This window comes from Oncorhynchus gorbuscha, linkage group LG08 (assembly GCF_021184085.1).
Source record: "Oncorhynchus gorbuscha isolate QuinsamMale2020 ecotype Even-year linkage group LG08, OgorEven_v1.0, whole genome shotgun sequence".
NCBI lineage: Eukaryota > Metazoa > Chordata > Actinopteri > Salmoniformes > Salmonidae > Oncorhynchus > Oncorhynchus gorbuscha.
Genome location: NC_060180.1, coordinates 76,553,622 through 76,625,710, shown reverse-complemented (window position 1 = coordinate 76,625,710; position 72,089 = coordinate 76,553,622). Strand labels below are relative to the sequence as shown.

At 41.4% G+C, this 72,089-nt stretch overlaps 1 protein-coding gene across 2 annotated transcripts; it reads right to left on the bottom strand.

Moving 5' to 3' along the window:
- Positions 1–20,789: 20,789 nt before the first annotated feature.
- Positions 20,790–36,822, bottom strand: LOC124041046 (metallophosphoesterase 1-like). 2 transcript variants are annotated; one of them, XM_046358211.1, is made up of 9 exons: positions 36,267–36,822; positions 35,885–35,993; positions 34,175–34,278; positions 30,742–30,822; positions 29,172–29,283; positions 28,885–28,962; positions 27,315–27,437; positions 25,832–25,972; positions 20,790–20,998 (listed from the first exon to the last, which is right to left on the bottom strand). In XM_046358211.1, the coding sequence occupies exons 1-9, from the start codon at positions 36,524–36,526 to the stop codon at positions 20,813–20,815; spliced, it is 1,194 nt and encodes a 397-aa protein (XP_046214167.1). In that variant the 5' UTR covers positions 36,527–36,822; the 3' UTR covers positions 20,790–20,812. The 2 variants fall into 2 exon arrangements, with proteins under 2 accessions (XP_046214167.1, XP_046214168.1); XM_046358212.1 differs by lacking the exon at positions 30,742–30,822.
- Between the last annotated feature and the right edge of the window lie 35,267 nt (positions 36,823–72,089).

The window sequence follows — 72,089 nt, the reverse complement described above, 5'->3', positions numbered from 1 at the left end:
TGATGACGGAAGAGAGCGAGTGTATGTACCTAAGTTGTTACCTTTTATAAATGTATGTACATGTAAATTTATAGGTCTATATAAATATATATGTACAAAGTATACATGTTTAATGATGTTTGTCTGTGTGTGTGTGTGTGTGTGTGTGTGTGTGTGTGTGTGTGTGTGTGTGTGTGTGTGTGTGTGTGTGTGTGTGTGTGTGTGTGTGTGTGTGTGTGTGTGTGTGTGTGTGTGTGTGTGTGTGTGTGTGTGTGAGAGAGAGTCACTGTGTGAGCGTGCGAGTCAGAGAGAGCGAGTGTGTGAGTGTAAGACAGAGAGGAGAGAGCGTGTGAGAGGAGAGAGCGTGTGAGAGGAGAGAGCGTGTGAGAGGAGAGAGAGCGTGTGTGAGGTGAGAGGAGAGAGCGTGTGAGAGGAGAGAGAGCGCGGGTGAGAGGAGAGAGCGTGTGAGAGGAGAGAGCGTGTGAGAGGAGAGAGCGTGTGAGAGGAGAGAGCGTGTGAGAGGAGAGAGCGTGTGAGAGGAGAGAGCGTGTGAGAGGAGAGAGCGTGTGAGAGGAGAGAGCGTGTGAGAGGAGAGAGCGTGTGAGAGGAGAGAGCGTGTGAGAGGAGAGAGCGTGTGAGAGGAGAGAGCGTGTGAGAGGAGCGAGCGAGAGGAGAGCGTGTGAGAGGAGAGAGCGTGTGAGAGGAGAGTGCGTGTGAGAGGAGAGAGCGTGTGAGAGGAGAGAGCGTGTGAGAGGAGAGAGCGTGTGAGAGGAGAGAGCGTGTGAGAGGAGAGAGAGCGCGGTGAGAGGAGAGAGAGCGGGTGAGAGGAGAGAGAGCGCGGGTGAGAGGAGAGAGAGCGCGGTGAGAGGAGAGAGAGCGCGGTGAGAGGAGAGAGAGCGCGGTGAGAGGAGAGAGAGCGCGGTGAGAGGAGAGAGCGCGGGTGAGAGGAGAGAGCGCGGGCGAGAGGAGAGAGAGCGCGGGTGAGAGGAGAGAGAGCGCGGGTGAGAGGAGAGAGAGCGCGTGTGAGAGGAGAGAGAGCGCGTGTGAGAGGAGAGAGAGCGCGGGCGAGAGGAGAGAGAGCGCGGGCGAGAGGAGAGAGAGAGCGTGTGAGAGGAGAGAGCGTGTGAGAGGAGAGAGCGTGTGAGAGGAGAGAGCGTGTGAGAGGAGCGAGCGCGTGTGAGAGGAGCGAGCGCGTGTGAGAGGAGAGAGCGTGTGAGAGGAGAGAGCGTGTGAGAGGAGAGAGCGTGTGAGAGGAGAGAGCGTGTGAGAGGAGAGAGCGTGTGAGAGGAGAGAGCGTGTGAGAGGAGAGAGCGGGTGAGAGGAGAGAGAGCGCGGGTGAGAGGAGAGAGAGCGCGGGTGAGAGGAGAGAGAGCGCGGGTGAGAGGAGAGAGAGCGCGGGTGAGAGGAGAGAGAGCGCGGGTGAGAGGAGAGAGAGCGCGGGTGAGAGGAGAGAGAGCGCGGGCGAGAGGAGAGAGAGCGCGTGTGAGAGGAGAGAGAGCGCGTGTGAGAGGAGAGAGAGCGCGTGTGAGAGGAGAGAGAGCGCGGGCGAGAGGAGAGAGAGCGCGGGCGAGAGGAGAGAGAGCGCGGGCGAGAGGAGAGAGAGCGCGTGTGAGAGGAGAGAGAGCGGATGGGTGAGAGGAGAGAGAGCGGATGGGTGAGAGGAGAGAGAGCGGATGTGTGAGAGGAGAGAGAGCGGGTGGGTGAGAGGAGAGAGAGCGGGTGGGTGAGAGGAGAGAGAGAGCCGGTGGGTGAGAGGAGAGAGAGCGGGTGGGTGAGAGGAGAGAGAGCGGGTGGGTGAGAGGAGAGAGAGTGAGTGTTATGCCTCCCGATGCACCAAGAGGAACATGAGGTCCACAGCACACCAAGAGTTAACTAGGAAATGGCTGTTAAAGCAAGAGCTGGTTGAATCAATGTGGTTTCCACATCATTTCAACCCACCTGAAAATCCATGAGATGATGATGATGCAACAACGATGACAACTGGACCCAATGTAAATCAAATCTACACGTTGAACTGACGGCTGTGCTAAGTGGGGACTGACTGAAGCTGTTGGCATGGTAACCACCCTTTCTCTGACCCAGTGGACCTGTTGGTGGGGATGATCGGGACAAAAAAGAAATGTGTAGTGTCTCTAGTCTATATAGTGTCTAGTCTATATAGTGTCTAGTCTATATAGTGTGTCTAGTCTATATAGTGTCTCTAGTCTATATAGTGCCTCTAGTCTATATAGTGTGTCTAGTCTATATAGTGTCTCTAGTCTATATAGTGTCTCTAGTCTCTATAGTGTGTCTAGTCTATATAGTGTGTCTAGTCTATATAGTGTCTCTAGTCTATATAGTGTCTCTAGTCTATATAGTGTCTCTAGTCTCTATATAGTGTCTAGTCTATATAGTGTCTCTAGTCTATATAGTGTCTCTAGTCTATATAGTGTATCTAGTCTATATAGTGTCTCTAGTCTATATAGTGTGTCTAGTCTATATAGTGTGTCTAGTCTATATAGTGTCTCTAGTCTCTATAGTGTGTCTAGTCTATATAGTGTGTCTAGTCTATATAGTGTCTCTAGTCTCTATAGTGTCTCTAGTCTATATAATGTGTCTAGTCTCTAGTCTATATAGTGTCTCTAGTCTCTATAGTGTCTCTAGTCTATATAATGTGTCTAGTCTCTAGTCTATATAGTGTCTCTAGTCTATATAGTGTCTCTAGTCTCTAGTCTATATAGTGTCTCTAGTCTAAATAGTGTCTCTAGTCTATATAGTGTCTCTAGTCTATATAGTGTCTCTAGTCTATATAGTGTGTCTAGTCTATATAGTGTCTCTAGTCTATATAGTGTCTAGTCTATATAGTGTGTCTAGTCTCTAGTCTATATAGTGTCTAGTCTATATAGTGTGTCTAGTCTATATAGTGGCTCTAGTCTATATAGTGTGTCTAGTCTCTAGTCTATATAGTGTCTAGTCTATATAGTGTGTCTAGTCTATATAGTGTCTCTAGTCTATATAGTGTGTCTAGTCTCTAGTCTATATAGTGTGTCTAGTCTCTAGTCTATATACTGTGTCTAGTCTCTATAGCGTGTCTCTAGTCTATAGTGTCTCTAGTCTATATACTGTGTCTAGTCTCTAGTCTATATAGTGTCTATATAGTGTCTCTAGTCTATATAGTGTCTAGTCTATATAGTGTGTCTAGTCTCTAGTCTATATAGTGTCTAGTCTATATAGTGTCTCTAGTCTATATAGTGTCTAGTCTATATAGTGTGTCTAGTCTCTAGTCTATATACTGTGTCTAGTCTATAGTGTCTCTAGTCTATAGTGTGTAGTCTCTATAGTGTCTCTAGTCTATATAGTGTGTCTAGTCTCTAGTCTATATAGTGTCTCTAGTCTATATAGTGTCTAGTCTATATAGTGTGTCTAGTCTCTAGTCTATATAGTGTCTAGTCTATATAGTGTCTCTAGTCTATATAGTGTGTCTAGTCTATATAGTGTGTCTAGTCTATATAGTGTCTCTAGTCTATATAGTGTCTAGTCTATATAGTGTGTCTAGTCTCTAGTCTATATAGTGTGTCTAGTCTCTAGTCTATATACTGTGTCTAGTCTCTATAGCGTGTCTCTAGTCTATAGTGTGTAGTCTCTATAGTGTCTCTAGTCTATATAGTGTGTCTAGTCTATATAGTGTGTCTAGTCTATATAGTGTCTCTAGTCTATATAGTGTCTCTAGTCTATATAGTGTCTCTAGTCTATATAGTGTGTCTAGTCTATATAGTGTGTCTAGTCTCTAGTCTATATAGTGTGTCTAGTCTATATAGTGTGTCTAGTCTATATAGTGTGTCTAGTCTATATAGTGTCTCTAGTCTATATAGTGTGTCTAGTCTCTAGTCTATATAGTGTCTATATAGTGTCTCTAGTCTATATAGTGTCTCTAGTCTATATAGTGTGTCTAGTCTATATAGTGTCTCTAGTCTATATAGTGTGTCTAGTCTCTAGTCTATATAGTGTCTCTAGTCTATATAGTGTGTCTAGTCTATATAGTGTCTCTAGTCTATATAGTGTGTCTAGTCTATATAGTGTGTCTAGTCTATAGAGTGTGTCTAGTCTCTAGTCTATATAGTGTGTCTAGTCTATATAGTGTGTCTAGTCTATATAGTGTGTCTAGTCTATATAGTGTCTCTAGTCTATATAGTGTGTCTAGTCTCTAGTCTATATAGTGTCTCTAGTCTATATAGTGTGTCTAGTCTATATAGTGTGTCTAGTCTATATAGTGTGTCTAGTCTATATAGTGTCTCTAGTCTATATAATGTCTCTAGTCTATATAGTGTCTCTAGTCTATATATTGTATCTAGTCTATATAGTGTCTCTAGTCTATATAGTGTGTCTAGTCTATATAGTGTGTCTAGTCTATATAGTGTGTCTAGTCTATATAGTGTGTCTAGTCTCTAGTCTATATAGTGTGTCTAGTCTATATAGTGTGTCTAGTCTATATAGTGTGTCTAGTCTATATAGTGTCTCTAGTCTCTAGTCTATATAGTGTCTAGTCTATATAGTGTGTCTAGTCTATATAGTGTGTCTAGTCTATATAGTGTCTCTAGTCTATATAGTGTCTAGTCTATATAGTGTGTCTAGTTTCTAGTCTATATAGTGTCTAGTCTATATAGTGTCTCTAGTCTATATAGTGTGTCTAGTCTCTAGTCTATATAGTGTCTAGTCTATATAGTGTCTAGTCTATCTAGTGTGTCTAGTCTATATAGTGTCTCTAGTCTATATAGTGTCTCTAGTCTATATAGTGTCTCTAGTCTATATAGTGTGTCTAGTCTCTAGTCTATATAGTGTCTAGTCTATATAGTGTGTCTAGTCTATATAGTGTGTCTAGTCTATATAGTGTCTCTAGTCTATATAGTGTCTAGTCTATATAGTGTCTAGTCTATATAGTGTGTCTAGTCTCTAGTCTATATAATGTGTCTAGTCTATATAGTGTGTCTAGTCTATATAGTGTGTCTAGTCTCTAGTCTATATAGTGTCTAGTCTATATAGTGTCTCTAGTCTATATAGTGTGTCTAGTCTCTAGTCTATATAGTGTCTAGTCTATATAGTGTCTCTAGTCTATATAGTGTGTCTAGTCTCTAGTCTATATAGTGTCTAGTCTATATAGTGTGTCTAGTCTATATAGTGTGTCTAGTCTATATAGTGTCTCTAGTCTATATAGTGTCTCTAGTCTATATAGTGTCTCTAGTCTATATAGTGTCTCTAGTCTATATAGTGTGTCTAGTCTATATAGTGTCTCTAGTCTATATAGTGTCTCTAGTCTCTATAGTGTGTCTAGTCTCTAGTCTATATAGTGTCTAGTCTATATAGTGTGTCTAGTCTATATAGTGTCTCTAGTCTATATAGTGTCTCTAGTCTATATAGTGTCTCTAGTCTATATAGTGTGTCTAGTCTCTAGTCTATATAGTGTGTCTAGTCTATATAGTGTGTCTAGTCTATATAGTGTGTCTAGTATCTAGTCTATATAGTGTGTCTAGTCTCTAGTCTATATAGTGTGTCTAGTCTATATAGTGTGTCTAGTCTATATAGTGTCTCTAGTCTATATAGTGTCTCTAGTCTATATATTGTGTCTAGTCTATATAGTGTGTCTAGTCTATATAGTGTGTCTAGTCTATATAGTGTGTCTAGTCTATATAGTGTCTCTAGTCTATATAGTGTCTCTAGTCTATATAGTGTATCTAGTCTATATAGTGTGTCTAGTCTATATAGTGTCTCTAGTCTATATAGTGTCTCTAGTCTATATAATGTGTCTAGTCTCTAGTCTATATAGTGTCTCTAGTCTATATAGTGTCTCTAGTCTATATAGTGTCTCTAGTCTATATAGTGTCTCTAGTCTCTAGTCTCTATAGTGTGTCTAGTCTCTAGACTATATACTGTGTCTAGTCTCTAGTCTATATAATGTGTCTAGTCTCTATAGTGTCTCTAGTTTCTATAGTGCCTCTAGTGTGGTCCTTCTGTAGCTCAGTTGGTAGAGCATGGCGCTTGTAACGCCAGGGTAGTGGGTTCGATTCCTGGGACCACCCATACGTAGAATGTATGCACACATGACTGTAAGTCGCTTTGGATAAAAGCGTCTGCTAAATGGCATATATTATTATTATTATTATTAGTCTATATAGTGTCTCTAGTCTATATAGAGTCTCTAGTCTATAGTGTGTAGAGTCTCTATAGTGTGTCTAGTCTCTAGTCTTTATAGTGTCTCCAGTCTATATAATGTGTTTAGTCTCTATAGTGTCTCTAGTCTATATAGTGTCTCTAGTCTATATAATGTGTTTAGTCTCTAGTGTATATAATGTGTTTAGTCTCTATAGTGTGTCTAGTCTATAGTCTATATAGTGTGTCTAGTCTATATAATGTGTTTAGTCTCTATAGTGTGTCTAGTCTATAGTCTATATAGTGTGTCTAGTCTATATAATGTGTTTAGTCTCTATAGTGTGTCTAGTCTCTATAGTGTGTCTAGTCTATATAATGTGTTTAGTCTCTATAGTGTGTCTAGTCTAGTCTATATTGTGTTTCTAGTCTATATAATGTCTCTAGTCTCTATAGTGTGTCTAGTCTATATAATGTCTCTAGTCTCTATAGTGTGTCTAGTCTATATAGTGTCTCTAGTCTATATATAGTGTCTATAGTGTATATAGTGTCTCTGTAGTGTATATAGTGTCTCTGTAGTGTATATAGTGTCTCTGTAGTGTATATAGTGTCTCTGTAGTGTATATAGTGTCTCTGTAGTGTATATAGTGACTCTGTAGTGTATATAGTGACTCTGTAGGGTATATAGTGTCTCTATAGGGTATATAGTGTCTCTATAGGGTATATAGTGTATATAGTGTGTGTATAGTGTCTCTGTAGTGTATATATTGTCTCTGTAGTATATCTATAGTGTTTATATAGTGTGTATATAGTGTCTCTATAGGGTATATAGTGTCTCTATAGGGTATATAGTGTGTATAGTGTCTCTGTAGTGTGTATAGTGTCTCTGTAGTGTGTATAGTGTCTATGTAGTGTATATAGTGTCTCTATAGTGTATATAGTGTATCTGTAGTGTATATAGTGTCTATGTAGTGTATATAGTGTCTCTAGTGTATATAGTGTCTCTATAGTGTATATAGTGTCTCTGTGTATATAGTTTCTCTGTAGTGTATATAGTGTCTCTATAGTGTATATAGTGTCTATGTAGTGTATATAGTGTCTCTAGTGTATATAGTGTCTATAGTGTATATAGTGTCTCTGTAGTGTATATAGTGTCTCTGTAGTGTATATAGTGTCTCTGTAGTGTATATAGTGTCTCTATATATAGTGTCTCTATATATAGTGTCTCTATAGTGTATATAGTGTCTCTGTAGTGTGTATATAGTGTTATATAGTGCCTCTATAGTGTATATAGTGTCTCTATAGGATATATAGTGTCTCTATAGGGTATATAGTGTATATAGTGTGTGTATAGTGTCTCTGTAGTGTATATAGTGTTTATGTAGTCTATATAGTGTCTCCAGTGTATATAGTGTCTCTGTCGTGTATATAGTGTCTCTGTCGTGTATATAGTGTCTCTGTAGTGTATATAGTGTCTCTAATGTATATAGTGTCTCTATAGTGTATATAGTGTCTCTGTAGTGTGTATATAGTGTCTCTGTAGTGTGTATATAGTGTCTCTGTTGTGTATATAGTGTCTCTGTAGTGTATATAGTGTCTCTATAGTGTGTATATAGTGTCTCTATAGTGTATATAGTGTCTCTGTAGTGTATATAGTATCTATAGTGTATATCGTGTCTCTATAGTGTGTATATAGTGTCTCTATAGTGTATATAGTGTCTCTGTAGTGTATATAGTATCTATGTAGTGTATATAGTGTCTCTAGTGTATATATAGTGTATATAGTGTCTCTGTAGTGTTTATAGTGTCTCTGTAGTGTGTATATAGTGTCTCTGTAGTGTGTATAGTGTCTCTGTAGTGTATATAGTGTCTCTATAGTGTATATAGTGTCTATGTAGTGTATATAGTGTCTATGTAGTGTATATAGTGTCTCTGTAGTGTATATAGTGTCTCTGTAGTGTATATAGTGTCTCTGTAGTGTTTCTAGTGTCTCTATAGTGCATATAGTGTCTCTGTAGTGTGTATAGTGTCTCCGTAGTGTGTATATAGTGTATCTGTAGTGTCTCTATAGTGTATATGTAGTGTATATAGTGTCTCTATAGTGTGTATATAGTGTATCTGTAGTGTATATAGTGTCTCTGTAGTGTATATAGTGTCTCTGTAGTGTATATAGTGTCTCTGTAGTGTGTATATAGTGTCTCTGTAGTGTATATAGTGTCTCTGTAGTATATATAGTGTCTATGTAGTGTTATATAGTGTCTCTGTAGTGTTATATAGTGTCTCTGTAGTGTTATATAGTGTCTCTGTAGTGTATATAGTGTCTCTATAGTGCCTCTATAGTGTCAATGTAGTGTCTCTATAGTGCCTCTATAGTGTCTATGTAGTGTCTCTTTCAATGACGGCCTAGGAACAGTGGGTTAACTGCCTTGTTCTGGGGAACAGGGGGTTAACTGCCTCGTTCAGGGGAACAGTGGGTTAACTGCCTCGTTCAGGGGAACAGTGGGTTAACTGCCTTGTTCTGGGGAACAGTGGGTTAACTGCCTTGTTCTGGGGAACAGTGGGTTAACTGCCTTGTTCTGGGGAACAGTGGGTTAACTGCCTTGTTCTGGGGAACAGTGGGTTAACTGCCTTGTTCTGGGGAACAGTGGGTTAACTGCCTTGTTCTGGGGAACAGTGGGTTAACTGCCTTGTTCTGGGGAACAGGGGGTTAACTGCCTTGTTCTGGGGAACAGGGGGTTAACTGCCTCGTTCAGGGGCAGAACGACAGATTGTTACCTCGTCAGCTCGGGGATTCGATCTTGCAACCTTTCAGTTACTAGTCCAACACTCTAACCACAAGGCTACCCTGCCGCCACTACACTCTAACCACAAGGCTACCCTGCCGCCTCTACACTCTAACCACTAGGCTACCCTGCCGCCCACTTACACAAATGACTGATGATTGGCTGAGAGAAATTGATGAATAAAAGATTGTGGGGGCTGTCTTATTGGACTTCAGTGTGTCTTTTGACATTATCGATCATAGTCTGCTGCTGGAAAAACATTTGTGCTATGGCTTTACACCCCCTGCTATAATGTGGATAAAGAGTTACCTGTCTAACAGAACACAGAGGGTGTGATGGCTTTACACCCCCTGCTATAATGTGGATAAAGAGTTACCTGTCTAACAGAACACAGAGGGTGTTATGGCTTTACACCCCCTGCTATAATGTGGATAAAGAGTTACCTGTCTAACAGAACACAAAGTGTTGTGGCTTTACACCCCCTGCTATAATGTGGATAAAGAGTTACTTGTCTAACAGAACACAGAGGGTGTTCTTTAATGGAAGCCTCTTCAACATAATCCAGGTAGAATCAGGAATTCCCCAGGGCAGCTGTCAAGGCCCCTTACTTTTTTCAATATTTACTAATGAATTGCCACTGGCTTTGAGTAAACCCAGTGTGTCTATATATGCAAATGAATCAACACTATATACGTCAGCTACAGCGACTGAAATGACTGCAACACTTAACAAATTTGGCGATTGAGCAAATTTAGGAGACTAAACTGCTGGGTGTAACCCTAGATAGCAAACTGTCAAGATCAAAACAAAGACTCAACTGTTGCTAAAATGGTAAGAGGTCTGTCCATAATAGGGCGTTGCTCTGCCTTCTTGACATCTCGGTCAACCAGACATGTCACACAACTACTCATTCAAGGGTTTTTCTTTATTGTAGAAAAATAATGAAGACATCTAAACTATGACATAACACATATGGAATCATGTAGTAACCAAAAAGTGTTAAACAAATCCAAATATATTTTATATTTGAGATTCTTCAAAATAGCCACCCTTTGCCTTGATTACAGGTTTGCACACTCTTGGCATTATCTCAACCAGCTTCAAGTCACCTGGAATGCATTTCAATTAACAGCTGTGCCTTGTTTTCATTTTCATTTGTGGAATTTATTTCCTTCTTAATGTGTTTGAGCCAATCAGTTGTGTTGTGACAAGGTCTGGGTGGTATACAGAGGATAGCCCTATTTGGTAAAAGACCAAGTCCATATTATGGCAAGAACAGCTCAAATAAGCAAAGGGAAACGACAGTCCATCATCACTTTAAGACATGAAGGTCAGTCAAGCCTGAACATTTCTAGAACTTTGAAAGTTCCTTCAAGTGCAGTCGCAAAAACCATCAAGCGCTAGGATGAAACTGGCTCTCATGAGGACCACCACAGGAAAGCTGACACAGAGTTACCTCTGCTGCAGAGGATTAGTTCATTAGAATTACCAGCCTCAGACATTACAGCCCAAATAAATGCTTAAGAGTTCACGTAACAGACACATCTCAACATCAACTATTCAGAGGAGACTGTGTGAATCAGGCCGTCATGGTTGAATTGCTGCAAAGAAACCACTACTAAAGGAAACCAATAAGAAGAAGAGACTTGCTTGGGCCAAGAAACACGAGCATTGGACATTAGACCGGTGGAAATCTGTCCTTTGGTCTGATGAGTCCAAATTTGAGTAGGTGAACGGATGATCTCTGCATGTGTGGTTCCCACCGTGAAGCATGGAGGTGGTGGTGTGATGGTGCTTTGCTGTTGGTATTTATTATGGATTTCCATTAGCTGCTGCCTTGACTCTTCCTGGGGTCCAGTAAAATCAAGGCAGTTCATACAAAGTTAAAAACATTACAATACATTGACTGTGTGCCCTCAGGCCCCTCCTCCACCACTACCACATATATACAGAACAAAATCCATGTGTGTATGCGCCTATGTTTGTGTCTCTTCACAGTCCCCCGCTGTTCATTAAGGTGTTTTTTTGTATCTGTTTTTTAAATCTGATTCTACTGCTACATAGTTACTAGATGTGGAGTAGAGTTCCATGTAGTCATGGCTCTATGTAGTACTGTGGAATAGAGTTCCATGTAGTCATGGCTCTATGTAGTACTCTGGAATAGAGTTCCATGTAGTCATGGCTCTATGTGGTACTGTGGAATAGAGTTCCATGTAGTCATGGCTCTATGTAGTACTCTGGAATAGAGTTCCATGTAGTCATGGCTCTATGTGGTACTGTGGAATAGAGTTCCATGTAGTCATGGCTCTATGTAGTACTGTGGAATAGAGTTCCATGTAGTCATGGCTCTATGTAGTACTGTGGAATAGAGTTCCATGTAGTACTGTGGAGTAGAGTTCCATGTAGTCATGGCTCTATGTAGTACTGTGGAATAGAGTTCCATGTAGTCATGGCTCTATGTAGTACTGTGGAATAGAGTTCCATGTAGTCATGGCTATATGTAGTACTGTGGAATAGAGTTCCATGTAGTCATGGCTCTATGTAGTACTGTGGAATAGAGTTCCATGTAGTCATGGCTCTATGTAGTACTGTGGAATAGAGTTCCATGTAGTCATGGCTCTATGTAGTACTGTGGAATAGAGTTCCATGTAGTCATGGCTCTATGTAGTACTGTGGAATAGAGTTCCATGTAGTCATGGCTCTATGTAGTACTGTGGAATAGAGTTCCATGTAGTCATGGCTCTATGTAGTACTGTGGAATAGAGTTCCATGTAGTCATGGCTCTATGTAGTAAATCAAATCAAATCAAATCAAATCAAATTTATTTATATAGCCCTTCGTACGTCAGCTGATATCTCAAAGTGCTGTACAGAAACCCAGCCTAAAACCCCAAACAGCAAACAATGCAGGTGTAAAAGCACGGTGGCTAGGAAAAACTCCCTAGAAAGGCCAAAACCTATGAAGAAACCTAGAGAGGAACCGGGCTATGTGGGGTGGCCAGTCCTCTTCTGGCTGTGCCGGGTAGAGATTATAACAGAACATGACCAAGATGTTCAAATGTTCATAAATGACCAGCATGGTCAAATAATAATAAGGCAGAACAGTTGAAACTGGAGCAGCAGCACAGTCAGGTGGACAGGGGACAGCAAGGAGCCATCATGTCAGGTAGTCCTGGGGCACGGTCCTAGGGCTCAGGTCCTCCAAGAGAGAGAAAGAAAGAGAGAATTAGAGAGAGCATATGTGGGGTGGCCAGTCCTCTTCCGGCTGTGCCGGGTGGAGATTATAACAGAACGTGGCCAAGATGTTCAAATGTTCATAAATGACCAGCATGGTTGAATAATAGTAAGGCAGAACAGTTGAAACTGGAGCAGGAGCATGGCCAGGTGGACTGGGGACAGCAAGGAGTCCTCATGTCAGGTAGTCCTGGGACATGGTCCTAGGGCCCAGGCCAGTTGAAACTGGAGCAGCAGCATGGCCAGGTGGACTGGGGACAGCAAGGAGTCATCATGTCAGGTAGTCCTGGGGCATGGTTCTAGGGCTCAGGTCCTCCGAGAGAGAGAAAGAAAGAGAGAAGGAGAGAATTAGAGAACGCACACTTAGATTTACACAGGACACCGAATAGGACAGGAGAAGTACTCCAGATAAACAAACTGACCCTAGCCCCCCGACACAAACTACTGCAGCATAAATACTGGAGGCTGAGACAGGAGGGGTCAGGAGACACTGTGGCCCCATCCGAGGACACCCCGGACAGGGCCAAACAGGAAGGATATAACCCCACCCACTTTGCCAAAGCACAGCCCCCACACCACTAGAGGGAAATCTTCAACCACCAACTTACCATCCTGAGACAAGGCCGAGTATAGCCCACAAAGATCTCCGACACGGTACAACCCAAGGGGGGGGAACCCAGACAGGCCGACCACAACAGTGAATCAACCCACCCAGGTGACGCATCCCCCCAGGGACGGCACGAGAGAGCCCCAGCAAGCCAGTGACTCAGCCCCGTAACAGGGTTAGAGGCAGAGAATCCCAGTGGAAAAAGGGGAACCGGCCAGGCAGAGACAGCAAGGGCGGTTCGTTGCTCCAGAGCCTTTCCGTTCACCTTCCCACTCCTGGGCCAGACTACACTCAATCATATGACCCACTGAAGAGATGAGTCTTCAGTAAAGACTTAAAGGTTGAGACCGAGTTTGCGTCTCTGACATGGGTAGGCAGACCGTTCCATAAAAATGGAGCTCTATAGGAGAAAGCCCTGCCTCCAGCTGTTTGCTTAGAAATTCTAGGGACAATTAGGAGGCCTGCGTCTTGTGACCGTAGCGTACGTATAGGTATGTACGGCAGGACCAAATCAGAGAGGTAGGTAGGAGCAAGCCCATGTAATGCTTTGTAGGTTAGCAGTAAAACCTTGAAATCAGCCCTTGCTTTGATAGGAAGCCAGTGTAGAGAGGCTAGCACTGGAGTAATATGATCAAATTTTTTGGTTCTAGTCAGGATTCTAGCAGCCGTATTTAGCACTAACTGAAGTTTATTTAGTGCTTTATCCGGGTAGCCGGAAAATAGAGCATTGCAGTAGTCTAACCTAGAAGTGACAAAAGCATGGATTAATTTTTCTGCATCATTTTTGGACAGAAAGTTTCTGATTTTTGCAATGTTACGTAGATGGAAAAAAGCTGTCCTCGAAATGGTCTTGATGTGTTCTTCAAAAGAGAGATCAGGGTCCAGAGTAACGCCGAGGTCCTTCACAGTTTTATTTGAGACGACTGTACAACCATTAAGATTAATTGTCAGATTCAACAGAAGATCTCTTTGTTTCTTGGGACCTAGAACAAGCATCTCTGTTTTGTCCGAGTTTAATAGTAGAAAGTTTGCAGCCATCCACTTCCTTATGTCTGAAACACATGCTTCTAGCGAGGGCAATTTTGGTGCTTCACCATGTTTCATTGAAATGTACAGCTGTGTGTCATCCGCATAGCAGTGAAAGTTTACATTATGTTTTCGAATAACATCCCCAAGAGGTAAAATATATAGTGAAAACAATAGTGGTCCTAAAACAGAACCTTGAGGAACACCGAAATGTACAGTTGATTTGTCAGAGGACAAACCATTCACAGAGACAAACTGATATCTTTCCGACAGATAAGACCTAAACCAGGCCAGAACATGTCCGTGTAGACCAATTTGGGTTTCCAATCTCTCCAAAAGAATGTGGTGATCGATGGTATCAAAAGCAGCACTAAGGTCTAGGAGCACGAGGACAGATGCAGAGCCTCGGTCCGATGCCATCAAAATGTCATTTACCACCTTCACAAGTGCCGTCTCAGTGCTATGATGGGGTCTAAAACCAGACTGAAGCATTTCGTATACATTGTTTGTCTTCAGGAAGGCAGTGAGTTGCTGCGCAACAGCCTTCTCTAAAATCTTTGAGAGGAATGGAAGATTCGATATAGGCCGATAGTTTTTTATATTTTCTGGGTCAAGGTTTGGCTTTTTCAAGAGAGGCTTTATTACTGCCACTTTTAGTGAGTTTGGTACACATCCAGTGGATAGAGAGCCGTTTATTATGTTCAACATAGGAGGGCCAAGCACAGGAAGCAGCTCTTTCAGTAGTTTAGTTGGAATAGGGTCCAGTATACAGCTTGAAGGTTTAGAGGCCATGATTATTTTCATCATTGTGTCAAGAGATATAGTACTAAAACACTTGAGCGTCTCTCTTGATCCTAGGTCCTGGCAGAGTTGTGCAGACTCAGGACAACTGAGGTTTGGAGGAATACGCAGGTTTAAAGAGGAGTCCGTAATTTGCTTTCTAATAATCATAATCTTTTCCTCAAAGAAGTTCATGAATTTATCACTGCTAAAGTGCAAGTCATCCTCTCTTGGGGAATGCTGCTTTTTAGTTAGCTTTGCCACAGTATCAAAAAGGAATTTCGGATTGTTCTTATTTTCCTCAATTAAGTTAGAAAAATAGGACGATCGAGCAGCAGTAAGGGCTCTTCGGTACTGCACGGTACCATCCTTCCAAGCTAGTCGGAAGACTTCCAGTTTGGTGTGGCGCCATTTCCGTTCCAATTTTCTGGAAGCTTGCTTCAGAGCTCGGGTATTTTCTGTGTACCATGGAGCTAGTTTCTTATGAGACATTTTTTTAGTTTTTAGGGGTGCAACTGCATCTAGGGTATTGCGCAAGGTTAAATTGAGATCCTCAGTTAGGTGGTTAACGGATTTTTGTCCTCTGGCGTCCTTGGGTAGGCAGAGGGAGTCTGGAAGGGCATCAAGGAATCTTTGTGTTGTCTGTGAATTTATAGCACGACTTTTGATGTTCCTTGGTTGGGGTCTGAGCAGATTATTTGTTGCAATTGCAAACATAATAAAATGGTGGTCTGATAGTCCAGGATTATGAGGAAAAACATTAAGATCCACAACATTTATTCCATGGGACAAAACTAGGTCCAGCGTATGACTGTGAGAGTGAGTGGGTCCAGAGACATGTTGGACAAAACCCACTGAGTCGATGATGGCTCCAAAAGCCTTTTGGAGTGGGTCTGTGGACTTTTCCATGTGAATATTAAAGTCACCAAAGATTAGAATATTATCTGCAATGACTACAAGGTCTGATAGGAATTCAGGGAACTCAGTGAGAAACGCTGTATATGGCCCAGGAGGCCTGTAAACAGTAGCTATAAAAAGTGATTGAGTAGGCTGCATAGATTTCATGACTAGAAGCTCAAAAGACGAAAACGTCATTTTTTTTTTTGTAAATTGAAATTTGCTATCGTAAATGTTAGCAACACCTCCGCCTTTGCGGGATGCACGGGGGATATGGTCACTAGTGTAGCCAGGAGGTGAGGCCTCATTTAACACAGTAAATTCATCAGGCTTAAGCCATGTTTCAGTCAGGCCAATCACATCAAGATTATGATCAGTGATTAGTTCATTGACTATAATTGCCTTTGAAGTAAGGGATCTAACATTAAGTAGCCCTATTTTGAGATGTGAGGTATCATGATCTCTTTCAGTAATGACAGGAATGGAATAGAGTTCCATGTAGTCATGGCTCTATGTCGTACTGTGGAATAGAGTTCCATGTAGTCATGGCTCTATGTAGTACTGTGGAATAGAGTTCCATGTAGTCATGGCTCTATGTCGTACTGTGGAATAGAGTTCCATGTAGTCATGGCTCTATGTAGTACTGTGGAATAGAGTTCCATGTAGTCATGGCTCTATGTTGTACTGTGCACCTCCCATAGTCTGTTCTGGACTTGGGGACTATGAAGAGACCTCTGGTGGCATGTCTTGTGGGGTATGCGTGGGTGACTGATCTGTGAGCTAGTAGTTTAAACATACCTCTGGGGGCATGTCTTGTGGGGTATGTATGGGTGTCTGAGCTGTGTGTTAGTAGTTTAAACAGACCTCTGGTGACATGTCTTGTAGGGTATGTATGGGTGTCTGAGCTGTGTGTTAGTAGTTTAAACAGACCTCTGGTGACATGTCTTGTAGGGTATGTATGGGTGTCTGAGCTGTGCAGCTCGGTGCATTCAACATGTCAATACCTCTCACAGATACAAGTAGTGATGAAGTCAATCTCTCCTCCACTTTGAGCCAGGAAAGATTGACATGCATATTTTTAATGTTAGCTCTCTATGTACATCCAAGGGCCAGCCGTACTGTTCTGAACCAATTGTAAATGTCACATTTTTGTGGCACCTGGGACCTGCCTTGTTGATAGTGTTGTTAAGAAGGTAGAAACTAGGGCCTGTAGGACCTGCCTTGTTGATAGTGCTGTTAAGAAGGTAGAAACTAGGGCCTGTAGGACCTGCCTTGTTGATAGTGTTGTTAAGAAGGTAGAAACTAGGGCCTGTAGGACCTGCCTTGTTGATAGTGTTGTTAAGAAGGTAGAAACTAGGGCCTGTAGGACCTTCCTTGTTTATAGTGCAGTTAAATAAGGCAGAGCAGCGGCTTATCATAGACATACTTCTCCCCATCCTAGCTACTTTTGTATCAATATGTTTTTACCATGACAGTTCAGGGTTACTCCAAGCAGTTTAGTCACTTCAACTTGCTCAATTACCACATTATTTATTTCAAGATTTAGTTGAGGTTTAGGGTTTAGTGAATGATTTGTTTCAAATACAATGTTTTTAGTTTTAGAAATATTTAGGACTAGCTTATTCCTTGCCACCCCACCTCACAGGCATTATTCAAGGTCATTTGTAAAAACATTAAACAATAATGTCCCTAGCCGACTGCCCTGCGGTACACCACACTGAACTGAATTTGCATGAGTCTCTACTCACGAAAGCCCCCTGTGTTAACTCTCAATCCATGATAAAGCAGAGGGATGCAAATCCATTACACCTATGTTTTTTTTCAGCAATAGGTTATGATCAATGACATCAAAAGCTGCGCTGAAGTCTAACAAAACAGCTCTCACAATCTTCTTACTATCAATTTATTTCAGCCGATCATCAGTCATTTGTGTCAATGCCGAGCATGTTGAGTGCCCTTCCCTATAAGCTGGAAGTCTGTCTGTTAATTAGTTTTCTGTAAAAAATAACTTTGTATTTGATCAAACACAATTTATTCCTACATTTTGCTTAGAAAGGGTGCTCTGCTATTCTTGGGTAGCGGAATGACCTTTGACTCCTTCCATGTCTGAGGGCACACAGTGTGTTCCAGACTTAAATTGAAAATGTGGCAAACAGGAATCACAATGTATTCTGCTACCAACCGAGTGAAATTTCACACACTATAAAACCTCTCCCCCCGCATACTATTTAGTATGCTAGTTCGGACATGGCCAGTGTCTCTGTGGTGAGTTGGTGATGGCATCTCAAATGGCACCCTATTCCCTATATAGTGCACTTATTTTGACCAGAGTCCTACGGTTCCTTTTGTAAGTTGTCTTAAGTGGGCTAAGTGGTCTAAGTGGTCTAAGTGGGCTAAGTGGGCTAAGTGGGCTAAGTTGTCTAAGTTGTCTAAGTGGTCTAACGTTTAAAGCCCATGTAGGTTTTTACCTCTTTCAGTTAAGTCACTTCCATATGTGATGTCTGGACGGTGACCATTTCATAATGACAGCGTAGCCTAGTGGTTAGAGTGTAGAGGCGGCAGCGTAGCCTAGTGGTTAGAGTGTAGAGGTGGCAGGGTAGCCTAGTGGTTAGAGTGTAGAGGAGGCAGGTATACTAGTGGTTAGAGTGTAGATGAGGCAGGTATACTAGTGGTTAGAGTGTAGAGGAGGCAGGTAGACTAGTGGTTAGAGTGTAGAGGCGGCAGCGTAGGCTAGTGGTTAGAGCGTTGGACTCGTAACCGAAAGGTTGCAAGTTTGAATCCTCGAGCTGACGAGGTACAAATCTGTCGTTCTGCCCCTGAACAAGGCAGTTAACCCACTGTTCCTAGACCAGTTAACCCACTGTTCCTAGACCAGTTAACCCACTGTTCCTAAACCAGTTAACCCACTGTTCCTAGACCAGTTAACCCACTGTTCCTAGACCAGTTAACCCACTGTTCCTAGGCCAGTTAACCCACTGTTCCTAGGCCAGTTAACCCACTGTTCTTAGGCCAGTTAACCCACTGTTCCTAGGCCAGTTAACCCACTGTTCCTAGACCAGTTAACCCACTGTTCCTAGACCAGTTAACCCACTGTTCCTAGACCAGTTAACCCACTGTTCCTAGACCAGTTAACCCACTGTTCCTAGACCAGTTGACCCACTGTTCCTAGACCAGTTGACCCACTGTTCCTAGGCCAGTTAACCCACTGTTCCTAGACCAATTAACCCACTGTTCCTAGACCAGTTAACCCACTGTTCCTAGGCCAGTTAACCCACTGTTCCTAGACCAGTTAACCCACTGTTCCTAGACCAGTTAACCCACTGTTCCTAGACCAGTTAACCCACTGTTCCTAGGCAAGTTAACCCACTCTTCCTAGACCAGTTAACCCACTGTTCCTAGGCCAGTTAACCCACTGTTCCTAGGCCAGTTAACCCACTGTTCCTAGGCCAGTTAACCCACTGTTCCTAGGCCAGTTAACCCACTGTTCCTAGACCAGTTAACCCACTGTTCCTAGGCCGTCATTGAAAATAATAATTTATTCTTAACTGACTTGCCTATTTAAATAAAGGTTAAATATAAATAAATAGGATCCTTTTTAACATGTTTCACTTTCTATACTGAGTTACCGTGTCACTACGGTGGTAATGATGCAGTTGAGACAGTTCCATGCCTCGTTAGTTCCTGGTTGACTGAGGTCAACGCGCTGTAATAGCAAGTGTTTCCATGTGGTTCTGCTGCAGACACATTCACCTGAACTCTGTTGACAATAATCTGCTTTTTATTTTATTTATTAGTATTTACATCAGGGATTTACACATGAAAAATAAACCTGGTGTAAAACAACGGTCTTCAAAGAAGCACATTAACACATTAGGGCCATAAGGTAGGTGTGTGTGTGTGTGTGTGTGTGTGTGTGTGTGTGTGTGTGTGTGTGTGTGTGTGTGTGTGTGTGTGTGTGTGTGTGTGTGTGTGTGTGTGTGTGTGTGTGTGTGTGTGTGTGTGTGTGTGTGTGTGTGTGTGTGTGTGTGTGTGTGTGTCGTTAATACTATACATCAAATGCTGGTTGAAGACATGCATATCTTGTATCAGACTTCTGTACTGTATATCCAGGCCCTACAGAGATCAGAACCTGTAGTCATAAACCCTCCTCCAGAGCAGGACTGCTGATCTAGGATCAGTTTAGCCTTTTGAGATCACAATGAATGAGATGACATGGACGGGAATAGCCTCCTGATCCTAGATCAGCACTACTACTCTGAGATGGTTTTATGAATACAGGCCTGAGATGGGAGACTGAACTAGTACTTCTCGGGCCGGGGGGGGGGGGGGGGCTGCACCACATTCAGTAGTCAAACGTTGCAGATAGAAATGGCATGATTAGAGCCAACGTGATTCCAACACACAGGTGCTCTCCAGGTAGAAGCTGTCCTTAACTACAGATCTAGAATCAGATCACTGTATCCCCAATACTAATGTTAAGGTACTATTAGGGCAGAGTTGGTCAACACTACCCCTGGAGAACTCTTTCCCCCTTTTCACACTACTAACCCGATTAGAGCTGTACTGGGCGAGCCTGGCAACAATCATAGTTGCTGGAACCATACTGGAAAGGTCAATTGGACAAAATAAAAATATCTGAGCCAGCAGAGTACGGTTCGGTTCTATAGTGTGAAGCAGGTACCAGTAGCGCTCCGGCAGGAGCGCTGGTCACCACTCTGCATGAGAGGGATGACAGCATAGCCACCTCTCTGCATGACAGGGACGACAGCATAGCCACCTCTCTGCATGACAGGGATGACAGCATAGCCACCTCTCTGCATGACAGGGATGACAGCATAGCCACCTCTCTGCATGACAGGGACGACAGCATAGCCACCTCTCTGAATGACAGGAACGACAGCATAGCCACCTCTCTGAATGACAGGGATGACAGCATAGCCACCTTTCTGCATGACAGGGACGACAGCATAGCCACCTCTCTGAATGACAGGGATGACAGCATAGCCACCTTTCTGCATGAGAGGGATGACAGCATAGCCACCTCTCTGCATGAGAGGGATGACAGCATAGTCACCTTTCTGCATGAGAGGGATGACAGCATAGCCACCTCTCTGCATGAGAGGGATGACAGCATAGTCACCTCTCTGCATGACAGGGACGACAGCATAGCCACCTCTCTGCATGAGAGGGATGACAGCATAGCCACCTCTCTGCATGACAGGGATGACAGCATAGCCACCTCTCTGAATGACAGGGATGACAGCATAGCCACCTCTCTGAATGACAGGGACGACAGCATAGCCACCTCTCTGAATGACAGGGACGACAGCATCCAGTATCTGACCCTGTATCATTCAGCAGTCAGGGACAACCTCTACCTGAGAAGATCAGAGAGACTTGTGTTTGCTGATGGGACAGAAGTTGAGGCACCGGAGAAGGCCTCTTATCCACAGGCAGTGAACCAGAGGGAGGAGGAGGAGGCTGGCTCCGGTAGAACAGTACAGAGCTATCACCGTACTCTCCTCTGGAAGGAAACACTTCGACAGGCCGTAACCGCTTGGAGAGAAAGAACCCTGAGAGGGAGAGAGAGAAAGGTAATACTGTATCTATTGTGTCTATGGCATACAGGGCATTCGGAGAGTATTCACACCTCTTCCCTTTTTCCACATTTTGTTAGAATTTACAGCCGTATTCTAAAATAGTTTCAATTAATTATTTTCCTCAATCTATACACACTACCACATAATGACATCACACTACCCCATAATGACCCCATAATGACATCACACCACACATAATGACATCACCACATAATGACATCACCCTGCCCCATAATGACATCACCTACCCCATAATGACATCACCCTGCCCCATAATGACCCCATAATGACATCACCCTGACCCATAATGACATCACACTACCCCATAATGACATCACCCTGCCCCATAATGACCCCATAATGACATCACACTACCCCATAATGACATCACACTACCCCATAATGACATCACCCTGCCCCATAATGACCCCATAATGACATCACACTAACCCATAATGACATCACACTACCCCATAATGACATCACACTGCCCCATAATGACCCCATAATGACATCACACTGCCCCATAATGACATCACACTGCCCCATAATGACATCACCCTGCCCCATAATGACATCACCCTGACCCATAATGACATCACACTACCCCATAATGACATCACCCTGCCCCATAATGATATCACACTGCCCCATAATGACATCACACTGCACATCACACTGCCCCATAATGACATCACACTGCCCCATAATGACATCACACTCTGACCCATAATGACATCACACTACCCCATAATGACATCACCCTGCCCCATAATGACATCACACTACCCCATAATGACATCACACTGCCCCATGACATCACACTACCCCATAATGACATCACACTGCCCCCTAATGACATCACACTGCCCCATAATGACATCACACTGCCCCATAATGACATCACACTGCCCCATAATGACATCACACTACCCCATAATGACATCACACTGCCCCATAATGACATCACACTGCACATCACACTGCCCCATAATGACATCACACTGCCCCATAATGACATCACACTGCCCCATAATGACATCACACTGCCCCATAATGACATCACACTGCCCCATAATGACCCATAATGACATCACACTACCCCATAATGACATCACCCTGCCCCATAATGACATCACACTACCCCATAATGACATCACACTGCCCCATGACATCACACTACCCCATAATGACATCACACTGCCCCCTAATGACATCACACTGCCCCATAATGACATCACACTGCCCCATAATGACATCACACTGCCCGATAATGACATCACACTGCCCCATAATGACATCACACTGCACATCACACTGCCCCATAATGACATCACACTGCACATCACACTGCCCCATAATGACATCACACTACCCCATAATGACATCACACTGCCCCATAATGACATCACACTGCCCCATAATGACATCACACTGCCCCATAATGACATCACACTGCCCCATAATGACCCATAATGACATCACTGCCCCATAATGACATCACACTGCCCCATAATGACCCATAATGACATCACACTACCCCATAATGACATCACACTGCCCCATGACATCACACTGCCCCATAATGACATCACACTGCCCCATAATGACATCACACTGCCCCATAATGACATCACACTGCCCCATAATGACATCACACTGCCCCATAATGACATCACACTGCCCCATAATGACATCACACTGCCCCATAATGACATCACACTGCCCCATAATGACATCACACTGCCCCATAATGACATCACACTCTGACCCATAATGACATCACACTGCCCCATAATGACATCACACTACCCCATAATGACATCACACTACCCCATAATGACATCACACTACCCCATAATGACATCACACTGCCCCATAATGACATCACACTGCCCCATAATGACATCACACTGCCCCATAATGACATCACACTGCCCCATAATGACATCACACTGCCCCATAATGACATCACACTGCCCCATAATGACATCACACTGCCCCATAATGACATCACACTGCCCCATAATGACATCACACTGCCCCATAATGACATCACACTGCCCCATAATGACATCACACTGCCCCATAATGACATCACACTGCCCCATAATGACATCACACTGCCCCATAATGACATCACACTGCCCCATAATGACATCACACTGCCCCATAATGACATCACACTGCCCCATAATGACATCACACTGCCCCATAATGACATCACACTACCCCATAATGACATCACACTGCCCCATAATGACATCACACTGCCCCATAATGACATCACACTGCCCCATAATGACATCACACTCTGACCCATAATGACCCCATAATCACACTGCCCCATAATGACATCACACTACCCCATAATGACATCACACTGCCCCATAATGACATCACACTGCCCCATAATGACATCACACTGCCCCATAATGACATCACACTCTGACCCATAATGACCCCATAATGACATCACACTACCCCATAATGACATCACACTGCCCCATGACATCACACTGCCCCATAATGACATCACACTGCCCCATAATGACATCACCCTGCCCCATAATGACATCACCCTGCCCCATAATGACATCACCCTGCCCCATAATGACATCACACTCTGACCCATAATGACCCCATAATGACATCACACTGCCCCATAATGACATCACACTGCCCCCTAATGACATCACACTGCCCCATAATGACATCACCCTGCCCCATAATGACAAAGTGAAAATAAGGTTTTTAGAAATAATAATATAATAATTCAGACACTTTGCTATGAGACTTGAAATTGAGCTCAGGTGCATCCCATTGATCATCATTGAGATGTTTCTACAACTTGATTGGAGTCCATCTGTGGTAAATTCAATTGATTGGGCATTATTTGGAAAAGCTCACACCTGTCTATATAAGGTCCCACAGTTTACAGTGCATGACAGAGCGAAAACCAAGCCATAAGGTCGAAGGAATTGTCCGTAGAGAGCCGAGACAGGATTGAGTCGAGGCACAGATGTGGGAAAGGGTCCCAAAACATTTCTGCAGCATTGAAGGTCCCCAAGAACACAGTGGCCTCCACCATTCTTAAATGGAAGACATTTGGAGCCACCAAGACTATTCCTAGAGATGGCCACCTGACCAAACTGAACAATCGGGTGAGAAGGGCCTTGGTCTGGGAGGTGAGCAAGAATCCGATGGTCACTCTGCAGCACCACCAATCAGGCCTTTATGGTTGAGTGGCCAGATAGAAGCCACTCCTCATTAAAAGGCACATGACAGCCCACTTGGAGTTTGCCAAAAGGCACCTAAAGGACTCTGACAATGAGAAATAAGATTCTTTGGTCCCATGAAACCAAGATTGAACTCTTTGGCCTGAATGCCAAGCATTATGTCTGGAGGATACCTGGCACCATCGCTACGGTGAAGCATTTTTCAGCGACAGGGACTGGGAGACTAGTCAGGATCGAGTGAAAGATGAACAGAGAAAAGTACAGAGAGATCCTTGATGAAAACCTGCTCCAGAGCGCTCAGGACCTCAGACTGGGGTGAAGATTCACCTTCTAATAGGACAATGACCCTAAGCACACAGCCAAGACAATGCCATGTTCTGTTATAATCTCCACCCGGCACAGCCAGAAGAGGACTGGCCACCCCACAAATGCTCTCTCTAATTCTCTCTTTCTTTCTCTCTCTCGGAGGACCTGAGTCCTAGGACCATGCCCCAGGACTACCTGACATGATGACTCCTTGTTGTCCCCAGTCCACCTGGCCATGCTGCTGCTCCAGTTTCAACTGTTCTGCCTTATTATTATTCGACCATGCTGGTCATTTATGAACATTTGTACATCTTGGCCATGTTCTGTTATAATCTCCACCCGGCACAGCCAGAAGAGGACTGGCCACCCCACATAGCCTGGTTTCTCTCTAGGTTTACTTTGAGATATCAGCTGATGTAAGAAGGGCTATATAAATACATTTGATTTGATGTGATTTGGCTTTGGGACAAGTCTCTGAATGTCCTTGAGTGTCCCAGCCAGAGCCTGGACTTGAACCCAATCGAACATCTCTGGAGAGACTTGAAAATAGCTGTGCAGCGACGTTCCCCATCCAACCTGACAGAGCTTGAGAGGATCTGCAGAGAAGAATGGGAGAAACTCCCCAAATACAGGTGTGTGTAGCTTGTAGCGTCATACCCAAAAAGACTCACGACTGTAATCGCTGCCAAAGATGCTTCAACAAAGTACTAAGTAAAGAGTCTCAATACTTATGTAAATGTGTGTTTTTATTTATTTATATATATATATATATATATATATATAAATGTATAAGAAAATTAAAAAGTGTTTGCTTTGTCATATGGTATTGAGTGTAGATTGATGAGGGGAAAAAATAATTTAATACATTTTTAGAATAAGGTATTGTGATGTCATTATGGGGTATTGTATGATGAAGGGAAAGAGACATTTTAGAATAAGGCTGTAAGGTAAACAACATGTGGAATAAGTCAAGGGGTCTGAATACTTTCCGAATGCCCTGTAATCAGTAAAACATTCCTCAAAGTAGCAGAGTCAGAGCTTGTATAGAGGAGAAGAGGCTAAAACACAAAACAGCTCTGTTAACACTGAGGTGTCAGAGTTCGTAGGTCAGTTAGTTTGATCTATTCCAGAGCTAGCACACCAGATTCGACTCGTCACTCACCCTCAAGTCCTTGACTAGGAGCTAGTTCAGGGCTACAACAACACTGTGAAACATCTGGGTGTCCCAGTGGAGAGGTTTATTACTGATTGAGTGACTTACCAGGATGAAACTGGGGTTGTTGCGGTTCCTCCAGTTGAAGGACGGAACACTGATCTCTGTGTACCGGTTGTCATGGAGAACCTGACAGCCGCTGTGGGTGTGGCCACTGAGAACCAGGCGGGGCTTAAACCATTGCAACAGCTGGGAGGAGGAAGGGAAAGAATCTTTCATCATGGTGACCACTGTCCACATCACAGACATCTGGTACCCTCGTCCCTGGTCTAGTGACAGACATCTGGTACTGTAGTCCCTGGTCTAGTTACAGACATCTGGTACTGTAGTCCCTGGTCTAGTGACAGACATCTGGTACTGTAGTCCCTGGTCTAGTGACAGACATCTGGTACTGTAGTCCCTGGTCTAGTTACAGACATCTGGTACTGTAGTCCCTGGTCTAGTGACAGACACCTGGTACCGTCCCTGGTCTAGTGACAGACATCTGGTACTGTAGTCCCTGGTCTAGTGACAGACACCTGGTACTGTAGTCCCTGGTCTAGTGACAGACACCTGGTACCGTCCCTGGTCTAGTGACAGACACCTGGTACCGTCCCTGGTCTAGTGACAGACATCCGGTACCGTCCCTGGTCTAGTGACAGACATCTGGTACTGTCCCTGGTCTAGTGACAGACATCTGGTGGTGTCGTCCCTGGTCTAGTGACAGACATCTGGTGGTACCGTCCCTGGTCTAGTGACAGGCATCTGGTACTTTGGGATTTGGTGGGCCAAATTATAATCTGAGTGATGGGCCGCGGTTGAAACAAATAAATTAAACAATAGCTTTTTAGGGTCTTTTAACAATAGTAATCTCAGTAATCTAAATTAAGTCATCATAACATTACACATCAAACAATCACATGGTTGTCATATAACTGGACACGTAACAGCACACTGTGATTTCCAGAATTAAAGGTGTCTTCAACATTTAATCATTGGAGCATAGAAACTGCATTCAAATCTTGATGTCTTGTAATTTTACACATTTTGAGAACATTTTTCAGTTTGAATCCTAATTCCCTGCAGTTCTACTCATTTTGCCATGTTTGTATATCTGAGTTGGTGACTCTGGAGGTCAGGGCCCCTGGTGGTCAGGGCCCCTGGTGGTCGGCCCCTGGAGGTCAGGGCCCCTGGAGGTCAGGGCCCCTGGTGGTCAGGGCCCCTGGTGGTCAGGGCCCCCTGGAGGTCAGGGCCCCTGGTGGTCGGCCCCTGGAGGTCAGGGCCCCTGGTGGTCAGGGCCCCTGGAGGTCAGGGCCCCTGGAGGTCAGGGCCCCTGGAGGTCAGGGCCCCTGGTGGTCAGGGCCCCTGGAGGTCAGGGCCCCTGGAGGTCAGGGCCCCTGGAGGTCAGGGCCCCTGGAGGTCAGGGCCCCTGGTGGTCAGGGCCCTGACCACCAGGGGCCATACAAAACACACTGGGCTTCATAATGACAGCAAATGGAGGTTGGCAAGAGCACAAACTGATGTGGGACCAGTCTATCAGTGGTCCACGTACCCTGTGAGAGGCCTCCTGAGACAGCACGTCGTACTTCTCTCTAAACAGCAGGTGGCGCTCTTCAGGAGGAGCAGCATCCTGACCCGTACAGCCCGCATCACTCACCCGGTACAGAGGGTAATGCTGAGAGAGAGAGAGAGAGGCAGGCAGGCAGGCAGGCAGGCAGGCAGGCAGGCAGGCAGGCAGGCAGGCAGGCAGGCAGGCAGGCAGGCAGGCAGGCAAGGCAGGCAAGGCAGGCAGGCAGGCAGGCAGGCAGGCAGGCAGACAGACAGACAGACAGACAGACAGACAGACAGACAGACAGACAGACAGACAGACAGACAGACGATTATTGTGAGTGGTCCTCGTTTTCCAATCAAGTCACTTGGATAGAGGAACAAACTAGAAATGTGAGAAGAACTTCAGAAACTCAACTCATTTAGAACAACAACACAGAAATCATTTGTATTAAAACCATCTCTTCTACCTTTCACTACCTATTATGAGTACACGGTATGGTTATTACCACGCAATAGGGGTTATTACCACGCAATAGGGGTTATTACCACGCAATAGGGGTTATTACCACGCAATAGGGGTTATTACCACGCAATAGGGGTTATTACCACGCAATAGGGGTTATTACCACGCAATAGGGGTTATTACCACGCAATAGGGGTTATTACCACGCAATAGGGGTTATTACCACGCAATAGGGGTTATTACCACGCAATAGGGGTTATTACCGCGCATTAGGGGCTATTACCGCGCATTAGGGGCTATTACCGCGCATTAGGGGCTATTACCGCGCAATAGATGTTATTACCACGCAATAGGGGTTATTACCACGCAATAGGGGTTATTACCACGCAATAGGGGTTATTACCACGCAATAGGGGTTATTACCACGCAATAGGGGTTATTACCACGCAATAGGGGTTATTACCGCGCATTAGGGGCTATTACCGCGCATTAGGGGCTATTACCGCGCATTAGGTGTTATTACCGCGCATTAGGGGCTATTACCGCGCAATAGATGTTATTACCGCGCAATAGGGGCTATTACCGCGCATTAGGGGCTATTACCACGCAATAGATGTTATTACCACGCAATAGATGTTATTACCATGCAATAGATGTTATTACCGCGCAATAGATGTTATTACCGCGCAATAGGGGCTATTACCGCGCAATAGGGGCTATTACCGCGCAATAGGGGCTATTACCGCGCAATAGGGGCTATTACCGCGCAATAGGGGCTATTACCGCGCAATAGGGGCTATTACCGCGCAATAGGGGCTATTACCGCGCAATAGGGGCTATTACCGCGCAATAGGGGCTATTACCGCGCAATAGGGGCTATTACCGCGCAATAGGGGCTATTACCGCGCAATAGGGGCTATTACCACGCAATAGATGTTATTACCACGCAATAGATGTTATTACCACGCAATAGATGTTATTACCACGCAATAGATGTTATTACCGCGCAATAGGGCTATTACCGCGCAATAGGGGCTATTACAGCGCAATAGGGGCTATTACAGCGCAATAAAGGCCATTACCACGATATTATAAAGAGCATATCTACCTGCAGGATAATGGGTGGTGTCGGAGGATAGGTCCATGCGTCTCGACAGAATTCTTTAATAATGCTGGACTGGGAATTCTGTCAGATAGCAAAACACAACAGGCATGTCATGAGGGCTCCATAATGTGAGGTTGAGGACGTGTCTACCTGTAGTAATGAATAGTTGAGGTTCCTGGACAGTGTGTACAGCTGTCTGTGAGGTAGAGGACATGTCTACCTGTAGTAATGAATAGTTGAGGTTCCTGGACAGTGTGTACAGCTGTCTGTGAGGTAGAGGACATGTCTACCTGTAGTAATGAACAGTTGAGGTTCCTGGACAGTGTGTACAGCTGTTTCTCCACTGATTGGCAGATAGGACAGCCGTCACCATGCAACGCCACGCTGTTAACCAATAGGAAGCTAGAGAGACACACAGAGACAACTCCTTGGGGTTTATACAGTAGAGAGACAACACCTTGGGGTTTATACAGTAGAGAGACAACACCTTGGGGTTTATACAGTAGAGAGACAGAGACAACTCCTTGGGGTTTATACAGTAGAGAGACAGAGACAACACCTTGGGGTTTATACAGTAGAGAGACAACGCCTTGGGGTTTATACAGTAGAGAGACAACACCTTGGGGTTTATACAGTAGAGAGACAACACCTTGGGGTTTATACAGTAGAGAGACAACACCTTGGGGTTCATACAGTAGAGAGACAACGCCTTGGGGTTCATACAGTAGAGAGACAACACCTTGGGGTTTATACAGTAGAGAGACAACACCTTGGGGTTTATACAGTAGAGAGACAACACCTTGGGGTTTATACAGTAGAGAGACAGAGACAACACCTTGGGGTTTATACAGTAGAGAGACAGAGACAACACCTTGGGGTTTATACAGTAGAGAGACAACACCTTGGGGTTTATACAGTAGAGAGACAACGTCTTGGGGTTTATACAGTAGAGAGACAACACCTTGAGGTTTATACAGTAGAGGGACAACACCTTGGGGTTTATACAGTAGAGAGACAACACCTTGGGGTTTATACAGTAGAGAGACAACTCCTTGGGGTTTATACAGTACAGAGACAGAGACAACACCTTGGGGTTTATACAGTAGAGAGACAACGCCTTGGGGTTTATACAGTAGAGAGACAACACCTTGGGGTTTATACAGTAGAGGGACAACACCTTGGGGTTTATACAGTAGAGAGACAGAGACAACACCTTGGGGTTTATACAGTAGAGAGACAACACCTTGGGGTTTATACAGTAGAGAGACAACACCTTGGGGTTTATACAGTAGAGAGACAACACCTTGGGGTTCATACAGTAGAGAGACAACACCTTGGGGTTTATACAGTAGAGAGACAACACCTTGGGGTTTATACAGTAGAGAGACAACACCTTGGGGTTTATACAGTAGAGAGACAACACCTTGGGGTTTATACAGTAGAGAGACAGAGACAACACCTTGGGGTTTATACAGTAGAGAGACAGAGACAACACCTTGGGGTTTATACAGTAGAGAGACAACACCTTGGGGTTTATACAGTAGAGGGACAACACCTTGGGGTTCATACAGTAGAGAGACAACACCTTGGGGTTTATACAGTAGAGAGACAACACCTTGGGGTTTATACAGTAGAGAGACAACACCTTGGGGTTTATACAGTAGAGAGACAACACCTTGGGGTTTATACAGTAGAGAGACAACACCTTGGGGTTTATACAGTAGAGAGACAACACCTTGGGGTTTATACAGTAGAGAGACAGAGACAACACCTTGGGGTTTATACAGTAGAGAGACAACACCTTGGGGTTTATACAGTAGAGGGACAACACCTTGGGGTTCATACAGTAGAGAGACTTACTTCACTCCTTTCTTGGTGACCATTCTGGTGGAGGTGGTATTGAAGGCCTTCTCAAAACGCTGTAACTTGAACCAGTCCATTCTTCAGGAGGAGGAGATGGCCCCAAGCCAGTTAGAAGTTAGTCCATGCAGTCACGCCCAGACAAGCCGTTTTGCATCATTGTTCTGTGAGACTTTTCATTGGCTACTACAAGCTTCTTTTGATGTTTAAACTGTCAAGAACAGAGGCCACTATTCACTATTCCCTATTCACTATTCCCTATTCACTATTCCCTATTCACTATTCACTATTCACTATACCCTATTCACTATTCCCTATTCACTATTCACTATTCACTATTCCCTATTCCCTATTCACTATTCCCTATTCACTATTCCCTATTCACTATTCCCTATTCACTATTCCCTATTCACTCTTCCCTATTCACTAATCACTATTCACTATTCCCTATTATGCTTTGGCTATTCTGCAATCTGTAAATTATTATAGAAGGTAATAAAGGATACAGTATACTGTATGTACAGGAGGCTGCAGTATACGGTATGTACAGTATAGAGTCTGCAGTATACGGTATGTACAGTATACGGTATGTAGAGTATAGAGTCTGCAGTATACGGTATGTACAGTATAGAGTCTGCAGTATATGTTATGTACAGTATAGAGACTGCAGTATACGGTATGTGCAGTATAGAGTCTGCAGTATGTACAGTATAGAGTCTGCAGTATACGGTATGTGCAGTATAGAGTCTGCAGTATACGGTATGTACAGTATAGAGTCTGCAGTATACGGTATGTACAGTATAGAGTCTGCAGTATACGGTATGTGCAGTATAGAGTCTGCAGTATACGGTATGTGCAGTATAGAGTCTGCAGTATACGGTATGTACAGTATAGAGACTGCAGTATACGGTATGTGCAGTATAGAGTCTGCAGTATACGGTATGTACAGTATACGGTATGTACAGTATAGAGTCTGCAGTATACGGTATGTACAGTATAGAGTCTGCAGTATACGGTATGTACAGTATAGAGTCTGCAGTATACGGTATGTACAGTATAGAGTCTGCAGTATACGGTATGTACAGTATAGAGACTGCAGTATGTGCAGTATAGTCTGCAGTATACGGTATGTACAGTATACGGTATGTGCAGTATAGAGTCTGCAGTATACGGTATGTACAGTATAGAGTCTGCAGTATACGGTATGTACAGTATAGAGTCTGCAGTATACGGTATGTACAGTATAGAGTCTGCAGTATACGGTATGTACAGTATAGAGTCTGCAGTATACGGTATGTACAGTATAGAGTCTGCAGTATACGGTATGTACAGTATAGAGTCTGCAGTATACGGTATGTACAGTATAGAGTCTGCAGTATACGGTATGTACAGTATAGAGTCTGCAGTATACGGTATGTACAGTATAGAGTCTGCAGTATAGTCTGCAGTATACGGTATGTACAGTATAGAGTCTGCAGTATACGGTATGTACAGTATAGAGTCTGCAGTATACGGTATGTGCAGTATAGAGTCTGCAGTATACGGTATGTACAGTATATAGTCTGCAGTATACGGTATGTACAGTATAGAGTCTGCAGTATACGGTATGTGCAGTATAGTCTGCAGTATACGGTATGTACAGTATAGAGTCTGCAGTATACGGTATGTGCAGTATAGAGTCTGCAGTATACGGTATGTACAGTATATAGTCTGCAGTATACGGTATGTACAGTATAGAGTCTGCAGTATACGGTATGTGCAGTATAGAGTCTGCAGTATACGGTATGTGCAGTATAGAGTCTGCAGTATACGGTATGTACAGTATAGAGTCTGCAGTATACGGTATGTACAGTATAGAGTCTGCAGTATACGGTATGTACAGTATAGAGTCTGCAGTATACGGTATGTACAGTATAGAGTCTGCAGTATACGGTATGTACAGTATAGAGTCTGCAGTATACGGTATGTACAGTATAGAGTCTGCAGTATACGGTATGTACAGTATAGAGTCTGCAGTATACGGTATGTACAGTATAGAGTCTGAGGTATACGGTATGTGCAGTATAGAGTCTGCAGTATACGGTATGTGCAGTATAGAGTCTGCAGTATACGGTATGTGCAGTATAGAGTCTGCAGTATACGGTATGTGCAGTATGAGTCTGCAGTATAGAGTCTGCAGTATACGGTATGTGCAGTATAGAGTCTGCAGTATACGGTATGTGCAGTATAGAGTCTGCAGTATACGGTATGTACAGTATAGAGTCTGCAGTATACGGTATGTACAGTATAGAGTCTGCAGTATACGGTATGTACAGTATAGAGTCTGCAGTATACGGTATGTACAGTATAGAGTCTGCAGTATACGGTATGTACAGTATAGAGTCTGCAGTATACGGTATGTACAGTATAGAGTCTGCAGTATACGGTATGTACAGTATAGAGTCTGCAGTATACGGTATGTACAGTATAGAGTCTGCAGTATACGGTATGTACAGTATAGAGTCTGCAGTATACGGTATGTACAGTATAGAGTCTGCAGTATACGGTATGTACAGTATAGAGTCTGCAGTATACGGTATGTACAGTATAGAGTCTGCAGTATACGGTATGTACAGTATAGAGTCTGCAGTATACGGTATGTACAGTATAGAGTCTGCAGTATACGGTATGTACAGTATAGAGTCTGCAGTATACGGTATGTACAGTATAGAGTCTGCAGTATACGGTATGTACAGTATAGAGTCTGCAGTATACGGTATGTACAGTATAGAGTCTGCAGTATACGGTATGTACAGTATAGAGTCTGCAGTATACGGTATGTACAGTATAGAGTCTGCAGTATACGGTATGTACAGTATAGAGTCTGCAGTATACGGTATGTACAGTATAGAGTCTGCAGTATACGGTATGTGCAGTATAGAGTCTGCAGTATACGGTATGTGCAGTATATAGTCTGCAGTATACGGTATGTGCAGTATAGAGTCTGCAGTATACGGTATGTGCAGTATAGAGTCTGCAGTATACGGTATGTGCAGTATAGAGTCTGCAGTATACGGTATGTGCAGTATAGAGTCTGCAGTATACGGTATGTACAGTATAGAGTCTGCAGTATACGGTATGTACAGTATAGAGTCTGCAGTATACGGTATGTACAGTATAGAGTCTGCAGTATACGGTATGTACAGTATAGAGTCTGCAGTATACGGTATGTACAGTATAGAGTCTGCAGTATACGGTATATACAGTATAGAGTCTGCAGTATACGGTATGTACAGTATAGAGTCTGCAGTATACGGTATGTACAGTATAGAGTCTGCAGTATACGGTATGTGCAGTATAGAGTCTGCAGTATACGGTATGTGCAGTATAGAGTCTGCAGTATACGGTATGTACAGTATAGTCTACAGCTTCATGCTGATGGACATTGACCTACTCGTAGTGGAAGCCGATGTCGTGGTTTCCAACCAGAACTACCAGCTCTGTGTCACTGGGATGTCTGAACATCTTCTGGAAACGACAAACATCATCCTCCCAGTTCTGTGGAGGGAATAAGACCAAGTGAACTATTACATAGACCTGTAGGGACAGGGGGAATAAATACAGTCAGTCTATAGGACTATTCCATAGACCTGTAGGGACAGGGGGAATATATACAGTCAGTCTATAGGACTATTACATAGACCTGTAGGGACAGGGGGAATAAATACAGTCAGTCTATAGGACTATTACATAGACCTGTAGGGACAGGGGGAATAAATACAGTCAGTCTATAGGACTATTCCATAGACCTGTAGGGACAGGGGGAATAAATACAGTCAGTCTATAGGACTATTACATAGACCTGTAGGGACAGGGGGAATAAATACAGTCAGTCTATAGGACTATTACATAGACCTGTAGGGACAGGGGGAATAAATACAGTCAGTCTATAGGACTATTCCATAGACCTGTAGGGACAGGGGGAATAAATACAGTCAGTATATAGGACTATTACATAGACCTGTAGGGACAGGGGGAATAAATACAGTCAGTCTATAGGACTATTATGTAGACCTGTAGGGACAGGGGGAATAAATACAGTCAGTCTATAGGACTATTATGTAGACCTGTAGGGACAGGGGGAATAAATACAGTCAGTCTATAGGACTATTACATAGACCTGTAGGGACAGGGGGAATAAATACAGTCAGTCTATAGGACTATTACGTAGACCTGTAGGGACAGGGGGAATAAATACAGTCAGTCTATAGGACTATTACATAGACCTGTAGGGACAGGGGGAATAAATACAGTCAGTCTAATAAATACAGTCAGTCTCTATAGGACTATTACATAGACCTGTAGGGACAGGGGGAATAAATACAGTCAGTCTATAGGACTATTACGTAGACCTGTAGGGACAGGGGGAATAAATACAGTCAGTCTATAGGACTATTACGTAGACCTGTAGGGACAGGGGGAATAAATACAGTCAGTCTATAGGACTATTACATAGACCTGTAGGGACAGGGGGAATAAATACAGTCAGTCTATAGGACTATTACATAGACCTGTAGGGACAGGGGAATAAATACAGTCAGTCTATAGGACTATTACATAGACCTGTAGGGACAGGGGGAATAAATACAGTCAGTCTATAGGACTATTACATAGACCTGTAGGGACAGGGGGAATAAATACAGTCAGTCTATAGGACTATTACATAGACCTGTAGGGACAGGGGGAATAAATACAGTCAGTCTATAGGACTATTACATAGACCTGTAGGGACAGGGGGAATAAATACAGTCAGTCTATAGGACTATTACATAGACCTGTAGGGACAGGGGGAATAAATACAGTCAGTCTATAGGACTATTACATAGACCTGTAGGGACAGGGGGAATAAATACAGTCAGTCTATAGGACTATTACATAGACCTGTAGGGACAGGGGGAATAAATACAGTCAGTCTATAGGACTATTACGTAGACCTGTTCAGTGTTTGCCTACTGTCTCTAGAATAACATCGACCCCGCATCAACACGTTTGTACCTCTTTGCATAATTGCTAAGACTAAGTTGCAGGTTCGAATCTCAATATGGACAACTCAGAGAATTCGCCGCAGTGTACCCTGTATTAACGGGCTTTTATGGGCACATACCTTTGGAGAGCTCCACTTCCCTTCATCGAACACATCTCCCAGAATAAAAACGACTTCGGGTCGGAGTAGTGCCAGCGCGGTCTGGAAAGCCTGTTCCATCTGCCATTCCCTGGGTGGCACAGAGACAGACCGACACACTGTCAGCTCAGTGCACCATGCATTACCCGCTCTGTTTGTGATTGTTGACGACTCAACTCATCTTCTTGGAGACAGCGTGGATATTGGCTGATAAGGAGAGTCGGGGAGCGGAAGAACCACCGTACACGCATCTCATGCATTCCCTTGTATAATAGAAACTCGCTCACAAAGTATATGCAAAACATACAATTATTTATTTTCACAATAAAATGTTTAGTTAGATCTATTTATCAGGATCTATTACCTTCGCAGTTTGTCGAACCAGTGCCCTCCGACAGCGCCGAGGAGGTGCGTGTCTGAAAGCACCATAGCGCGGAGAACCTCCGCATGTGGTTGCCCGTCTGCGCTCTTCTCAGCCGCCGGCGCACCATGGTCGATCCCTGGCCAACCACATTGTAATATCGCGGCGTAATAAATCAGATACTCACAGAATATGAAAACGCTGCAAACCGCTCCGAACAGGACAATCACGGCGCTGCATACGACGCTGAAGTCCGGCATCATATCTCTATGGTTATGGTTTTCAGATAGCCTGCAATAGAGGCGCACTGGTGGAGCGGCGGCGTTTCACCAGGCATCGTCTCTTATTTTTTCCAAACCTAAATATCACAATGTCTTCGTGGCGTTTTCATCGCATTAGTGAACAATTGTAGAGAAATAACTATGTTTTTATATTTATTTTTTTATTCAAAAATCTGAACGGCGACCGATAATCTTGTCTCCCTGAGCAAGCAGTCGAGGGGACTGTTGACAGCTGAGCGATCTGCAAGACGCTGTTTTGCAATAGGTCCCCATTCACGCTTTCGCAGTTGGATGGGGGTGGGGGTGGGGTGGGGGGTAGATGTAGTTTCTGATTCTGTTGTCCTTGACCCATGGAATAGCCACGGGGCTCATTCAATAATAGAATTCCATGTGTAAATTCTTGACAATGAGTCTCTAAAGAGGGTCTTTATTGATTGGAGATTTCTCTAGATGACGGAAAACAGGTGTTATTGAATACTTCCTGTAAAGCCAGACAGCAAAGCAGTGAATTATATAACCATGATTACAACAACGTTCTTGTCACGTTGGGGTTAAAATCATGTGATGCAGCCTTCATTTACACTGTCATCACATAATAATGATTCCTAATTATAATGTGGCATCAGGACTGGGCTCTCTGATTAACTCGCGAGCCAATCTATGAAGAGCTCAGGAGCACAAGGAGCCAGAATATCCTAACCATTTATTGAGAAGACCAGTGAACAGCTTTAAAGGCACAGCCACGGTTACCTGCTTCACCAATTTGATATTTCACTGAACAAATGAATAGGCGAAATCATTGTTCGTTCTTACATGACATTTGCTAACAGCAGTCAAACAGCCCAATGCAGAATGAGTGTGCGGCGCTGTTCAGTAACGTGTCTCTGGGAGCGTTTCAGTGCCGTCGCAGGGCATTCAGACGGTATGTTTACACTGAATTGAATGGACAGTAGTATCTCTTGACATATTCTTCAATATTAACATTCAGAAATGTCCCCCAAAAATATCAGGTCAGCCGGCAGGCACAACTGTTTCGTAATGACATCGTTGACTTGTAGATGGAACTGGTAAGAAATATAGGACTTACGCTTCTAAGGCTTTTGATTGACAGGTCTAGAAGCTAATAGTGTTTTCATTCCTTCCTCTTATGTCACAATGGGATTCTGATTCCTTTATAAGCACAGGTCACGATCCTCTCGCCCAACCACATAAAGCAAACCCAAAATACTGTTCTCTACTACCTCCTTTCCAGATTGATATACAGTAGCAGCAGCTTCTCTACGTCAGCTGTTGTTGTTTGAGGAATCAGAACACGTATTTCATGACAGACAATTGTTCTATTGTAAAAAAAAGGCCCATACTAAGTGGTGTGTGTGTGTGTGTGTTTAACTATACTGTACCAGAAGTCCCCACAAGAATAGTAAACAAACAAACATGTGACCAACTGGCAGGGTAGGTTACCTTCTACATTTACATTTACATTTAAGTCATTTAGCAGACGCTCTTATCCAGAGCGACTTACAAATTAATCCATTACTAGTTACCTGGTCAAAATTGTAATCTGATTACATTCAGTTACTTTTAGATTACTTTCCCCTTAAGAGCCGTTAGAAGAAGACAAAAAAAATATTTTAATTTCATAAATCAATGTTAAAGTTGACATCGCTGGCCAGATATGGATGTTAAATGTTACTTCATGGGTTGGTGATGTAGACTTCTTCGAACCCATGGCTTTCTACAACATAATAATACCTTTAAATTATATATTTTACAATTAAAAACCAAAGTCTATCAGAATTCCAGTCAGGCCTATAAATGTTATACCCCTTGATCTTCAAGAACAGGACCTGGATATATGGAAGTATAGATTATTTAAAAAGTTTTACCTGAGCATGACCCCAAAACTTATTAGCCTGCTCTGTTGTTTATGATTGTGTTGTCATGGAGGACTGATTGTTGTTTATGATTGTGTTGTCATGGAGGACTGGTTGTTGTTTATGATTGTGTTGTCATGGAGGACTGGTTGTTGTTTATGATTGTGTTGTCATGGAGGACTGATTGTTGTTTATGATTGTGTTGTCATGGAGGACTGATTGTTGTTTATGATTGTGTTGTCATGGAGGACTGATTGTTGTTTATGATTGTGTTGTCATGGAGGACTGATTGTTGTTTATTGATGATATCAACATTATAGTTATAACCATGTTATGAGGCTATACAGGACTGACCATCCATGATATCAACATTGTAGTTATAACCATGTTATGAAGCTATACAGGACTGACCATCCATGATATCAACATTATAGTTATAACCATGTTATGAAGCTATACAGGACTGACCATCCATGATATCAACATTATAGTTAAAACCAGTGTTTGTTTACATATACAATGTTTACAAACATTGGAGGAGAACAAGCTTCTATTTTGGGTTCTGATGAGTGTGACAGTTGAACTAAACTCATGAGGCATTTATAAAAGTTACATTCTTCAATAATGAATGGTTATATATAATAAATAAGTAAATTAATAAGTCATAAAATTTCACATGCTGTTGTGCAAATGGAATAGACAACAGGTGGAAATTATAGGCAATTAGCAAGACACCCCCAATAAAGGTGTGGTTCTGCAGGTGGTGACCACAGACCACTTCTCAGTTCCTATGCTTCCTGGCTGATGTTTTGGTCACTTTTGAATGCTGGCGGTGCTTTCACTCTAGTGGTAGCATGAGACGGAGTCTACAACCCACACAAGTGGCTCAGGTAGTGCAGCTCATCCAGGATGGCACATCAATGCGAGCTGTGGCAAGAAGGTTTGCTGTGTCTGTCAGCGTAGTGTCCAGAGCATGGAGGTGCTACCAGGAGACAGGCCAGTACATCAGGAGACGTGGAGGAGGCCGTAGGAGGGCAACAACCCAGCAGCAGGACCCGCTACCTCCGCCTTTGTGCAAGGAGGAGCACTGCCAGAGCCCTGCAAAATGACCTCCAGCAGGCCACAAATGTGAAACAGACTCCAGGAACAGACTCCATGAGGGTGGTATGAGGGCCCGACGTCCACAGGTGGGGGTTGTGCTTACAGCCCAACACCGTGCAGGACGTTTGGCATTTGCCAGAGAACACCAAGATTGGCAAATTCGCCATTGGCGCCCTGTGCTCTTCACAGATGAAAGCAGGTTCACACTGAGCACATGTGACAGTCTGGAGACGCTGTGGAGAACGTTCTGCTGCCTGCAACATCCTCCAGCATGACCGGTTTGGCGGTGGGTCAGTCATGGTGTGGGGTGGCATTTCTTTGGGGGGCCACACACACTACTGAGCCTCATTTTGACTTGTTTTAAGGACATTACATCAAAGTTGGATCAGCCTGTAGTGTGGTTTTCCACTTTAATTTTGAGTGTGACTCCAAATCCAGACCTCCATGGGTTGATACATTTGATTTCCATTGATCATTTTTGTGTGATTTTGTTGTCAGCACATTCAACTATGTAAAGAAAAAAGTATTTAATAAGAATATTTCATTCATTCAGATCTAGGATGTGTTGTTTTAGTGTTCGCTTTATTTTTGTTGAGCAGTGTATAAACACCAGTCTCAAGGTCAACAGTGAAGATGTGACTCTCGGATGCTGGCCTTCTAGGCAGAGGTCCTCTGTCCAGTGTCTGTGTTATTTTATTGGCCAGTCTGAGATATGGCTTTTTCTTTGCAACTCTGCCATTCAAAGGCTTTTATTATTTTAAATTATTTTGATCAAACACATTTTGTCTCTGACTCGCTCAGGTGGATCAAACTTGCGCCTTTTTTTCCCCAATGCTGATTTGACTGTCATTGAGAAAACAGAGAAAGTCAAATATGTATTTCAGCAAATATCCTTTCTGAATTTAAAAGTAATGATTTTGTTTTTCAAAAGTATCTGTAATCTGATTATAATATTTTAGCTGGTAACGTAACGGGTTAGTTATACCTGTAATCTGTATATAATATTTTAGCTGGTAACGTAACGGGTTAGTTATACCTGTAATCTGTATATAATATTTTAGCTGGTTACCGGGTTACAGTTATACCTGTAATCTGTATATAATATTTTAGCTGGTTACCGGGTTACAGTTATACCTGTAATCTGTATATAATATTTTAGCTGGTTACCGGGTTACAGTTATACCTGTAATCTGTATATAATATTTTAGCTGGTTACCGGGTTACAGTTATACCTGTAATCTGTATATAATATTTTAGCTGGTTACCGGGTTACAGTTACAGTTACCGTTTTGTTTGTTTTGTTCCCTTTCATGTAATCCGTCCCCACAAGGTCAAAGGTTAGAATTAGTGTTAGAATTATGTATCGGAGCTAGGGTTAGTTTTAGGGTTTAGAGTTAGGGAAAATAGGATTTTTGAAAGGGACTGACTCATCACACGGTAGGTGTGTGTGTATCCTGTGTGTTTTGTGGTGTGTTTGTGTGGAGACGTACTCAGAAGTTTCTCGCCACCCAGTACTCTGTCCCGTCCTCAGTCACCCACCAGCCTGCTACTGAGATGATATGGTTAATTAGAGACAAGGGGCGGAATTCAGCAAACACACCACCACTACACGCCTCCAGGCCGTCACAAGCACACCACAGCTGAGGAGAGGACAATAGTCACAATGTGAGAGAGAGAGGCTTATCAAAGAACAACAACTAAACACATTACATAAGGAATGTTATTTTCTGTATTTCACATACCTATTACATATAATAGACAGCAGTGGAGGCTCCTCAGAGGAGGAAGGGGAGGACCATCCTCAGGGAATTTCAGAAAAAAATCAAAATAGTAAAACATTAAAGTTATCCTTTTTAGACGAAACTATACTAAATATATTTACATGCCACCAAGTAATTGATTAATGCAAACCATTTTGTAATGAAGGTCTAGAGTAGCCTCAACAGCACTCTGTAGGGTAGCAACATGGTGTAGCTGGAGGACAGCTAGCTTCCGTCCTCCTCTGGGTACATTGACTGCCATATAAAACCTATGAGGCTCATGGATCTCACCCCCTTCCATAGACTTACACAGTAATTATGACAACTTCCGGAGGACGTCCACCAACCGATCAGAGCTTTTGTAGCATGAACTGACATGTCCACCCAATCAAAGGATCAGAGAATGAATCTAGTACAGAAAAGCATAAGATACAGCTAGCTAGCACTGCAGTATATAAAATGTGGCGAGTAGTTGACTCAAAGAGAGAGAAAGATAATAGTTGAAAAGTTTTGAACAAATTAATTTCTTCCTAAATTAAGGAGGGAGAGAAAGCTAGCTATATTTGGTTGTATGTTATTAGACTTTCACTAGATTAGCCTACTGAAACAGGGGAAGCTATGTTAGCTAGCTGGCTATCCAACAGAGAGGGATGCTATGTTAGCTAGCTGGCTATGGCTATCCAACAGAGAGGGATGCTATGTTAGCTAGCTGGCTATGGTTATCCAACAGAGAGAGATGCTATGTTAGCTAGCTGGCTATGGCTATCCAACAGAGAGGGATGCTATGTTAGCTAGCTGGCTATGGCTATCCAATAGAGAGGGATGCTATGTTAGCTAGCTGGCTATGGTTAACCAACACCGTAACTCTTCCAATTCAAGGTAAGATTTTGTTTTTCTGAATGTATTAGCAGGTGTAACTGCTGAACTGCTTTCAAACGGTACACTACTGCATAACTGTAACTGGTTAGTTCTAGTAGCTACACTACATGGCCAAAGGTATGTGGACACGTGCTCATCGAACATCTCATTCCTAAATTGTGGGCATTAATATTGAGTTGGTCCCTTCATTTGCTGCTATAACAGCCTCCACTCTTCTGTGAAGGCTTTCCATTAGATGTTGGAACATTGCTGCTATAACAGCCTCCACTCTTCTGGGAAGGCTTTCCACTAGATGTTGGAACATTGCTGCTATAACAGCCTCCACTCTTCTGGGAAGGCTTTCCACTAGATGTTGGAACATTGCTGAGGGGGACTTGCTTCCATTCAGCCTCGAGCCTGTGTGAGGTCAGGCACTGAAGTTGGACGATTAGGCCTGGCTCACAGTCAGCGTTCCAATTCATCCTAAAGGTGTTCAAAGGGTTGAGGTCAGGGCTCTGTTCAGACCTGTCAAGTTCTTCCACACTGATTTCAACAAACCATATCTGTATGCACTTCGTGCACGGGGGGCATCGTCATGCTGAAACAGGAAAGGGCCTTGCCCAAACTGTTGCCACAAAGTTAGAAGCACAAAATCATATAGAATGTCATTGTATGCTGTAGCATTAAGATTTCCCTTCACTGGAACTAAGGGACCCAAACCATGAAAACAGCCCCAGACCATTATTCCTCCTCCACCAAACTTTACAGGTAGCACTATGCATTCGGGCACTAGCATTCTCCTGGCATCCGTCAAACCCAGATTCGTCTGCCTGACAAATGGTAAAGCATGATTCATCACTTCGGAGTTCAGTGGCGGTGAGCTTTACACCACTCCGAGAATCCACTCTCACATAGGTACGTGGTTGCAAAGAGCATCAGTGTTTTAACAGCGCAATTTTCCAAGGCAGGATACTCTGAGCGCAGCCCAATCCAGACATCTGTCAGTGGCTTCTGATTGAATTACATTTTCACAGAACCGCTTGTTGTTGCAATTTCGATATCGGTAAGTGGACTGGAGGCAGGCCATGAAAGGGATAACGAATCCAGTTGTTTGTGTCGTCCGTTTCAGGAAAGTACCTGCGTAATTGCTCACCCAACTCACTCCGGTGCTTCGCTATATCACATTTGACATTGTCCGTAAGCTTGAGTTCATTTGCACACAAAAAAATCATACAATGATGGAAAGACCTGTGTTGGAAAGACCTGTGTTGGAAAGACCTGTGTGTTGGAAAGACCTGTGTGTTGGAAAGACCTGTGTTGGAAAGACCTGTGTAATGCAGGCAGAGAAGAGCTCCAACTTCTTATAGCTTCTCATAGCTTAACCAACTTAATCATAGCCTCAATTTTGTTCCGCACATTGAATATAGTTGGAGAGTCCCTGTAATCCTAGATTCAGGTCATTCAGGTGAGAAAAAAACATCACCCAGATAGGCCAGTCTTGTGAGAAACTTGTCATCATGCAGGCAGTCAGACAAGTGAAAATTATGGTCAGTAAAGAAAACTTTAAGCTGGTCTCTCAATTTAACATAAATGGTCAATACTTTGCCCCTTGATAACCAGCGCACTTCTGTATGTTGTAAAGTGTTACATGGTCGCTGCCCATATCATTGCATAGTGCAGAAAATACACGAGAGTTCAGGGGCCTTTAACAAAGTTAACCATTTTCACGGTTGTGTCCAAAACATCTTTCAAGCTGTCAGGCATTCCCTTGGCAGCAAGAGCCTTTTGGTGGATGCTGCAGTGCACTCAAGTGGTGTCGGGGGGAGCTGCTTGCACGTGAGTTACCACTCCACTATGTCTCCCTGTCATGGCTTTTGCACCATCAGTACAGATACCAACACATCTTGACCACCAAAGTCCATTTGATGTCACAAAGCTGTCCAGTACTTTAAAAATATCCTCTCCTGTTGTCCTGGTTACCGGTGGTTTGCAGAAGAGGATGTCTTCCTTAATTGACCCCCCCATAAAAGACATATACCAGGAGCTGTGCCAGGCCCGTCACATCTGTTGACTCATCCAGATGTTTCAAAACATCTCCTGCCGTGTCAATGATGCGTTGTGAAACTGTTGTTTGATGAAGTCATTGTCTCTGTAGTTTTTTGGAGCCTTTTCCCCCAGCATTGGTCCTAGCCATATCCGTGGCAGCAGGAAGAATTAAGTCCTCCACAATAGTATGGGGCTTGCCTGTCGGTAGCTCACCATATAAGACGCGTCTAGCCCCTTCTTATTAATGGTATCTGATGCTTATATACGTCTTACTACTCAAAAGTTTTGTTTGCCAAAGTTTATTTAGTTTATTTTGCATTGTTTAGAAGGAGTGTAAGGGAGAATCTACTTATTTACTGATTTTACTTACTTGTTCTGCCCACTATGATTAATTTGCTCCCACAGAGCCCCATAAAACCTAGTTGTCAATCAAACAGGCAAATGGTTCCAATCATTTTTACACCATTTATTTTTCCACCAATCATTTTTCCACCATTCACATTTCCACCAATCATTTTTCCACCATTCACATTTCCACGAATCATTTTTCCACCATTCACATTTCCACCAATCATTTTTCCACCATTCACATTTCCACCAATCATTTTTCCACCAATCATTTTTCCACCAATCATTTTTCCCATATGGGATTTTAGAAACACTTCAAATAAGGGCTGTGTTTTGTGTAGACTCACCCTGGCGTGACGTTTTGACAAGGTGACTTTTATCATTTAAAAAAATAAATAAAAAATAACATTCCATAAATTACTATACAATAACAAATAAACACAGGACATCACAACAAATATTTTTTTCTTTTAAGAAACATAAAATAACATTAAAGTAAATCAATAAAAAGTTGTTAGAATACATTTTTTGTTTGTTATTAATACATTTTATAAAATATTTGATTTCAAGTAAAAATATATTTCATTTGGTGACATATTTCAAATACTTGTTTTTTGTAAAATTTACCCAGAGAGAATTAATAAATTGACGACTGATTTCAGTAGCTTTGTATTAATTTGAATAATATCATATTACATCTTTCATTGTAAATTACATGGGTCTTCTTCATGAAATAAAACATTTAACTACTTAACTCACTCCAAAATAACACATTTATATCATTCATTATGACAGAAAAGGCATATGTCCACATTATTTATCTTTGATTTAACCAGGCAAGTCAGTGAAGAACAAATTCTTATTTCCAATGACGGCCCAGGAACAGTCGGTTAACTGCCTTGTTCAGGGGCAGAATGACAGATTTGTACCTTGTCAGCTCTAGCAACCCTTCGGTTACTGGCCCAATGCTCTAACCACTAGGATACCTGCCGCCCCAACATTACAAGGGTATCTTACAAGGGAATATGTTGTGCAAGATTTTAAAGTAAATTTATTTTACTTTATTTGATATACAAACTTTAAGAGGGAGAAACCAAGCTTTTTTCCATTCGATTTCAGTAATATATGCGTTCCAGAAGAACGTCCCTCTGGGACGGATCTAATTCTTGGACTGAAATGAGTTCCCTTAAGAATGTATGATTACATTTGTCATCCAGCAGGGGGCAACCTTCTAACATAAACTGTGCATCTATCGTGACGTGTCCTCCAAAATACTAATGAGATGCCATTAATTGAGTAATTTATGATTGAGGTATTGCTTTGCATATAGAATTAAGTGATTTATAATTTATTTGGTAAGTTCTATGTTTCTAAGACCTTCCTATAAGAGAGAGTATATTCCCTTCTTTATTAAATAAATCAAGCACAAATATAATGTTTATTTCAAACCACTTAGGGATAAATAAGAAAGACTTGTTTCTAACATTATCTTTGTGGTTCCACAGAAGTATTTTGTGTCGGGGGAGAAGTTGTGAACATTTTATTTATTTTATTTGTAGAGTTTCTCGTCTAAAAAAGTCTTGTTTGTGAAATCTGGACAATTTGATGGGTCATTTTGCTAAAGAAAAGTTACACTTTGGAGAAAAAAAACAAATTTACAAAAAAAATATGACAAGGAATGAAGTATCGTTGTGGATTCAGAGCTAAAGCTATCTTTTTATCCAGTTTATTTGAAAGGTATTGTTGATATCAATGAAACCTAGTACTTCAAGCCCACCATCAGCTCTTAGGTTTGATTTGACAGACGTCTGAAGATTGTGTTGTTTATTTCTCCATATAAACTCTAGGAAAGGGTTGTTAATATCCTTGCTGGTTTGATCAGTAACAGATAGGGATAAAGTTGGGTAGACAGACCCTCTGCTTTAGACAGTAAAACCCTTCCAATAACAGAGAGCTCACGTTAGAGCCATGTATTAAAGAGGGATTTAGTTTTCTTTCATCTCTGAAAGAAATTGAGATGTTGACCGACAATATGGCTTTTCGCCATGTGCACCCCACAATATTTCACAGTATCTTTCCCTGGAGTGGGACGTATGGAATATTCTCAACAGATTGGTTATTTGAGTTAGGTACGGAATATTCTCAACAGATTGGTCTTTTGAGTTACGTACGGAATATTCTCAACAGATTGGTCATTTGAGTTACGTACGGACAATATTTCTCAATTAAGTTTCAGACCAGAAGTAGAAGAGAATGATTTGATTATATTAAGTCCAATAGCAACTTGAGCCTTATCTTTTAGAAACAAAGCTGCTAATTGAGATATATTTTGACCTTTTTAACAAAATCAAAAAACGTGTACAACAATGTATAAGAAACTTATATTCTATTGTATTAAATGCTTTACGAAAGTAGAGGAATAAAATAAGCAACTAAACAGCTGATGGTTAAATTATAATATTATTCTGAGTCAATTAAATCAGCGTAATCAATTAAGTCTAAAACGAACCCAATGTCACAGCTGATGTGGCACCAGCCTAGGGTTCATTAACAAGGTGGTTAAGGACCATTTTAAGTCTATTAGCATATGCTAAAGTTGTCAATTTATAATCTGTTCTTTAATATAATTAGCCTCCAATGACCTTATTAAAAGGGGATCTTTATCGGGTGTCGGTATTAAGGAAGTACCCCCATGCTCCATGGGAGTAATCATCTCACCGTTAGCAAGGCATTCTTGGTTCATGTTGAATACTGGTCCCTCTAAATGTTCCCCAAAATGTAAAATAAAATTCCAAAGAAAGATCATCTGTTACCAGGTGCTTTTTCCTTCCTCATAGATTTTAAGAGCGTCTCTAATCTCTACTATAGAATAGAAAGACCCTCTGTTCCCAGGTGCTTTTTCCTTCCTCATAGATTTTAAGAGCGTCTCTAATCTCTACTATAGAATAGAAAGGCCATCTGTTCCCAGGTGCTTTGTCCTTCCTCATAGATTTTAAGAGCGTCTCTAATCTCTACTATAGAATAGAAAGGCCCTCTGTTCCCAGGTGCTTTGTCCTTCCTCATAGATTTTAAGAGCGTCTCTAATCTCTACTATAGAATAGAAAGGCCATCTGTTCCCAGGTGCTTTTTCCTTCCTCATAGATTTTAAGAGCGTCTCTAATCTCTACTATAGAATAGAAAGGCCATCTGTTCCCAGGTGCTTTTTCCTTCCTCATAGATTTTAAGAGCGTCTCTAATCTCTACTATAGAACACTCATCTTCACATATGGAATTGAACTAATTGGATCATGACCATGGATAAGTTTCATAAAATGTCCATACACACAGTTTACACAAGGTATTGTCAATATTTATTAAGGCAGAAAGAGATGTTCTCTTACAGTTCCTTTTTTTTTTTTGCAAGAGCAGAAGAATATCTTGTGTTTTTCTTACCCTCGTCGACTTGCTCCAGATGTATTAAATGACGCTTTAGCTAAATCACAATGTACATTTGATCTACACTGAAACAAATATATGAACGCAACATGTAAAGTGTTGGTCCCATGTTTCAGGAGCTGAAATAAAAGATCCCACTATTGTTCTATACGCACAAAAAGCTTATTTATCTCAAATGTTGTGCGTAAATTTGTTTCCATCCCTGTTAGTGAGCATTTCTCCTTGGTCAAGATAATCCATCCACCTGACATGTGTGGCATATCAAGAAACTGATTAAACTGCATGATCATTACACAGGTGCACCTTGTGCTGGGGGCAATAAATGGCCACTCTAAAATGTAGTTTTGTCAAACAACACAATGCCACAGATGTGTCAAGTTTTGAGGGAGAGTGCAATTGGCATGCTGACTGCAGGAATGTCCACTAGAGTTGTTGAAAGACAATTTCATGTACATTTTTCTACCGTAAGCTGCCTCCAACTTTGTTTTAGAGAATTTAGAGGTAAGTCCAACCTGCCTCACAACTGCTGACCACGTGTAACCACACCAACCCAGAACGACGGTGTGTTCCAATTCCCGCCAATATCCAGCTACTTCACACAGCCATTGAAGAGGAGTGGGACAACATTCCACAGCCATTGAAGAGGAGTGGGACAACATTCCACAGCCATTGAAGAGCAGTGGGGACAACATTCCACAGCCATTGAAGAGGACTGGGACAACATTCCACAGCCATTGAAGAGCAGTGGGGACAACATTCCACTGGCCGCAATCAACAGCCTGATAAACTCTATGTGAAGGAGATGTGTCGCGCTGCATGAGGCAAATGGTCACACCAGATACTGACTGGTTCTCTGATCCACACCCTTACTTTATTTTTTAAGGTATCTGAACAACAGATTCATATCTGTATTCCCAGTCATGTGAAGTCCATAGATTAGGACCTAATGAATTTATTTCAATTGACTGATTCCCTTATATGAACTGTAACTCAGTAAAATATTTGAAATTGTTGCATGTTGCGTTTATATTTTTGTTCAGTATAGTTTTATTTGAGGTTTATTCAAATCTGTTTCTTCCTGTGCTGAAAAGGTTTTCTACAAGAGCATTACATTTGTTCATAAAGCTAATCTTCTTTCAAACGCATTTGTTTCTTTATTTCCCTACTGCGTGTAATGGCAGTAAATGTTTCTTTATTTCCCTACTGCGTGTAATGGCAGTAAATGTTTCTTTATTTCCCTACTGCGTGTAATGGCAGTAAATGTTTCTTTATTTCCCTACTGCGTGTAATGGCAGTAAATGTTTCTTTATTTCCCTACTGCGTGTAATGGCAGTAAATGTTTCTTTATTTCCCTACTGCGTGTAATGGCAGTAAATGTTTCTTTATTTCCCTACTGCGTGTAATGGCAGTAAATGTTTCTTTATTTCCCTACTGCGTGTAATGGCAGTAAATGTTTCTTTATTTCCCTACTGCGTGTAATGGCAGTAAATGTTTCTTTATTTCCCTACTGCGTGTAATGGCAGTAAATGTTTCTTTATTTCCCTACTGCGTGTAATGGCAGTAAATGTTTCTTTATTTCCCTACTGCGTGTAATGGCAGTAAATGTTTCTTTATTTCCCTACTGCGTGTAATGGCAGTAAATGTTTCTTTATTTCCCTACTGCGTGTAATGGCGGTAAATGTTTCTTTATTTCCCTACTGCGTGTAATGGCAGTAAATGTTTCTTTATTTCCCTACTGCGTGTAATGGCAGTAAATGTTTCTTTATTTCCCTACTGCGTGTAATGGCAGTAAATGTTTCTTTATTTCCCTACTGCGTGTAATGGCAGTAAATGTTTCTTTATTTCCCTACTGCGTGTAATGGCAGTAAATGTGTCTTTATTTCCCTACTGCGTGTAATGGCAGTAAATGTTTCTTTATTTCCCTACTGCGTGTAATGGCAGTAAATCTTTCTTTATTTCCCTACTGCGTGTAATGGCAGTAAATGTTTCTTTATTTCCCTACTGCGTGTAATGGCAGTAAATGTTTCTTTATTTCCCTACTGCGTGTAATGGCAGTAAATGTTTCTTTATTTCCCTACTGCGTGTAATGGCAGTAAATGTTTCTTTATTTCCCTACTGCGTGTAATGGCAGTAAATGTGTCTTTATTTCCCTACTGCGTGTAATGGCAGTAAATGTTTCTTTTAAACATGTAAATATTTCCAAGTTACTTCCATCTTTCGATTCTAAATCGTTTGAATTAAACAAGTCCCTGATTAAATTCTTTACCCTCTTGTTTGAAAACTTTGTAATTTAGGAGTGAATTATTACGTTTCCAGTCTCTTGTTTGAAAACGTTGTAATTTAGGAGTGAATTATTACGTTTCCAGTCTCTTGTTTGAAAACTTTATAATTTAGGAGTGAATTATTACTTTTCCAGTCTCTTGTTTAAAAACTTTATAATTTAGGAGTGAATTACGTTTCCAGTCTCTTGTTTAAAAACGTAATTTAGGAGTGAATTATTACGTTTCCAGTCTCTTGTTTAAAAATGTAATTTAGGAGTGAATTGTTACGTTTCCAGTCTCTTGTTTAAAAACGTTTTAATTTAGGAGTGAATTATTACGTTTCCAGTCTCTTGTTTGAAAACTTTATAATTTAGGAGTGAATTATTACGTTTCCAGTCTCTTGTTTGAAAACTTTATAATTTAGGAGTGAATTATTACGTTTCCAGTCTCTTGTTTAAAAACGTTTTAATTTAGGAGTGAATTATTACGTTTCCAGTCTCTTGTTTGAAAACTTTATAATTTAGGAGTGAATTATTACGTTTCCAGTCTCTTGTTTAAAAACTTTATAATTTAGGAGTGAATTACGTTTCCAGTCTCTTGTTTGAAAACTTTGTAATTTAGGAGTGAATTATTACGTTTCCAGTCTCTTCGAAAGTCACTGGATTTTTCAGAACATCCGGACTTCAGTGAAAGGGGAGGCGTGTCTGTATGGTGGAGGGGAGGCGTGTCTGTATGGTGGAGGGGAGGCGTGTCTGTATGTTTAAGGGGATGGTTAAGGGGAGGCGTGTCTGTATGGTTGAGGGGAGGCGTGTCTGTATGGTTGAGGGGAGGCGTGTCTTTATGATTGACTTCTTGTTCATTCTGTAAAAGTGTGTCACGCCCTGACCATAGTAAGCTGTTTATTCTCTGTGTCGGTTGGGGCGTGATGGTGACTTGGGTGTGTCATCTAGGTGAAATGTATCTCTATGGTGGCCTGATATGGTTCCCAATCAGAGGCAGCTGTTTATCGTTGTCTCTGATTGGGGATCATATTTAGGTAGCCATTTCCCCCATTGTTATTCGTGGGATCTTGTCTACATTTAGTTGCCTGAGTGCACAACAGTAGCGGCACGTTTCGTTTGTGCTTGTTTGTTTTGGTTTGCTTAGTTTCGGTTTATTAAAATATGTGGAATTTTACTCACGCCGCGCCTTGGTCCGATCCTTACGACGATTCATTCTGGATCTGACCGTCATTCACCTAATAAACTAGATGCCATAAATTAGTATTAAATAAACAGCATGTATCGACCACAGTCAGTTTATATTAGAGAGACAACGTGTATCGACCACAGTCAGTTTATATTAGAGAGACAACGTGTATCGACCACAGTCAGTTTATATTAGCGAGACAACGTGTATCGACCACAGTCAGTTTATATTAGAGAGACAACGTATATTGACCACAGTCAGTTTATATTAGAGAGACAACGTGTATCGACCACAGTCAGTTTATATTAGAGAGACAACATGTATCGACTACAGTCAGTTTATATTAGAGAGACAACGTGTATCGACTACAGTCAGTTTATATTAGAGACAACATGTATCGACCACCGTAATCAATATGGGAAAAGACTAGAGTCTGAACAACTAGTACTGTTGATCTTTATGTTAAAAACACATAATATATTTGAATGGACATACCTCTCCCCCATCTTCATAACAACTTTGTCAATAGGACTTGACCTTGATAACTGCCTATCCAATGTTACTCCTAGGAGTTCAGTTTCTTCAATTTGTTCAATGGTCACACCCATTATGCACAACTTCCGTTGAGGTTTAGGTCTAAGAGAACGCTTGAAACCAAATACAATTATTTTGGTTTTTAGACCAGTTTATTGTTAATTCCCCATTCTGACACTGGCTGTAACTCCTTGCTAAGAGTCTCAGTGAGCTCTCCGGCTGTCGGTGCTGATGTGTAGAGTGTTTAATCAGCAGCGGACATAGTCATTTTAGCTTCTTGTAAGACAAGTGGCAAATCATTTGTAAAAACAGAGAAGAGTAATGGCCCAAAAACAAACTGCCCTGAGTGACACCTTACTGTACATATCTGAAGATAGAGAAGCTTCTACTGAAGAACACTCCCTGGGTTCGATTAGATAAAACACTAACCATGTGTGATCAATAACATCAAAGGCTGCAATTCTATCAGTACAGCTCCATCTATCATCTTAGTATCCATTTATTTTAATCGTCTGTCATCTGAGTCACTGCAGTTTAAGCTAACGCAATAGAAGTGATCAGTGCGAGGTTTTCATGGGTAATAAAATATCTAGATAATAATCTAATAAAATCAAATTCAAATCAAATGTATTTATATAGCCCTTCTAACATCAGCTGATATCTCAAAGTGCTGTACAGAAACCCAGCCTAAAAACCACAAACAGCAAGCAATGCAGGTGTTGAAGCACGGTGGCTAGGAAAAACTCCCTAGAAAGGCCAAAACCTAGGAAGAAACCTAGAGAGGAACCAGGCTATGTGGGGTGGCCAGTCCTCTTCTAGCTGTGCCGGGTGGAGATTATAACAGAACATGGCCAAGATGTTCAAATGTTCATAGATGACCAGCAGGGTCAAATAATAATAGTCAGGGTACAACAGGTCAGCACCTCAGGCGTAAATGTCAGTTGGCTTTTCATAGCCGATCATTGAGAGTATCTCTACTGATAGAGATACTCTGTTTTCTAAAAGATGGGATACAGCTGATATTACAATGCTGTTATCGCCTACAACTCTCATGGCCCTAGAGAAATGGGAGCCTTAACTCATCAACGACTTGGCGTGCGTCCAAAAATAGAACCCTATTCCGTATATAGTACACTACTGCTAGTGTAGTACTAGCTGTAAATGTTAATGACATAAAAAAAAACATGCATTGGGTATATTTGCGTCAGGTCGCTAACGAGCACTACAGGAACATTACAGTGTACGATTCACTCAGTGGTCAATAGTGTTATTACTGTGGGCTGTACTGTCCTCCATCTCCTGATGTTGGTCCATCTCCTGGTGTTGGTCCATCTCCTGGTCCATCTCCTGATGTTGGTCCATCTCCTGATGTTGGTCCATCTCCTGGTGTTGGTCCATCTCCTGATGTTGGTCCATCTCCTGGTGTTGGTCCATCTCCTGATGTTGGTCCATCTCCTGGTGTTGGTCCATCTCCTGATGTTGGTCCATCTCCTGGTGTTGGTCCATCTCCTGATGTTGGTCCATCTCCTGATGTTGGTCCATCTCCTGGTGTTGGTCCATCTCCTGGTCCATCTCCTGGTGTTGGTCCATCTCCTGATGTTGGTCCATCTCCTGATGTTGGTCCATCTCCTGGTGTTGGTCCATCTCCTGGTCCATCTCCTGATGTTGGTCCATCTCCTGGTGTTGGTCCATCTCCTGGTCCATCTCCTGATGTTGGTCCATCTCCTGATGTTGGTCCATCTCCTGGTCCATCTCCTGATGTTGGTCCATCTCCTGATGTTGGTCCATCTCCTAATGTTGGTCCATCTCCTGGTCCATCTCCTGATGTTGGTCCATCTCCTGGTCCATCTCCTGGTCCATCTCCTGATGTTGGTCCATCTCCTGATGTTGGTCCATCTCCTGATGTTGGTCCATCTCCTGATGTTGGTCCATCTCCTGGTGTTGGTCCATCTCCTGATGTTGTTCCATCTCCTGGTCCATCTCCTGATGTTGGTCCATCTCCTGGTGTTGGTCCATCTCCTGATGTTGGTCCATCTCCTGGTCCATCTCCTGGTCCATCTCCTGGTCCATCTCCTGATGTTGGTCCATCTCCTGGTCCATCTCCTGATGTTGGTCCATCTCCTGGTCCATCTCCTGATGTTGGTCCATCTCCTGGTCCATCTCCTGGTCCATCTCCTGATGTTGGTCCATCTCCTGATGTTGGTCCATCTCCTGATGTTGGTCCATCTCCTGGTCCATCTCCTGGTCCATCTCCTGATGTTGGTCCATCTCCTGGTCCATCTCCTGGTGTTGGTCCATCTCCTGGTCCATCTCCTGATGTTGGTCCATCTCCTGATGTTGGTCCATCTCCTGATGTTGGTCCATCTCCTAATGTTGGTCCATCTCCTGATGTTGGTCCATCTCCTGGTCCATCTCCTAATGTTGGTCCATCTCCTGGTCCATCTCCTGATGTTGGTCCATCTCCTGGTCCATCTCCTGATGTTGGTCCATCTCCTAATGTTGGTCCATCTCCTGATGTTGGTCCATCTCCTGGTCCATCTCCTAATGTTGGTCCATCTCCTGGTCCATCTCCTAATGTTGGTCCATCTCCTGGTCCATCTCCTGATGTTGGTCCATCTCCTGGTCCATCTCCTAATGTTGGTCCATCTCCTGATGTTGGTCCATCTCCTGGTCCATCTCCTAATGTTGGTCCATCTCCTGGTCCATCTCCTGATGTTGGTCCATCTCCTGGTCCATCTCCTAATGTTGGTCCATCTCCTGGTCCATCTCCTGATGTTGGTCCATCTCCTAATGTTGGTCCATCTCCTGATGTTGGTCCATCTCCTAATGTTGGTCCATCTCCTGATGTTGGTCCATCTCCTGATGTTGGTCCATCTCCTGATGTTGGTTCATCTCCTGATGTTGGTCCATCTCCTAATGTTGGTCCATCTCCTGATGTTGGTCCATCTCCTGATGTTGGTCCATCTCCTGGTCCATCTCCTGATGTTGGTCCATCTCCTGGTCCATCTCCTGGTCCATCTCCTGATGTTGGTCCATCTCCTGATGTTGGTCCATCTCCTGATGTTGGTCCATCTCCTGATGTTGGTCCATCTCCTGATGTTGGTCCATCTCCTGATGTTGGTCCATCTCCTGATGTTGGTCCATCTCCTGATGTTGGTCCATCTCCTGATGTTGGTCCATCTCCTGATGTTGGTCCATCTCCTGATGTTGGTCCATCTCCTAATGTTGGTCCATCTCCTGGTCCATCTCCTGATGTTGGTCCATCTCCTGGTCCATCTCCTGGTCCATCTCCTGATGTTGGTCCATCTCCTGATGTTGGTCCATCTCCTGATGTTGGTCCATCTCCTGATGTTGGTCCATCTCCTGGTGTTGGTCCATCTCCTGATGTTGTTCCATCTCCTGGTCCATCTCCTGATGTTGGTCCATCTCCTGGTGTTGGTCCATCTCCTGATGTTGGTCCATCTCCTGGTCCATCTCCTGGTCCATCTCCTGGTCCATCTCCTGATGTTGGTCCATCTCCTGGTCCATCTCCTGATGTTGGTCCATCTCCTGGTCCATCTCCTGATGTTGGTCCATCTCCTGGTCCATCTCCTGGTCCATCTCCTGATGTTGGTCCATCTCCTGATGTTGGTCCATCTCCTGATGTTGGTCCATCTCCTGGTCCATCTCCTGGTCCATCTCCTGATGTTGGTCCATCTCCTGGTCCATCTCCTGGTGTTGGTCCATCTCCTGGTCCATCTCCTGATGTTGGTCCATCTCCTGATGTTGGTCCATCTCCTGATGTTGGTCCATCTCCTAATGTTGGTCCATCTCCTGATGTTGGTCCATCTCCTGGTCCATCTCCTAATGTTGGTCCATCTCCTGGTCCATCTCCTGATGTTGGTCCATCTCCTGGTCCATCTCCTGATGTTGGTCCATCTCCTAATGTTGGTCCATCTCCTGATGTTGGTCCATCTCCTGGTCCATCTCCTAATGTTGGTCCATCTCCTGGTCCATCTCCTAATGTTGGTCCATCTCCTGGTCCATCTCCTGATGTTGGTCCATCTCCTGGTCCATCTCCTAATGTTGGTCCATCTCCTGATGTTGGTCCATCTCCTGGTCCATCTCCTAATGTTGGTCCATCTCCTGGTCCATCTCCTGATGTTGGTCCATCTCCTGGTCCATCTCCTAATGTTGGTCCATCTCCTGGTCCATCTCCTGATGTTGGTCCATCTCCTAATGTTGGTCCATCTCCTGATGTTGGTCCATCTCCTAATGTTGGTCCATCTCCTGATGTTGGTCCATCTCCTGATGTTGGTCCATCTCCTGATGTTGGTTCATCTCCTGATGTTGGTCCATCTCCTAATGTTGGTCCATCTCCTGATGTTGGTCCATCTCCTGATGTTGGTCCATCTCCTGGTCCATCTCCTGATGTTGGTCCATCTCCTGGTCCATCTCCTGGTCCATCTCCTGATGTTGGTCCATCTCCTGATGTTGGTCCATCTCCTGATGTTGGTCCATCTCCTGATGTTGGTCCATCTCCTGATGTTGGTCCATCTCCTGATGTTGGTCCATCTCCTGATGTTGGTCCATCTCCTGATGTTGGTCCATCTCCTGATGTTGGTCCATCTCCTGATGTTGGTCCATCTCCTGATGTTGGTCCATCTCCTGGTGTTGGTCCATCTCCTAATGTATAGGAACAGCCATGAACACGTGTCTGTTCTTACTGTCACCCACTTTACTGATAGCAGCTTTATGGAGGAAAGTTTGACTGACGATAACTGTGAGTATAACTGTCCTACCTAGCTACCTTGAGAGGTCACTCTGGGCAAGACGTAAATGTAAAGATGTAGACATTCAAATTGTTATGGTATAACCATTTCACAAATAGTTCTTGACCATTCTCAGTTATTTGCTAGAATACATATGAAGTCCTACAAAAAAAACAAAAAAATCTAAAAAATAACAGTCTGTGAATATATGCGACCGACCGTCATGAGCATTTCAAATACCAGTATGTACCATGTTGGATTTGGCCACTCTGTCATGAGCATTTCAAATACCAGTATGTACCATGTTGGATTTGGCCACTCTGTCATGAGCATTTCAAATACCAGTATGTACCATGTTGGATTTGGCCACTCCGTTCTCCACCGTTTGCGGGCCTCCATCTCTACTACCATTTTGACACAGGTTGTTAAAATTGGTTGTAAAACAAGTTCAATAATGTTGTCAAGGTTAGAAACTGTTAAGGTGAAGTAGTATTATAGGGTGTTGGTCGGAGGGGTGAAGTGCTCTTATCCTCAGGCATCTCAGATCATTATTACAGTTTTAAAAGCTTTACTGTTATTGCCCTGTGCATTACCCTGTGTGAGTACTTCCTACGATGACCAAGAAGCTTCAATAATGTATGTCTTTATGTCTTCACCCAATGGCCATATATTGGCCCATACAGCTGCCCAGTCCCATACAGATGCCCAGTCCCGTACAGCTGCCCAGTCCCATTCAGCTGCCCAGTCCCATTCAGCTGCCCAGTCCCATTCAGCTGCCCAGTCCCATACAGCTGCCCAGTCCCATTCAGCTGCCCAGTCCCATTCAGCTGCCCAGTCCCATTCAACTGCCCAGTCCCATTCAGCTGCCCAGTCCCATTCAGCTGCCCAGTCCCATTCAGCTGCCCAGTCCCATTCAGCTGCCCAGTCCCATACAGATGCCCAGTCCCATACAGCTGCCCAGTCCCATACAGCTGCCCAGTCCCATTACAGCTGCCCAGTCCCATTCAGCTGCCCAGTCCCATACAGCTGCCCAGTCCCATTACAGCTGCCCAGTCCCATACAGATGCCCAGTCCCATACAGATGCTCAGTCCCATACAGATGCCCAGTCCCATACAGATGCCCAGTTCCATACAGATGCCCAGTTCCATACAGATGCCCAGTCCCATACAGATGCCCAGTCCCATACAGCTGCCCAGTCCGATACAGCTGCCCAGTCCCATACAGCTGCCCAGTCCCATACAGCTGCCCAGTCCCATTCAGCTGCCCAGTCCCATTCAGATGCCCAGTCCCGTACAGATGCCCAGTCCCGTACAGCTGCCCAGTCCCGTACAGCTGCCCAGTCCCATACAGCTGCCCAGTCCCATTCAGCTGCCCAGTCCCATTCAGCTGCCCAGTCCCATTCAGCTGCCCAGTCCCATTCAGCTGCCCAGTCCCATACAGCTGCCCAGTCCCATTCAGCTGCCCAGTCCCATTCAGCTGCCCAGTCCCATTCAGCTGCCCAGTCCCATTCAGCTGCCCAGTCCCATACAGATGCCCAGTCCCATACAGCTGCCCAGTCCCATTACAGATGCCCAGTCCCATTACAGATGTCGGGTCTTAACTTGATCACCCTTTTGTTGCGGGGCCTGTATACTTATTTTATTTTCAAATTATTTTCCAACATAATTAGCAAATAAATTCATTAAAAATCCTTGAATGTGATTTTCTGGATTTTCTTTCTCATTTTGTCTGTCATAGTTGAAGTGTACCTATGATGAAAATTACAGGCCTCTCTCATCTTTTTAAGTGGGAGAACTTGCACAATTGGTGGCTGACTAAATACTTTTTTGCCCCACTGTATATATATTCTCATATGTGTGTTCTGTTGTAGCCTACAAGGATTTATTTGATAAATGATATTCCAATATGGTTATATTTGTTGTACTGCTACGCTATGTGTTCCGGGACTTGATAAATGATATTCCGATATGGTTATATTTGTTGTACTGCTACGCTATGTGTTCCGGGACTTGATAAATGATATTCCGATATGGTTATATTTGTTGTACTGCTACGCTATGTGTTCCGGGACTTCCCGATTTTCAAATGAAGTACTGCCTGTGTTGGGGAGGGTTTTGATTCTGGCCCGCGTCCTTCTGGCTCAAATAACTCAATCCCCTTCCCCCCGATTGATTTGATTTGATTAGACATTTCAAATATGGACAGCTCAGGGTTATTTTTACCCCTGATCTTGATTTGAAATGACCATACCAGACACTTTTGGGTACGATGAAAAGGAAAAACAATAAAATAATAACAGTCTACACCAACATCAGTTTGCTTTCATACAAAGTGTTGGGTAAATTGCCACAGTAGATTGGCAGTGGTAAACTATAAAATACTTTATTTTTATTGTACAGAATGCTTGTGAAATAGACAAATAACCTTTAGTCTGTTCCACAAGGCCTAAGATGTTCCGATTACAGTACCAACCAGAGGGCGAACATATCTTAAAATACTTTGGTTGCAAGCATGATTAATAGCTGATTTGTGCTTGATTCGGCAGTGCTGTCTGGAGGCTCCATATAGAGGTGGGACATCATGCTGTCTGGAGGCTCCATATAGAGGGTGAGACATCATGCTGTCTGGAGGCTCCATATAGAGGGTGGGACATCATGCTGTCTGGAGGCTCCATATAGAGGGTGGGACTCCATATAGAGGGTGGGACATCATGCTGTCTGGAGGCTCCATATAGAGGGTGGGACATCATGCTGTCTGGAGGCTCCATATAGAGGGTGGGACATCATGCTGTCTGGAGGCTCTGTTAGAGCCGATTTGGACATATTTGTATAAAAGACCGAACATATGGAGCTCCATGTATATTTGTATAAATATATTAAATATGAATGTAAATGATGAAATATTAGGTACGTACCTTTATGATTTATATTTACCCGATTGAGATATATTAATTTGTTGTTAGTGTAACTCGGACATTTGGCCCCCCCTCTTGCCTGTTCATTGTATTGTGGTAAGTGTGTTAGGATAAAGGCAGGAAGTTGGGCCTTCGGGAGAGGGAGTCCTTGCTAGATGCGGGAGCGGTATAGTTTTTTGACCATACATACATACAGACATACAGGTCATAATATGTATTTTCCATATCAAGTATTTTGTGCTTTAAGTTGATTGGAGACTCATTTATTTGTTAGATATAAGAAGAATAAACATTTTTGTTGCACCATATCCCTGGATGTCATGGAATGTTTGGCCGTTTGGAAACCTTGAGTGTGGACTGTATGCGTACCAAACAACCCCGCTTCAGGCTTGGGCAGTGGCTATGGTAAAGACGAAAGGAAGCCACTACAGGCTCCATATAGAGGGTGGGACATCATGCTGTCTGGAGGCTCCATATAGAGAGTTAGACATCATGCTGTCTGGAGGCTCCATATAGAGGGTGAGACATCATGCTGTCTGGAGGCTCCATATAGAGGGTGGGACATCATGCTGTCTGGAGGCTCCATATAGAGGGTGGGACATCATGCTGTCTGGAGGCTCCATATAGAGGGTGGGACATCATGCTGTCTGGAGGCTCCATATAGAGAGTTAGACATCATGCTGTCTGGAGGCTCCATATAGAGGGTGAGACATCATGCTGTCTGGAGGCTCCATATAGAGGTTGGGACATCATGCTGTCTGGAGGCTCCATATAGAGGGTGGGACATCATGCTGTCTGGAGGCTCCATATAGAGGGTGGGACATCATGCTGTCTGGAGGCTCCATATAGAGGGTGAGACATCATGCTGTCTGGAGGCTCCATATAGAGGGTGAGACATCATGCTGTCTGGAGGCTCCATATAGAGGGTGAGACATCATGCTGTCTGGAGGCTCCATATAGAGGGTGGGACATCATGCTGTCTGGAGGCTCCATATAGAGGGTGGGACATCATGCTGTCTGGAGGCTCCATATAGAGGGTGGGACATCATGCTGTCTGGAGGCTCCATATAGAGGGTGGGACATCATGCTGTCTGGAGGCTCCATATAGAGGGTGGGACATCATGCTGTCTGGAGGCTCCATATAGAGGGTGAGACATCATGCTGTCTGGAGGCTCCATATAGAGAGTGGGACATCATGCTGTCTGGAGGCTCCATATAGATGTTGGGACATCATGCTGTCTGGAGGCTCCATATAGAGAGTGGGACATCATGCTGTCTGGAGGCTCCATATAGAGAGTTAGACTTAAGGAATTAGGAATTAACCCTGTAACCATGTGGAATTAACCCTGTAACCATGTGGAATTAACCCTGTAACCATGTGGAATTAACCCTGTAACCATGTGGAATTAACCCTGTAACCATGTGGAATTAACCCTGTAACCGCGTGGAATTAACCCTGTAACCGCGTGGAATTAACCCTGTAACCGCGTGGAATTAACCCTGTAACCGCGTGGAATTAACCCTGTAACCGCGTGGAATTAACCCTGTAACCGCGTGGAATTAACCCTGTAACCGCGTGGAATTAACCCTGTAACCGCGTGGAATTAACCCTGTAACCGCGTGGAATTAACCCTGTAACCGCGTGGAATTAACCCTGTAACCGCGTGGAATTAACCCTGTAACCGCGTGGAATTAACCCTGTAACCGCGTGGAATTAACCCTGTAACCGCGTGGAATTAACCCTGTAACCGCGTGGAATTAACCCTGTAACCGCGTGGAATTAACCCTGTAACCCCGTGGAATTAACCCTGTAACCGCGTGGAATTAACCCTGTAACCGCGTGGAATTAACCCTGTAACCGCGTGGAATTAACCCTGTAACCGCGTGGAATTAACCCTGTAACCGCGTGGAATTAACCCTGTAACCGCGTGGAATTAACCCTGTAACCGCGTGGAATTAACCCTGTAACCGCGTGGAATTAACCCTGTAACCGCGTGGAATTAACCCTGTAACCGCGTGGAATTAACCCTGTAACCGCGTGGAATTAACCCTGTAACCACGTGTTTGCCGGGGTCAGTGGCTGTAACCGCTGGCCCACTAAGGGCACTGAGGAACCCAATAATTTATTCGCTCTATTGCCTTCAACACAAAATACAGAATTCCCGGGAGATGTGCTGTAGCCTGCACCTAGTCTTCAAACACCGCTTCCTGCTGCCCCCGAGCGGCCATTCTAAATATGCCTTCAGATACTCAAATCCTCTGGCTGCAGGATTATTTTCCTCCTGCGTCGAAAGAGGTTCAAATTAAGATCAGACATCTGTAGGCACAGCTGGTTAAGGGGATGCGTGTCTGTATAGTTAAGGGGAGGCGTGTCTGTATAGTTAAGGGGAGGCGTGTCTGTATAGTTAAGGGGAGGCGTGTCTGTATGGTTAAGGGGAGGCGTGTCTGTATGGTGGAGGGGAGGCGTGTCTGTATGGTGGAGGGGAGGCGTGTCTGTATGGTGGAGGGGAGGCGTGTCTGTATGGTTAAGGGGAGGCGTGTCTGTATGGTGGAGGGGAGGCGTGTCTGTATGGTGGAGGGAGGCGTGTCTGTATGGTGGAGGGGAGGCGTGTCTGTATGGTGGAGGGGAGGCGTGTCTGTATGGTGGAGGGGAGGCGTGTCTGTATGGTGGAGGGGAGGCGTGTCTGTATGGTGGAGGGGAGGCGTGTCTGTATGGTGGAGGGGAGCGTGTCTGTATGGTGGAGGGGAGGCGTGTCTGTATGGTGGAGGGGAGGCGTGTCTGTATGGTGGAGGGAGGCGTGTCTGTATGGTGGAGGGAGGCGTGTCTGTATGGTGGAGGGGAGGCGTGTCTGTATGGTGGAGGGAGGCGTGTCTGTATGGTGGAGGGGAGGCGTGTCTGTATGGTGGAGTGGAGGCGTGTCTGTATGGTGGAGGGAGGCGTGTCTGTATGGTGGAGGGAGGCGTGTCTGTATGGTGGAGTGGAGGCGTGTCTGTATGGTGGAGGGGAGGCGTGTCTGTATGGTGGAGGGGAGGCGTGTCTGTATGGTTAAGGGGAGGCGTGTCTGTATGGTGGAGGGGAGGCGTGTCTGTATGGTGGAGGGGAGGCGTGTCTGTATGGTGGAGGGGAGGCGTGTCTGTATGGTGGAGGGGAGGCGTGTCTGTATGTTTAAGGGGATGGTTAAGGGGAGGCGTGTCTATGGTTAAGGGGAGGCGTGTCTCTATGGTTGAGGGGAGGCGTGTCTGTATGGTTGAGGGGAGGCGTGTCTGTATGGTTGAGGGAGGCGTGTCTGTATGGTTGAGGGGAGGCGTGTCTGTATGGTTGAGGGGAGGCGTGTCTGTATGGTTGAGGGGAGGCGTGTCTGTATGGTTGAGGGGAGGCGTGTCTGTATGGTTGAGGGGAGGCGTGTCTGTATGGTTGAGGGGAGGCGTGTCTGTATGGTTGAGGGGAGGCGTGTCTGTATGGTTGAGGGGAGGCGTGTCTGTATGGTTGAGGGGAGGCGTGTCTGTATGGTTGAGGGGAGGCGTGTCTGTATGGTTGAGGGAGGCGTGTCTGTATGGTTGAGGGAGCGTGTCTGTATGGTTAAGGGGAGGCGTGTCTGTATGGTTAAGGGGAGGCGTGTCTGTATGGTTGAGGGGATGGTTAAGGGGAGGCGTGTCTGTATGGTTAAGGGGAGGCGTGTCTGTATGGTTAAGGGGAGGCGTGTCTGTATGGTTAAGGGGAGGCGTGTCTGTATGGTTAAGGGGAGCGTGTCTGTATGGTTAAGGGGAGCGTGTCTGTATGGTTAAGGGGAGGCGTGTCTGTATGGTTAAGGGAGGCGTGTCTGTATGGTTAAGGGGAGGCGTGTCTGTATGGTTAAGGGAAGACGTGTCTGTATGGTTAAGGGGAGGCGTGTCTGTATGGTTAAGGGGAGGCGTGTCTGTATGGTTAAGGGGAGGCGTGTCTGTATGGTTAAGGGGAGGCGTGTCTGTATGGTTAAGGGGAGGCGTGTCTGTATGGTTAAGGGGAGGCGTGTCTGTATGGTTAAGGGGAGGCGTGTCTGTATGGTTAAGGGGAGGCGTGTCTGTATGGTTGAGGGGAGGCGTGTCTGTATGGTTGAGGGGAGGCGTGTCTGTATGGTTGAGGGGAGGCGTGTCTGTATGGTTGAGGGGAGGCGTGTCTGTATGGTTGAGGGAGGCGTGTCTGTATGGTTGAGGGGAGGCGTGTCTGTATGGTTGAGGGAGGCGTGTCTGTATGGTTGAGGGAGGCGTGTCTGTATGGTTAAGGGGAGGCGTGTCTGTATGGTTGAGGGGGGCGTGTCTGTATGGTTGAGGGGAGGCGTGTCTGTATGGTTGAGGGGAGGCGTGTCTGTATGGTTGAGGGGAGGCGTGTCTGTATGGTTGAGGGGAGGCGTGTCTGTATGGTTAAGGGGAGGCGTGTCTGTATGGGCCAACCCAGCAGAGTCCTATCATGGTACTGGACAGATACGGCTCATGTTGCTATAGGATGTTGTTGACTTGGCGCCCCTGGGGGGGTAGTAGGAGAGATGCTTCCTGAAAACACTTTGAGATTATGTAAACAAAACAAACCAATGCATATCCTGGGTGGCAGAGTAACAGTATTTAACGGAAACATTGAATGGACCTTGATTTATAAGTAGTTTAATGCTATGATACTAAAGTACATCTACTAAACAACAAGAAACTGTGCATCCTCAGTCGGTCCATTTTTACATTCTTTGATTTCCAGGTTAAGAACAGCTGTAATATGTCTCCAATGTCTTGTTGTGTGATAATGACGAGTCTCAAAATCAGATTTAGTTTTTTTTATTACAGTATATTGATCCTATAGGACTTTTTCAGTGTTTAAAAAACATTTACGTGATGGTTGACGTTTCAGTTGTTCTGTTACCACTGCGATACAGATGTGTTTTCAGCCTCCGAACACAGAGGAGGACCACCCAAGAACCCACTTAAACAGGCAGTAGTAGACTACACACACACACACACACACACACACACACACACACACACACACACACCACACACCACACACACCACACACACACACACACACACACACACACACACACACACACACACACACACACCACACACACACACACACACACAACACACACACACACACACACACACACCATCAGGAGTAGGCTACAGAGCCACTTTAATAGACAAAGTGCATCCTCGTGGATATTGAACAACGAACGGTGTGGATTTCACACTGAATCACTGTCTACAGGAATGTGATGGGGTGATTGTAGTCCCTTTGGAAATTACTCTCACGTTGTTGATATTATGTTGTTTCTGTATATGATGTTGTTTCTGTATATTATTGTGTATATTATGTTGTTTCTGTATATTATGTTGTTTCTGTATATTATGTTGTTTCTGTATATTATGTTGTTTCTGTATATTATGTTGTTTCTGTATATTATGTTGTTTCTGTATATTATGTATTATGTTGTGTGTTGTTTCTGTATATTATGTTGTTTCTGTATATTATGTTGTTTCTGTATATTATGTTGTTTCTGTATATTATGTTGTTTCTGTATATTATGTTGTTTCTGTATATTATGTTGTTTCTGTATATTATGTTGTTTCTGTATATTATGTTGTTTCTGTATATTATGTTGTTTCTGTATATTATGTTGTTTCTGTATATTATGTTGTTTCTATTATGTTGTTTCTGTATATTATGTTGTTTCTGTATATTATGTTGTTTCTGTATATTATGTTTCTGTATATTATGTTGTTTCTGTATATTATGTTGTTTCTATATATTATGTTGTTTTTCTGTATATTATGTTGTTTCTGTATATTATGTTGTTTCTGTATATTATGTTGTTTCTGTATATTATGTTTTCTGTATATTATGTTTTTCTGTATATTATGTTGTTTCTGTATATTATGTTGTTTCTGTATATTATGTTGTTTCTGTATATTATTTCTGTATATTATGTTGTTTCTGTATATTATGTTATATTATGTTTTTCTGTATATTATGTTGTTTCTGTATATTATGTTGTTTCTGTATATTATGTTGTTTCTGTATATTATGTTGTTTCTGTATATTATTTGTTTCTGTATATTATGTTGTTTCTGTATATTATGTTGTTTCTGTATATTATGTTGTTTATGTTGTTTCTGTATATTATATTATTTGTTTCTGTATATTATGTTGTTTCTGTATATTATTGTGTATATTATGTTGTTTCTGTATATTATGTTGTTTTTCTGTATATTATGTTGTTTCTGTATATTATATTATGTTGTTTCTGTATATTATGTTGTTTCTGTATATTATTGTTGTTGTTTCTGTATATTATTGTTGTTGTTTCTGTATATTATTTGTTTCTATTATGTTGTTTCTGTATATTATGTTGTTTCTGTATATTATGTTGTTTCTGTATATTATGTTGTTTCTGTATATTATTGTGTATATTATGTTTTTCTGTATATTGTTTCTGTTATTATTGTATATTATGTTGTTTCTGTATATTATGTTGTTTCTGTATATTATTTGTTTCTGTATATTATGTTGTTTCTGTATATTTGTTTCTGTATATTATGTTGTTTCTGTATATTATGTTGTTTCTGTATATTATGTTGTTTCTGTATATTATTGTTGTTTCTGTATATATGTTGTTTCTGTATATTATGTTGTTTATGTATATTATGTTGTTGTTTCTGTATATTATGTTGTTTTTCTGTATATTATGTTGTTTCTGTATTATGTTGTTTCTGTATATTATGTTGTTTCTGTATATTATGTTGTTTCTGTATATTATGTTGTTTCTGTATATTATGTTGTTTTTCTGTATATTATGTTGTTTCTGTATATTATTGTTGTTGTTTCTGTATATTATGTTGTTTCTGTATATTATGTTGTTATTATGTTTTTCTGTATATTATGTTGTTTCTGTATATTATGTTGTTTTTCTGTATATTATGTTGTTTCTGTATATTATTGTTATATTATGTTGTTTCTGTATTATGTTGTTTCTGTATATTGTTGTTTCTGTTTTATTGTGTATATTATGTTGTTTCTGTATATTATGTTGTGTATATTATGTATTTATGTTGTTTCTGTATATTATGTTGTTTCTGTATATATTATTGTGTATATTATGTTGTTTCTGTATATTATTGTGTATATTATGTTGTTTTATTGTATATTATGTTGTTTCTGTATATTATGTTGTTTCTGTATATTATTATGTTGTTTCTGTATATTATGTTGTTTCTGTATATTATTTCTGTATATTATGTTGTTTCTGTATATTATGTTGTTTCTGTTGTTTCTGTATATTATGTTGTTTCTGTATATTGTTGTTTCTGTATATTATTGTGTATATTATGTTGTTTCTGTATATTATGTTGTTTCTGTATATTATGTGTATATTATATTATTGTTTCTGTATATTATGTTGTTTCTGTATTATGTTGTTTCTGTATATTATTGTTTCTGTATATTATGTTGTTTCTGTATATTATGTTGTTTCTGTATATTATTATGTGTATATTATGTTGTTTCTGTATATTATGTTGTTTCTGTATATTATTTCTGTATATTATGTTGTTTCTGTATATTATGTTGTTTCTGTATATTATGTTGTTTCTGTATATTATTGTGTATTTATGTTGTTTCTGTATATTATGTTGTTTCTGTATATTATGTTGTTTCTGTATATTATTGTTGTTTGTTTCTGTATATTATATTATGTTGTTTCTGTATATTATGTTGTTTCTGTATATTATTTGTTTCTGTATATTATGTTTTCTGTTTGTTGTTTCTGTATATTATGTTGTTTCTGTTATTATGTTGTTTCTGTATATTATTGTGTATATTATGTTGTTTCTGTATATTATGTTGTTTCTGTATATATGTTGTTTCTGTATATTATGTTGTTTCTGTATATTATGTTGTTTCTGTATATTATTATTTCTGTATATTATGTTGTTTCTGTATATTATGTTGTTTCTGTATATTATGTTGTTTCTGTATATTGTTTCTGTATATTATTGTGTATATTGTATATGATGTTGTTTCTGTATATTATGTTGTTTCTGTATATTATGTTGTTTCTGTATATTATGTTGTTTCTGTATATTATTGTTATATTATGTTGTTTCTGTATATTATGTTGTTTCTGTATATTGTTGTTTCTGTATATTATTTGTTTCTGTATATTATGTTGTTTCTGTATATTATGTTGTTTCTGTATATTATGTTGTTTCTGTATATTATGTTGTTTCTGTATATTATTTGTTTCTGTATTATGTTGTTTCTGTATATTATGTTGTTTTTCTGTATATTATGTTGTTTCTGTATATTATGTTGTTTCTGTATATTATGTTGTTTCTGTATATTATGTTGTTTCTGTATATTATTGTTGTTTCTGTATATTATGTTGTTTCTGTATATTATGTTGTTTCTGTATATTATGTTGTTTCTGTATATTATGTTGTTTCTGTATATTATTGTGTATATTATGTTGTTTCTGTATATTATGTTGTTTCTGTATATTATGTTGTTTCTGTATATTATGTTGTTTCTGTATATTATGTTGTTTCTGTATATTATGTTGTTTCTGTATATTATGTTGTTTCTGTATATTATGTTTCTGTATATTATGTTGTTTCTGTATATTATGTTGTTTCTGTATATTATGTTGTTTCTGTATATTATGTTGTTTCTGTATATTATTTGTTTCTGTATATTATGTTGTTTCTGTATATTATGTTGTTTATTATGTTGTTTCTGTATATTATGTTGTTTCTGTATATTATGTTGTTTCTGTATATTATGTTGTTTCTGTATATTATTTGTTTCTGTATATTATGTTGTTTCTGTATATTATTGTTATATTATGTTGTTTCTGTATATTATGTTGTTTCTGTATATTATGTTGTTTTTCTGTATATTATTTGTTTCTGTATATTATGTTGTTTCTGTATATTATGTTGTTTCTGTATATTATGTTGTTTCTGTATATTATGTTGTTTCTGTTATTATCTGTATATTATGTTGTTTCTGTATATTATGTTGTTTCTGTATATTATGTTGTTTCTGTTGTTGTTTCTGTATATTATGTTGTTTTATGTTGTTTCTGTATATTATGTTGTTTCTGTATATTATGTTGTTTCTGTATATTATTGTTGTTTTTCTGTATATTATGTTGTTTCTGTATATTATGTTGTTTCTGTATATTATGTGTGTTTTTCTGTATATTATGTTGTTTCTGTATATTATGTTGTTTCTGTATATTATTTGTTTCTGTATATTATGTTGTTTCTGTATATTATGTTGTTTCTGTATATTATTGTGTATATTATGTTGTTTCTGTATATTGTGTATATTATGTTGTTTCTGTATATTATGTTGTTTCTGTATATTATGTTGTTTCTGTATATTATGTTGTTTCTGTATATTATTGTGTATATTATGTTGTTTCTGTATATTATGTTGTTTCTGTATATTATGTTGTTTCTGTATATTATGTTGTTTCTGTATATTATTGTGTATATTATGTTGTTTCTGTATATTATTTGTTTCTGTATATTATTGTGTATATTATGTTGTTTCTGTATATTATTGTTTCTGTATATTATGTTGTTTCTGTATATTATGTTGTTTCTGTATATTATGTTGTTTCTGTATATTATGTTGTTTCTGTATATTATGTTGTTTCTGTATATTATTGTGTATATTATGTTGTTTCTGTATATTATGTTGTTTCTGTATATGATGTTGTTTCTGTATATTATGTTGTTTCTGTATATTATGTTGTTTCTGTATATTATGTTGTTTCTGTATATTATGTTGTTTCTGTATATTATGTTGTTTTTCTGTATATTATGTTGTTTCTGTATATTATTGATATTATTTGTTTCTGTATATTATGTTGTTTCTGTATATTATTTGTTTCTGTATTATGTTGTTTCTGTATATTATGTTGTTTCTGTATATTATGTTGTTTTTCTGTATATTATGTTTTCTGTATTATGTTTTTCTGTATATTATGTTGTTTCTGTATATTATTTGTTTCTGTATATTATGTTGTTTCTGTATATTATGTTGTTTCTGTATATTATGTTGTTTCTGTATATTATGTTGTTTCTGTATATTATGTTGTTTCTGTATATTATGTTGTTTCTGTATATTATGTTGTTTCTGTATATTATGTTGTTTCTGTATATTATGTTGTTTCTGTATATTATGTTGTTTCTGTATATTATGTTGTTTCTGTATATTATTGTGTATATTATGTTGTTTCTGTATATTATGTTTTCTATATTTCTGTTGTTTCTGTATATTATTGTGTATATTATGTTGTTTCTGTATATTATTGTGTATATTATGTTGTTTCTGTATATTATTGTATATTATGTTGTTTCTGTATATTATGTTGTTTCTGTATATTATGTTGTTTCTGTATATTATTGTGTATATTATGTTGTTTCTGTATATTATTGTTTCTGTATATTATGTTGTTTCTGTATATTATTGTGTATATTATGTTGTTTCTGTATATTATTGTGTATATTATGTTGTTTCTGTATATTATGTTGTTTCTGTATATTATGTTGTTTCTGTATATTATGTTGTTTCTGTATATTATTGTGTATATTATGTTGTTTCTGTATATTATGTTGTTTCTGTATATTATTGTGTATATTATGTTGTTTCTGTATATTATGTTGTTTCTGTATATTATGTTGTTTCTGTATATATTATGTTGTTTCTGTATATTATGTTGTGTATATTATATTATTTCTGTATATTATGTTGTTTCTGTATATTATGTTGTTTCTGTATATTATGTTGTTTCTGTATATTATGTTGTTGTTTCTGTATATTATGTTGTTTCTGTATATTATGTTGTTTCTGTATATTATGTTGTTGTTTCTGTATATTATATTATTTGTTTCTGTATATTATGTTGTTTCTGTATATTATGTTGTTTCTGTATATTATGTTGTTTCTGTATATTATGTTGTTTCTGTATATTATGTTGTTTCTGTATATTATTGTGTTTCTGTATATTATGTTGTTTCTGTATATTATGTTGTTTCTGTATATTATGTTGTTTCTGTATATTATGTTGTTTCTGTATATTATTGTGTATATTATGTTGTTTCTGTATATGATGTTGTTTCTGTATATTATGTTGTTTCTGTATATTATGTTGTTTCTGTATATTATTGTTTCTGTATATTATGTTGTTTCTGTATATTATGTTGTTTCTGTATATTATGTTGTTTCTGTATATTATGTTGTTTCTGTATATTATTTGTTTCTGTATATTATGTTGTTTCTGTATATTATGTTGTTTCTGTATATTATGTTGTTTCTGTATATTATTGTTGTTTATGTATATTATGTTGTTTCTGTATATTATGTTGTTTCTGTATATTATTGTGTATATTATGTTGTTTCTGTATATTATGTTGTTTCTGTATATTATGTTGTTTCTGTATATTATGTTGTTTCTGTATATTATGTTGTTTCTGTATATTATGTTGTTTCTGTATATTATGTTGTTTCTGTATATTATGTTGTTTCTGTATATTATTGTGTATATTATGTTGTTTCTGTATATTATTTGTTTCTGTATATTATTGTTATATTATGTTTTTCTGTATATTGTGTATATTATGTTGTTTCTGTATATTATGTTGTTTCTGTATATTATGTTGTTTCTGTATATTATGTTGTTTCTGTATATGATGTTGTTTCTGTATATTATGTTGTTTCTGTATATTATGTTGTTTCTGTATATTATGTTGTTTCTGTATATTATGTTGTTTCTGTATATGATGTTGTTTCTGTATATTATGTTGTTTCTGTATATTATGTTGTTTCTGTATATTATGTTGTTTCTGTATATTATGTTGTTTCTGTATATTATGTTGTTTCTGTATATTATGTTGTTTCTGTATATTATGTTGTTTCTGTATATTATGTTGTTTCTATTATTGTATATTATGTTGTTTCTGTATATTATGTTGTTTCTGTATATTATTTGTTTCTGTATATTATGTTGTTTCTGTATATTATGTTGTTTCTGTATATTATGTTGTTTCTGTATATTATGTTGTTTCTGTATATTATGTTGTTTCTGTATATTATTTTGTTTGTATATTATGTTGTTTCTGTATATTATGTTATATTATGTTTCTTTATTGTGTATATTATGTTGTTTCTGTATATTATGTTGTTTCTGTATATTATGTTGTTTCTGTATATTATGTTGTTTCTTATATATTATTGTTGTTGTTTCTGTATATTATGTTGTTTCTGTATATTATTGTGTATATTGTTGTTTCTGTATATTATGTTGTTTCTGTATATGATGTTGTTTCTGTATATTATGTTGTTTCTGTATATTATTTGTTTCTGTATATTATGTTGTTTCTGTATATTATGTTGTTTCTGTATATTATTTGTTTCTGTATATTATTATTGTTTCTGTA

What these genes read in the sequence shown, in the direction of transcription:
- LOC124041046 (XM_046358211.1), bottom strand. Translation starts at nt 36,526, where the DNA reads ATGATGCCGGACTTCAGCGTCGTATGCAGCGCCGTGATTGTCCTGTTC. An exon ending in GGAAGTGGAGCTCTCCAAAG is followed by an intron (nt 34,279 to 35,884) that starts GTATGTGCCCAT and finishes TTCCCTCCACAG; the next exon opens with AACTGGGAGGATGATGTTTG. An exon ending in ACAACCCCAGTTTCATCCTG is followed by an intron (nt 20,999 to 25,831) that starts GTAAGTCACTCA and finishes TCTCCCTCTCAG; the next exon opens with GGTTCTTTCTCTCCAAGCGG.